This window comes from Dasypus novemcinctus, chromosome 21 (assembly GCF_030445035.2).
Source record: "Dasypus novemcinctus isolate mDasNov1 chromosome 21, mDasNov1.1.hap2, whole genome shotgun sequence".
NCBI lineage: Eukaryota > Metazoa > Chordata > Mammalia > Cingulata > Dasypodidae > Dasypus > Dasypus novemcinctus.
Window position 1 is genome coordinate 12,631,827 of NC_080693.1, and position 68,725 is coordinate 12,700,551.

Here is a 68,725-nt window from a genome sequence, read left to right on the forward strand (position 1 = left end):
GAAAAAATAGGCAAAAGACTTGAACAGAGATTTCTCCAAAACGATACACCAGTGCCCTCTGAGCACATGAAAAAATGCTCAGTATCATTAGTCACCAGCGAAACGCCAGTCTAACCACAATGCGCTACCACTTCACATCCACTAGAATGACTGTGACAAATTTTTTAAAATGGAAATAGTAAGCATTGGCAAGGATGTGAGGAAATTGGAATCCTCGTGCACTGCTGTTGGAAATATAAAACGGTACAGCTGCTGTGGAAGACAATTTGGCAGTTCCACAGAAAGTTAAACATAGAATTACCATATGACCTGGTACTTCCACCTCTAGGCATATTCCCAAAAGAACTGAAAACAGAGATTCAAACAGATACCTCACGTCAGTGTTCACAGCAACATTATTTGCAATATCCAAAAAGGGGAAACAACCCAAGTGTCCATTCACAAATGAGTGGATAAACAACATGTGGTAATACGCATTGGAATATTATTCAGCCATAAAAAAGAAAGGAAGCTCTGATACATGCTCATAACGTGGGTGAACCCTGAAACATTATGCCAAGTGAAGTAAGTCAGACACGAAAGGACAAATATTGTATAATTCCACTTACATGAAATATGTAGAACAGGCAGATTCATAGAGATAGAAAATAGACGAGAGCTCACCAGGGCTGGAGGCGGGGGAGGGGGAGTTATTGCTTAACGGGGCCCGCATCTCTGTTTGGAGGAATGAGAAGTTTTGGAAATGGATCATGGTGATGGTCGCACAGCATCGTGAATGTAATTTTATGCCACTTAAAATGGCTTTTAAAAAATACTACAAAGGAACAAAAGTTTTATATATATAGAGAGAGAGAGAGAGGGAGGGAGAGACAGAGAGAGAGAGAGAGAGAGAGAGCCTGATTTAACCAGGACTGGGATTTTGCTAACTGAGCATAAGGAAGGGAGAGAAAAAGAGTGAGAGAGCTAAGGGTTTATGGAAAAATAAAAATCATCTTTGTAATTCACCATAAGAAAATATAAAAGCCATACAGTCCTCTAAATAGATAAGGAAAAAACCCACACTTGGCAAAATACAAAATCTATTCCTGATTCTTTAAAAAAAAAATTCCCAGCAAACTAGGCATGGAGGGAATTTTTCTCAAACTGATTAAAAGCATCTGTGAAAAAATTACAGCTAATATCATCCTTAATGGTGAAAGCCTGAATGGTTTCCCCCTAAGACTCAGGGACAAAGTCAGGATGTCCACTCATAACTTTCTTTTGAATTTTACTGGAGATTGTATAGGTAAAAGAAAATGTAAAGGATGTGTAAAGCACATAGAATGGATGGCTCCTAGAATACAGCACCCTGCGATAAATCTGAGCCATTATCTTTACTGAACATCTACTCGAACAATGCATACAAATAACACAGAATCAAGTTCTATTGACACGTCCACGGGAAGAAGGAGACGGGAAAAAGATGGAAAGCGTCTCAGATGTTAACACTGATAAACCACCTCAAAACTTTCAAAAGAAAAAAATATATGAAGAAGGAAAGTCTGTGGCTTCCTCTCAGGCTTTTCCTGCCTGTGCCCCTTGCTCTCTCTCTGATCACTTGCTCTGGGGAAGCTGTGCCATGGGCAGCCCCATGGACAGGCCGTCTTGGAGCGGCACCGAAGCCTCCTGCTGCGGACATGAGCCTGGAAAAGCCGCTGCTCCAGACCCAGCCCCACCTCGAAAGCCTGCAGTCTCAGCCACCTTCAGGGCAGCCTCAGGAGAGACCCTGACGCAGCCAAGGGGCATCAACTAAACCACTCTTAGATTCTCTCAGAACTGTGAGACCATAAGTGTCTGCAGCGTTAAGCCGCTTAGTGTGGGGTTATTTGTTACACAGCAGTAGATACCTAATACAGCTGTGAAAGCATCAAATGATACTTGGGATAAAAGGATCATAAGCTCCATTTTGCATCCCTGGAAGCTGGGGCTTAAAGAGGAACAGCCACCCGTCCAAGGCCGCACGGCCGCCGTCCCAAGGTGCCTAGCTACTGGCACGGCCGCCATCCCAAGGTGCTAGCTGCTGGCACAGCCACCGTCCCAAGGTGCCTAGCTACTGGCACGGCCGCCATCCCAAGGTGCTAGCTGCTGGCACAGCCACCGTCCCAAGGTGCCTAGCTACTGGCACAGCCACTGTCCCAAGGTGCCTAGCTGCTGGCACGGCCGCCATCCCAAGGTGCTAGCTGCTGGCACAGCCACCGTCCCAAGGTGCCTAGCTGCTGGCACAGCCACTGTCCCAAGGTGCCTAGCTGCTGGCACAGCTGGGATTCGAACCCAGGTGCGCTGACCCCAAAGCCCGTGGCCCTTCCACTTGGCAGCACAGGGGCTGGGGAGCAGGTTAGGAGCCCGGATGTAGAAAACGGTCGTCCAGGGTGTGGCCCTCGGCGATTCACCTGGAGAGGCTCGTCTGGGACTCACCTGGCTGTTCACACCTGAACTTGGGAATCTAGGGCGCTGTTTGCCCCACTGTACCGTGGCGAGCAGTTAATGGCAGGCAAGACAGGAACCTTTTCACCTCTAGGCATGAAGGTAACCCACCCTTGAACTGTGGCTGGCGAGGGGGTCAGAGGTCACAGATAGGCTGGCCGGGCCCTCATGTTCGGGGGCTTGTGTCAGCTTGAATTTTGAGAGTCCCCAAAAGCAAAGGATTGTGTTTTAACCTGCTCCCTTCCTGGGAAAAGGCTTGATTCTGCCACGTGAGAGAACGGCGGGACAAGAGAGGCCCAGGAAGACTCGGGCCCGTGCCTGCGCCCCAAGAGCCGGCAGCCGCTGGAGGGAAGGCCGAGGCCCCCGCAGGGCTGGGCGGCCAGCTCGCCCCCCAGGCGGCGCAGTGCGGGGGCCACAGCGGCTGGCTTGGGGAGGAGACAGCTCTGCTGACACCCCCCTGGGACGTTTCGTGACCTTGGAGCTGTGTGAGCTTTCACCCGAAGCAAGCCCCACTGTAAAAGCCAACGGATTCCGGTGCTTTGCCCCGCCAGCCCTTTGGCAGACGAAAACAGACATCAACCCCAAATTCCCCAGGTGGGCCAGACTGCCCCGCGATCCTTCCCAGCACAGCAAAGTGCCGGAGACAGGTGGCGGTGAGCCAGCCGCGCGCCGCAGACTGGACGACGCGGCCCGGCAGCGACACGACACGTTCTGACTCTCCATCCCCTCCCTGCGGGTGGAACTCCGAGGGAAGAGCGCCTTTGGCGGTGTTTTTAGTGACGGCGTAGCCCAGGAGGGAAGGGGCCCTTACCGCGTGGGGCTGGGGGCCGCCCCGAGCAGAAGGGACTCGCGGCCAGGGGACAGCCTCCGCGCAAACTGGAGAGCGGGCCGCCCGGGGGCAGGAGGCAGGGCTGCACGCGGGAAACTGAGGCAGGGCTCCTTTGCAAGGGCTCCGAGAGCTTGAACTGAAATTCAGGTTACCCTCGTGCGGCCGAGCTGGCGCGGGCGTGGTCTATTAAGTAATACCCAGGACAGTGGGGACGGTGTCTGTGGTTTCCACCCGACTGGCAAAGGGCTCCGGGAACAAAAACGGTGCCGAGCCCCTCCCTAAGGGCCGCGGCCAGCCAGCGCCGGAGTGCGGCGGACTTTGGGGGACGCCGGGCCTCGCCCGCACCTTGATTTTTTTTTTTTTAATTTGTATTTATTTTATTTCTCTCCCCTTCTCCTCCCCCACCAGTTGTCTGTTCTGTGTCTATTTGCTGCGTCTTCTTTGTCTGCTTCTGTTGTTGTGAGCAGCACGGGAACTGTGTCTCTTTTTGTAGTGTCATCTTACTGTCAGCTCTCCGTGTGTGTGGTGCCATTCCTGGGCAGGCTGCACTTTCTTTCGCGCTGGGCGGCTCTCCTTATGGGGCGCACTCCTTGCGCGTGGGGCTCCCCTACGCGGGGGACACCCCTGCATGGCAGGGCACTCCTTGCGCGCATCAGCACTGCGCATGGGCCAGCTCCACACGGGTCAAGGAGGCCCGGGGCTTGAACCAGGGACCTCCCATGTGGTAGACGGACGCCCTAACCACTGAGCCAAGCCCACTGCCCGCACCTTGATTTTGATGTAAGCCTCCGGAACCGCGAGATGAAAACCCCGGGTTGTTAAGCGAGCCCACGAGGGGCGTCGGTCACAGCAGCTTGCACTCCCCGCTTGGAGGAGCCGGAGCTGCGGGCGGCCCCGCTTGCCTGCCGGGGGCGCAGGGTCCGAGAGGGCTGAGGCGGGGGTCTGCGGACACCGTGGGGGCTTCCAGTGCCCCTCCTGGAAGCAGGGCTGAGGGCTGGCTGGGGCGAGACCCCGGGACCCGACACTCAGGCTCACAGAGGAGTCCCCAGACCAGCGTCCTTAGTTCCCCGGGGGACTTGGAAGCACAAACTTCGGGCCTTCCCCAGGCCCGTGAAATCAGAAAGGGAGGCCGAGCCGCCTGTCTTGGCACTAGCTCTTGGGGTGTGTACCCAGGTAAACCCGAAGCCCGAGTCGGCCGCCTCCGACCCACGGCCCGCCGCCTGGTTTTGTATGACCACGAACTAAGACTGTTACATTTTTACCAGGTTGGGGGAAAATGTCCAAAGAAGAGCACTATTTTGTGACGTGAAAATTAGATGACATTCAGGTTTCAGTATCCATAAAGGAAGTTTTAGTGGCACACAGCCGCATGCATGCATTTTGCGTATCGTCTCTGGCTACGTTGCTCCTGCAACGTAGACCAAAAACACTATCTGGGGGACCAGATGTGGCTCCAGTGGCTGAGCACCTGCCTCCCACAAGGGAGGTCCCTATTTCGGTACCCAGTGCCTCCTGAAAAAATAGAAACAAACAACAAGCAAAACAAATGGAGGGAAAAAAACCCACCTCAGGGAAGCTAATGTGGCTCAGTGGTTGAATGCTGGATTCCCACATACGAGGTCCTGGGTTCGATCTCCAGCCCCAGTACTTAAAAACAAAACAAAACTATCTGCTATCTGGCCCTTTACAGAAATGTTTGCCAACCACAGCCCTAAAACAAGCTTCCCACCAAATTAAATGAGGGTCTGCACCTGGAGTCCACACTTCCTGAGGGGTCTGTGGATAAAATGCAAGGTGTGAACATGTGGATGAGAAAATAATTGCATCTTGACGGGGCCTGGTTTTGAACTCAGCTAAGCGTCTCCTGCCTTCACAGATGGAGGCGACAAACAGCAGCCGAGCTGCAGCCTGAACCACGTCGCACCGCAGGAACATCTCGGAACAGCCTCTGCTCGTCACGATGGGAAGTGGCAGTCCACTGAGGCCCACTGTCCTGGGCTGTCTTTTGTGCACCCCAGAAAACTATGTTCTTAAGCTAACCCATTCCTGCGCCTGTAAAGCAGTGTAGACGGAAGGGGGCTTTTGATTAGATTCAGTTGAGGGACCTCTGATTAGATCTCTTGATGAGATGGCTTCGGGGCTTTGGGATGGGCTGCGTCAGTGAGGCAGGACTCAGGTGGGGTCTCCGCCCTCTCGCTGGGTCTGATAGAAACTGAGAACACTCAGAGCGAGAAGAGACACGGAGAAAGGGGCATCTGCCGTTTTGACCTGCCGTGTGAGAGGACTCCAGGGTCAGCTACAGCTGCAGAAAGACAGAGAAGCCCCGAGAGGCTGAAGGAGACGAGGCCCAGCTGAGCTCGAGGAGAAAGTAGGGAGAGACCCGCGGACCCACCGCCTTGCCTCCCCGCCTGGCAGGGCTCCCGGATCACCAGCAGCAGCCTCGGGCGGGAAAGCCTCGCGGATGGTGCCTTGATTCGGACGTTTTTGCAACCTCAGAACTGCAAGTTTTTACCCTAATAAAATTCCCATTATAAAAGCCAATCCATTTTTAGTATTTTTGCATTGGAAGCCCTTTGGCAAACCCAAACACCCACTATTTGCTCTTGCTAATGAGAAGATTAATACATATGTCTATTACCATATCCCAACTGTATTTGCTAATATTTTGATAAGTGTCTTTCATTATCATTGGTCTCCTTTGTAACCCTCTGTATTTTATTTTGTGCATTTAACAACGTTATTCTGAGAAGGAGCTCAAGACACTAAGCATTTTGAAACACCTCTGGGCAGGGGATCCCTAACCTAAGGCAGGGGGTTTGCTTGTGTAGCCCACTCCTCCCAGCACAAAAGGGCTGCCTGGACACTTTGGTCAACGACCAAGGCCCCAGTGCCTCCCAAGGAGATGCCCGTGACTGTGCTAACCTCTTACGGGGCAGACCAGGAGGCCCAGGCGCCCAGCAGGAGCCGGGGCACAGCAGAGAACAAGTGGAAGGAGTGTTCCTGCTCTCAGGGCTGGCCGGAGGCTGGAAGGACAGGCGAGGCTGCTGGAAGGAGGCCTGGGGGCAGCGGTGACGTGCCCGGATGAAGCCGGGCTCTGCCTGGGCCCGAGGCCCCGGTGCAGCCGGCCAGCGCCACCCTCTAGCTCCCACTCCAGCCAGCGGCCGCCTGTGCGCCCTCCAGCGCTGTCTCCTTCCACGGGGCCTCTGCCCATGCCGGTCCCTCCTGGGATGCTCTGCTCTGCTTACCTGGCCAACACCTGCTTGTCTGCAGAGCGCAGAACTCAGAGCAAATGGCCCTTCCTGGGGGAGCCCCACCCCAGGTCTTTTTTTTTTTAAGATTTATTTTTCATTTATTTCTCTCCCCTGTCCCCCCACCCGGGTGTCTGTTCTCTGGGTCCATTCGCTGTGTGTTCTTCCATAACTGCTTCCATCCTTATCAGCAGCATGGGAATCTGTGTTTCTTTTTGTTGCGTCATCCTGCTGTGTCAGCTCTCCATGTGGGCGGCACCATTCCTGGGCAGGCTGCACTTTCTTTCGCGCTGGGCGGCTCTCCTTACGGGGCGCACTCCTTGCGCGTGCGGCTCCCCTACGCGGGGGACACCCCTGCGTGGCAGGGCACTCCTTGCGCGCATCAGCACTGCGCATGGGCCAGCTCCACACGGGTCAAGGAGGCCTGGGGTTTGAACCGCAGACCGTCCATGTGGTGGGCAGACACCCTAACCACTGAGCCAAGTCCACTTCCCCACCCCAGTTCTTTTCCTCCCGGCGGCACCCCGTAAGCGCCCCGGCCTTAGTCGGTCATCACGCTGTTGGTGTCCACAGAAGTCCTTCCCACTGGAGCACCCGCCCCGCTGCTGGGCCCGCTGCGCCCGGCTCCCAGCTGCCCTCTTCACTCTCAGTGGACAGGAGCCCTTTGTGCAGAGCCTGCACTTCCTGCCCCCTCCTGGAGGGCCTGCCACCAGGGACGAATGGACGGGGTGTGCCGAGCCCTGCCCCCTCGCCTCCCAGCACCTCTCCACGCTGCAGGGCTCCCCGAGGCATCGGCCGAGGCTGGCGCTTCACTGGCCCCGCATCCTGCCGGGCTCCGTCCCTGCCCTGTCCTGCTTCTCCGTCTCCCCAAAAGTCACCTGTTCAAGGATCCTGGTTTCAGTCGCTCCTCCTAGGGAACTGAGACCAAGACCCTCTGCGTCTGCCCCCCGTGCCCCCCACGGCATGACCGCTCCCGGACGGCAGAGCTCAGCCTGCCGGCCTCCCACCCCATCCCCAGCGTCACGCACGCAGCGGCGGTCCACGACGCTTGTTGGAGGGATGAGTGGCGCTCCCATTTCTCAAACAGGGAAACCGAGGCATAAAACACATACAGGGGAGACGCCGGGATCCAGGCCTTCCGGGTGTCAGCCCAGCCACGGGTGAGCAGGGCCCCCATCTGTGAGTTCTTGGCACCACCAAGGGGGGAGAGGGCTGGGGGGCGCCCGGAGCCTTCCGCGGCTCAGAGCCCCTGGCAGTGGGAGCCCTCCCCCCTCCCTGTTTCGCTCTCAGCGCGCGGCCCCCGCCCGCAGGCCGGGCTGTTGCTCTAGACAGACGCCAGCACCTGCTGCGCGCCAGGCCCTTGGCACTGGAGATGCTGCAGTGACAGCAAACGACCTGCCCTCGCATCCCGGCACGGCCCAGCAGACAGCAGACAAGCAGGCCCAACACTAAGGGTGGTCTCGAGAGAGCAAGACGGACTGGCACTCTCTTCACTGGGTGAAGGAGGGCCAATCTGAGGTGAGATTTGAGCCCAGACCCACAGGGTAAGGAGGCAGATTGGCACAGCGCCGAGGGGAAAGCATCCCAGCCAGCAGGAGTGGCAAGTGCAAAGGCCCTGGGGTCCCGGGCAGGCGGCACGCTCAAGGAACTGACGGGAGCGGGGGTGCCTGGGGTGCGGCAGGCCGCCCTGGCTGTGGGAGGAGTGGAGAATTTTATTTTCAGAGTGGCAGGAAGCCAGGGGGGTTCCAAGCAGGGGGACAAGAAGCCTGACTCGGGTCTTAGTAAGATCCGCTGGGCCGTGTGGAGGGAGGGCTGTGGTGGGCCGGGGTGTCCCCGAGCCCCCACCCTCCCGCTGGGAGCCAGGAGTGGACAGGCAGGCGCGCGCTCGGCCCGGTGCCCAGCAGAGGCCAGCGGGCGGTTGACTTCCGAGTGCAGGGGGCTGGCCTCCACCTGGCGCGACTCCAGCTGCAGCCCCGGCCCGGCTGGCAGAGGCGCCGGGAGGCCTGGGGCACGGGGGGACGTCACCTGCCGGCTTGGCGCGCGAGGCGGCTCGCATCCTCCAAGCCATGGGCGGACTCCTCGTGAAACAGGTGGGCACGGCCTGGCGGGGGGGGGTCCCAGGACGCCCCAGGAGCCTCACGGGAGGGCAGGGGTCTCGCGGGGGCCCCTCCCCATCCCCCGCCCCCTTTCTGAAAGCAGAATCCCAGTGGCACTCATCCACCCGCAGGGGGCAGTAACGCCCAGGGAGCGCCAGGGCCGGACGCAGCCAGACCCGCTTCCAGCCGCAGCGGAGGCTCCCTGCGTGACCCTGAACCACGACCTTGAGCCGGCGGAGCTGGCGACCTCCGCCCTTCCGCCCAGGCCTCCCTCTGCGCCCGCTCCCCCCAGAGGGGTCTGCCGAGACCACCGATGGCGAGTGCCCGAGCGGAGAGCGGGGCGCCTGCCCAAACGCCACCCGCCCCCCCCCCCCCGCTCTGTTTCAGCCAGTCCGAGGCCAGCAATTATTATGAACGCCCCCTTCTGATAGATGGGGAAACTGAGGCAAGGGGCCAAGGCAGTCTTCCTTGGGCTCTGATGTGGCCAGGCCCTCACACCGTAGGGCCCCCACACCTGGCCCGATACCTGGCTTCACCCCGGGCTCCTCATTGGCCCCATCCTGGCGTGTACGGCGCCCGCACCTGGCCCAGCCCCTGGCTGGCTACCTGGGCTGCGCACGGCCCTACGCATCGCTCCCTCACTGCCCTACGCCTGGCCCCGTCCCTGGCTCTGTACCTGGCCCCTTACCTGACCCTACACCCCGCCCCACTCCTGGCTCGCAGCTGAGCCCAGACATGGCCCTATACGGAGCTCCACGCCTGCCCCGCATGTGGCCCCTTCGCTGGTTCTGTGTCCGGCCTCACACCTGGCCCCACCCCTGGCCCCACACCTGTAGTCACCGCTGGGGCCCCTCCAGAGGGAGGGGGCGGTACGGAGGCCCCCGCAGCCGGGCCCCATTCGGGCTTGGATTCCAGCTGGCAGAGTCTCAGGGCCGCCTCCAGGGCTTCGAGACGCCGACCAGCTCGGGGTCCCCCTCCCCCCGCAGACCCTTCCAAGAAGCCTCCCCTGACCCCCCGCGGGCCCCTCCCAATCTCCTGCTGCACTTACCGCCCGCGCAGGCCACCACTCCCCAGGAAGGACTCCCGGCTCCGTCAGCAGCTGTCTGGAATTATTATCTAAATCCCATCCGAGGAGGGTCCCCGGGGCCTCCTCCGATGCCATGCGGGGGAGAGGAGAAACCTCCCGCTGCAACAGCCTGGGTAGAGAAAAGGATTCTCTGCCTCTGGGGTTTTTCCTCCCACGGAATTTTCTCGAGCTTCTGCTCCTTGTTTACGGCTTGCTTAATAGATGAGCAGGCAGCAGCGCCTGCCCGCAGCCCCACAGGGTTTACTTCATCATCCGAGACCTCATCAGCCGGATTCGCTGCCCCGGGCCGCTGAGATCCCGGGTCCACGGCCCTGGGTGCCCACGGAATGTCCGGTCTCCCCCAACGGGCCGCTCGCCCCTCTTCCCGGCCTCTGCCCTCGCTGGGCCCCGTGCCTCAGCCCCCTTCCGCCCGCTGCCCCCCACCCTGCCCCCCAGGGCTCTGGAAGGTGCTGAATTGCATTCCCCCCCAGCAGCTCCCCAGCCCGGGCCCTGCGTGTGAGCCCACCTGGAAACAGCACCTCTGACGCCGTGAGGCGGTCAGGTAAAGCCAAACGGATTCAGGGAGGACCCTGACCCAGGAGGCCCGCAGTCCTTACAGACTGGACCAGCAGGCGAGAGAGGCGGCCCGTGCGGAGCCCGGGACCCGGCGAGACCGGCCCCACCGGCCACCGCAGCTTCAGACAGGGCGGCCAGCACCCGGACTGCGGACTTCTGGCCTCCAAACGGCGCGGCAATCCGTCCCTGCTGTTCAAGCAGGCTGTCTAGCAGCCCAGGGAAGCAGGCACCCAGCTCCACGGAAGGGACACCAAATGCCTCCAGGCACCTGCTCCCGGCCCCCGCCCGCCCCTGCCCGCTGGGGCTGGGGGCTGGGGGCTGGGTGCGCCCCTCCCGCCCGGCCCTTCCCTTCGCCGTCCCCTGCCGCCGGCTGTGAGTGCTGGACAAGCACACCGCCTGGGGCGGGGCAGGTGCTCACCAAATGTTTGGAGAAGGAAGGAAAAGCAGGAGGCAACAGCTCAGAGAGGGTGAGGGAGCTGCCCCAGGTAGCACAGCCCGGGAGAGGCCCAGGCGTTGCATCACCCGGGCTGGTGGTCCTGGGTTGGAGCTCATGACAATGACAGCCCGTAGCCCCTGGGGGTCTGCGACTCCATGGTCACGCTGGCAGGACCCACCGCACCCGGGGTCGACCCGCAGGCTGCGTTCTGTCCCTTCTGCCCGTAGCTGCCGTCACGTCCTGACGTCACCTCGAAGGCCCGTCCCTGGGCGCCCCTCACCCCCACAACCCAGGGGCCGACGAGTCCCGGTGAGCAGCGGCCCGCGGCGGCCGGACCTTCAAAACACACATCTCGACACAGCGGCGTTCCAAGAGATCAAAATGCATTTAATGTGGTCTAGTCTCGTCGCCTACGTCTTTAAATACCGCTATGTATTGAAAATAACATGAAAATTCTCCCGCGTCATCATTTAAAATAGATTTGACATCGTCCGGCCTGACAGGGGGCCCATGCACCTGCACAGGGACCTCCAGGAGGCGGCTCCCCTCCCCCGCCCTCCCGGCCCGCCCAGCCCCGGGACCCTCAGGGGAGGCAGGGCCGGTGCACGCAGGGACAGGGGGGCGGGGGGGGGGGGGGGGGGAGCGGACAAGCACCAGGGGAGGGGTGGGAGGGGCCCACCGCGTTCCGAGCAGCACGCACGGGAGTGCACACGGACCCACCCGCCGCCCCCTGCGCGCCCCACCCCCTTCTGGCGCTCACAATCACCCGCGGAGCTGTTCACGTCCACACACCTCGCACACGCGCATCCACACGTACAGCCGCGCAGCCATGCCGCTCCCAGGAGACAGGCGCGCCCCGCCAGCCCTGCGCACAAAGCCCCGCACGGTGGGGTCCCGGAAACACCCACCGCGGGAAGGTACCACACTCGTGCGCTCACACTCACAGGAGCACGCCCACCCCCACACAACCCGCACCCAAGTACTCCTTCGGATCCCACTCCCACACACACGTAGCCATGGCCCTGGGCACAAGTACACCAACCCCCCACCCTCGCACACGCGCCCCACCTGTGCACGTGGGTGTGAGCAGGGCACAGCGGGGGGCGAACAGGTCAGCTGAGTCGGCACTCCTGCTGGCATGCACGCCGACAGGTGCGCGCGGGCCGAAGGCTGGTAAGCGCCGCTCACCACGGCGTGACCCACGCAGCCCTGAATATTTTTGCCAGTGTGTTACAAACGCAGCTCCATACACACGGACACGGCCGTGCACGCTCGTGCCCTCACAGGCAAAGCCGTGGCTGCCCACACTGCACCCACACACACAGATGAGATGATTCCACCCGTGAACTCGGGCGCGCGCGCACACCGGCCTGGCCCGCTTTTCCTTCCAAGCCGCTCAGTCTCTGGGGCAGAGGCGCAGACGCCGGGTCTTCGGCCACGTCCGAACCTTAAACCTTGTGCATTCCAGGAAGCACGAGGGCGGGCACCAGCACGTGGGCACGCCCCGGCCCGGCACACAGCCACACGTGCGCACGCGCACACACGCACCCCACCGCGCCCAGGCCTCACACCAGCCCGCGCGCGAGCGCAGCCACGCCCCCAACCCACCATGTCACTGCCCACCCCCCATTCCCCCGCGCGTGCACGCGCGCACCCTCTACGCACATGCGCACCCTCTACGCACACGCTACCCTCGGGCACAGGTCCGGCTCGTCCCGCCCGCCCTCCCGTTTCAAGAGCCCTGAAGAGGGAAACTATTTTGGTCTTTAGCAATAAATAAATAAATAAATAGTTAAATAAATGGGAGGGGAGGGGCGAGAACCGAGAGGGCAGGAGGGTTTCAGAATGCAGCCACCCGAGCGCCTCTGGCTAGGGACGAAGGGCAGCTGGGGTGGGGGTGCCGCGGCCCGCAGGGTCTGAGGGGGTCAACAGCCCCCCGGGGCGAGGCCTTCCCAGGCCACGGAGATGGCCGGGGTGCGGGCAGCGGGGCACCTGCTGGTCCCCCGGGGGTGGAAGAGCCGCCCATGCTGGCCTCAGGACCTCGGGCAGCAGGGCAGGGCCCGGCAGGGGCCCGTGAGGGCACGGCGTGTCCTTCCCTAGACCTCGGCCTGGCACTTGGGGCAGGGGCGTAGGGTGGCGACAGCGAAGGCTCTGGCACCAAGGTGCTCCCACGGGACCTCACCTCCGCCCCGCCCTGGAGCACTGGTCGCTCTGGTTTTGGGGTGGGCGGCCGGCGTGGGGGTTCCTCCAGCAGGACCTGAGAGGAAGGCACTGCCTGGGGTTCAGTCTTCTGAGCCAAAGACTTGGGTGGGGCCGGGGGGCCAGGCAGGGTGCTGGGAGCCGGGCTCACCTTGGGCCCAGGGTGGTGGGGTGCCCTGCCCACGGCCACCTGACTGGGACCACTGCCGCTGTCAGACCCTTGGTGGACCCTGGCTGCTCAGAGCTGGGGCGTCTCTAGCCGCGGCCGGAGGGTTAAGATGGACCCCCAGCCTCTCCTATCCCCCCAGTTGTTCATTCACTGGGCAGCCTGAGACGTTCCCTTCACCACTCTGACTCAGTTTCCCCACTTGGGCACGATAAGGCCTTGAGTGCCTTCTGCTTCCGAGCTATCCTCAGGGCACAGATTGGAGGTGACTGGCCAGGCGGGTTGGGGAGACAGGGACCCTCCAGTTACTGTCTCCCGATGGGCCTGGGCACCAGAGGAGAACCTTCTTTGCTTAAGGTGCTGGGTGGGGCCTGGGCTCCGTGCCAGGGCTGTGCCCCGGCAGCCCTCGCCTTCTCCACCAAGACAAGGCTGTGCTGGGAGCTGCTGGCTTGGGGGCTTGCTCTGGGCTAGCAGAATGAACTAGAAACAAGGGGACCCCAAATGCCTTCCTGATGTGGGGCCCCGTGGAGGCCCCTCCCACTCTCTCACATCCCGGGAGGAGCAGCAGCCCTAAAGCCTTGGGGAGTTCTTGAGACTTGAGCAGGGAACGCAGGCCTGGTCGTCTCCCTGGGGAGGGAGGGGTGACAGTGGCCCCCGCTGCCCTGCTAAGATCCCCTCTCTGCCACGCTGCAGCAAAGCCCAGCACAGCCGTGTCCCTCGTGAAGGGGGCAGGGCCGTGGCCCCGTGCCAGGTGGGCCGGGGGCAGACGGAGGGTGGGGACAGGTACGTCTGCAGCGGGGGAGGATAAGAGCGTCCAATAAAAACAGGAACTTGAGCCGGGAGACCCGGAGTCGCTAAGGCACAACTCACTCTGCGCGGCCGAGCGGGGACCGGGCGTGCCCCGTTGCCTTCCTGGTTGGGGACCGCCGGCTCTCCCAGAGCCGAGGCATTCCCACGTTCCCAGGAGCTCCCCAGCACGGGGGAGATGGAGGCCTCTGGGCAGACATTGGAGACAGAAGCAAAGCTGGACACGAGGATGGGGGGGCGGGGGCCGGGAGAGGCAGTGCACCCCAGCGGCAGGCCCTGCACCTGCCCCGCGCCGCGCTTCCACCGTGCAAAGGCCAATCAGGAAGCGGGAGCCCACTCGCCACCCCCGACGACATCAGAGAGCTTTTACTGCAACCCCTTAACGCGGCCCGGCTCTTCTATCTCGAACGGAAGCTGACTCGTCTTCTGAGCATAAGGGCGCCGCGGAGGCCCTAAGACTTGTGCTTGCTGCCAGGGCCGCTGCCCTCCGCCCACGGGTCTAGACCCCTGCCCGCCTCGGCAGGGAGGAGGGGCCGGCCCGCCTCAGGGAATCTTCTGGAGCCTTCCTCCGGCTAACTGCACGCCGGGGCGCCGAGGGACTGCTCATTGTCCTTTTTTTCAACCCCACAAATTAATTTTTAAAAATTTTAAGTCCCGTTTTAATTTTTTTTTTTTTTTTTTTTTTGGTCATCAGTCTTACTCAAGGTAAGAATGAGAAAGCCAAAACCGGTGTTAAAAACCAGCAAGGGGCCCTGCAGCCCCCGGCCTTCGCCCCCAGACACCGTCGGCCTCCTGCTTTGCCACCTCCAGGCTGGCGGCCACGCTCCCTCCGGGTGGGAGCTCCCGCCCCCCGCGGCCCACCCCAGGGCACAGCGGGGAGGGTCTGCCCACTCCGGCTGCCCGCTCTCCCGCCACCCTCCCGAGGCGACTGCGAAGAAACGTAAAACGGTTAAAACGCGACTGAGTCCGCAGCCCGGGGCCCCCGGCCCGCCCCGCCCACGGCCGGGCCCACCGGGCCTGCGCCCCGCGGGGTACACGCTGGACCGCGGCCTGGCCGGCTCAGATCTCCGACTCGCGCCTGTAGGGCCGCTGTTCCAGGGCGCCGCCCCCCGCCTGGAGTCGGTCAAACTCGTGCCTGTTCTGGGGGCCGAGGCCGTCGCCGCGGCCGGCCCCGTCGTCCTCCTCGTCCTCGTCGCGGCTCAGGAAGGCCAGCTCGTTCTCGTAGCAGAAGGAGCTGGCGCCGGGGAGCAGGAACTTGTTCTCCACCAGGTCCTTGGCGCTGCAGCGGGGCGTGGAGGGCACCTCGTAGGTCTTGTGGAAATGCGCGTAGTCGATCTTGTACTGGCTCTTCTCCTCGAAGAGCACCGGCTCGAAGCGGTGGCCCCAGAGGATCTCGCTGGCCAGGTAGGAGCTGCGGGCCTGCGTGGTCATGGCCGTGGCCTCCACCATGCCCTCCAGGATGACCACGATCTCGAAGTCGTCGGTCTCCAGGTCCTGCCGGCTGATGCCGAAGAGCGGGCTGGCCTCGTCGATCTCGTGCAGGATGGTGATGGGCGAGACCAGGAAGATGCGGTCCAGGCCCTTGTCGAAGCCCACGTCGATGTCGATCTGGTCCAGCGGGATGTACTCGCCCTCCTCGGTGACGCGGGGCTTGATGAGCTGCGCCCGCACGTGGGCCTCCACGATGTGGCTCTTGCGCAGGTTGCCCACGCGCCACATGAGGCAGAGCTTGCCGTCGCGCAGCGCCACCACGGCGTTGTGGCTGAACAGCAGCGTCTGCGCCCGCTTCTTGGGCCGCGCCATCTTGGCCATGATGGCGCCGATCATGAAGGAGTCGATGATGCAGCCCACGATGGACTGGGCCACCACCATGAACACGGCCACGGGGCACTCCTCCGTCACGCAGCGCAGCCCGTAGCCGATGGTGGTCTGCGTCTCGATGGAGAAGAGGAAGGCCGCCATGAAGCCGTGCACCTGCAGGACGCAGGGCGTGCGGCCCCGGTCCTCGGCCGCCGCCGGCTCCAGGTCCCCGTGGGCCACGGCGATGACCCAGAAGATGACGCCAAACAGCAGCCAGGAGGCGAGGAAGGCCAGCGAGAAGACGAGCAGCAGGTAGCGCCAGCGGATGTCCACGCAGGTGGTGAACATGTCGGCCAGGTAGCGCTGGGACTTCTCGTCCATGTTGGCGAACTCGATGTTGCACTGGCCGTTCTTCTTGACGAAGCGGCTGCGGGCTCGGCGCCGCGTGTGCACCTTGCCGTTGCCGAAGCCGTTGGCGCCCGACATGGTGACCAGGCGCAGCCCGTCCTCCTCGGAGGACACGATGCTGTAGGGGTTGGCCCGGCTGGCCGCGGTCATCCCGGGGGTGGGGGGGTCCTGGCACACCCCCAGGCTGGCTCCGGGTGGTGGGGCGGTGGCTGGGGGGGCTGGGGGTGCTCCTGCAGCAGAAACAGAGAAAGGTCAAGGCCGGGCGGGGCAGGACCCCCCACTCCGCGGTCCCTCCCACCCTGGGGCCCACGGACGTGACCGAGAGACTCTGAGACCTTAACTTACCCCGAAATGAGCTCGAGACCTTCCCTCCCAACCCTAAAGCAACTCCTCGCCCAGATCCCGGGATGCATCCGCCACCCCTCCTGCTCTCACGCCCACCTCTACTCCATCCGGAAATCCTGTTGGTCCTGCTTGCACCTCGCGGCCCCCAAGATCTCGCCCACGCAGCGTCGGTCCCCCCAGCCTCCCTGCTTGGCTACCCCCTGGCCCACCTCCCATGCCCAAAGCAGCCGTGGAACCTGGGAAGGCCCAAGTAGGGCCTGACCCTCCTCTTCCCAGAACCATCGCTGGCTCCCAGTTCCCTCAGAATCAGAGGAAAGCCCCTCTAGACCTGTAGGACCTCCCCGGCTGCAGCCCCCTTGGATCTCACCCTCCCTGTCCCCCGCTCTCCCCACTTCTTGGCTTCCTCCACGCTGGTCCTCAGATACTCCAAGCACACGCCCTGCAGTGCGTCCCACCCAGGCTAGCTCCCTGGCACCCCGGGGCCCTGGCTCCAGCGCTCGGCGCCCAGAGGCCTCCCTCCACCTCCTGGGGAGGCTCGCCCCCCGGCCACCCACCATACTCTCCTTCCCGGCTGCGGCCGGCGGCACTGCCACTTTGGACAGACGTCCATGGTGGTGCATCTGCTGCCCACCCCCCAGCACGAGCCCAGGGTGGTGGGCGCTTCGTTTGGCTCGCCAGGGCATCTCCCCCACCCCACCCCACCCCACCCCACCCCACCCCACCCGGAACAGGCCTGGCACAGAGGGGTCTCCGTGCATGTCTGTGCAACGCACCCGAGCAGAGAAACAAGGACGGGCCTGGAGCGTGCACCACGTCTCCCCGCAGACGCCCCCAAGCTCGGTCCCCTGGCGCCTTTTTTTTTTTTTTTAAGATTTATTTATTTATTTAATTCTTCCCCCTCCCCTGGTTGTCTGTTCTTGGTGTCTATTTGCTGCGTCTTGTTTCTTTGTCCGCTTCTGTTGTCGTCAGCGGCACGGGAAGTGCGGGCGGCGCCATTCCTGGGCAGGCTGCTCTTTCTTTCACGCTGGGCGGCTCTCCTTACAGGGCGCACTCCTTGCGCGTGGGGCTCCCCTATGCGGGGACACCCCTGCGTGGCACGGCACTCCTTGCGCGCATCAGCACTGCGCATGGGCCAGCTGCACACGGGTCAAGGAGGCCCGGGGTTTGAACCGTGGACCTCCCATGTGGTAGACGGACGCCCTAACCACTGGGCCAAGTCCGCTTCCCCCCCTGGCGCCTCCTGATGCTCACCCTGCACCCCCACCCCGACCACCACACACCCGACGATATACTCACCCTGGACGTCAGATCACGGACACCCACATGCCGTACCCGGGGACTCCCCTCCCACTGCCAGCAGTGGTTTGGGGGGCACTTCCAGAGTCTGCGCCAGGCAGGGCTCGCCCACCACCAGACCTGTGCTTTCCTCGTCTACAAGCGAGGCCCGTGGGCTTGCCGCACAGGGCGCGTGGGTGCTCTGGGTGCCCGGTCAGCGACCCGCCTTCAGATCACCTGGGAGAGCACCCGCACCACCTGACCCAGTGACTGCAGGGCCCACCCCTTGATGCCGGCCCCACCCCACTGCCTGCAGGCCCCGCCCCCTAGGTGCTGGTCCCTCCCCCTCGCACCAGCCTGCCCACTGACTGCAGGCCCCTTCCCTTGGCGCCGGCCACGCCCCAGGTGCTGCAGGCCCCTCCCCTCAGTGCTGGCCCCGCCCCGGTGACTGCAGGCCCCTCCCCTTGGTGCCGGCCCCGCCCCACTGCCTGCAGACCCCGCCCCCTCAGCGCTGGCCCCGCCCCTCGGCGCCGGCCCGCCCCGTTGAGTGCAGGCCCCCACCACGTGCCACAAACCCACCTTGGCACCAGGCCCCACCCCCATTGGCCACGGGCCCCGCCCCTCCGCTCCAGGCCAGAGGCGGGGCTTCTGCGAGCCCGGGTGTGACGCCATCTGACGCCAATAGCCCCGGGCTGCAGAGCGTAGCTGCGGGTGGGGGAGGGGACGAGGAGAGGGTCTCCCCCACCGATGGGGACCCCCAGGAGCCCCTCATCCCCACCCCGCAGCACGATGAGTCCAGGGTGGGGCAAAGCCGTGCAGCCGGCGTGCTCGTCCGCGTTTTACAAGGAAGATGCCAGGCCCACGAGAAGGCCCGGGGCACCTGAGCGTGGGAGGGGGGCGGTGTGGGCGCAGGGCCGAGCAGGCTGCAAGCTCCCCGAGGCCCCGCCGAGCCCGCGGAGGGACGGACTGCCGTTCTCCACGCACAGCCCAGGCTCAGGTGCCAGAAGGCCTGCCCCGGCCACTCCAGAGGTGGCCGCGCGGGGACTCAGCCGATCTGCGGGCGGCTCTGAAGCCCCAGCTGGACCCAGGGACCTGGCTCCTGGCCAGTCCACACTGCCCGTGCCTCCCACACACCTGTTCCTCAAAGGTCAGCGCACCGCACAGCCACGGCCTGGGGGGGGACACGTTGTGAGCGCCACCGCAGCACAAAATGGCACGACCTCTGACCTCTGTTCCAACTACTTGGGGACAGGTGAGGGTGGAGCCCACCGGATACTGCAAACTGGGAACACTTCCCAGGGTCTGTCTCGGCCACGGGGATCTGTTGGATTCCCAGAACTTGACACAGAAAAGATGCTAGCAGGTGCATCTGTCACCTGACAGACAGAACCAGCTCCTTGCAAGGCAAGGAGAACACTCAGTGTGCTGCGGGCCTGGTGTGTGCCAGGCACAACAGTAAAGGCTCCTGAGTACCCCCACAGCAAGCCAACAAGGGAGATACACTGTTTACTTCCTACTCTCTGAAACCAGGCTCAGAGAGGTTAAGAGCCTTCCCCAAAGTCACACAGCCAAAGGCAGGAGAGCCAAGACTCGAACCCACGTCCAACGGATGCAAGCTCTCCTGCAGCAGGATCCCGGACTCTGCGATGGAAGTCTCTCCTCACTCCGCCGGCCTCCCTCCCACGGTTTGAGCCGACCACCTCACCACGGGTTCGAGGAGCTGAGAGCTGAGCCCGTAAGAGTGGACGCTGCTTCTGCCTGGGCCAGGAGGCAGGGGGCCGGCGGTGGGGGGGAGCCCCAGGGCTGCGCTCAGAAGACGGCTCAGCCCCAGATCCCTGGGCCCTCCGGGGGGAAGCCGCCGGATCCCGGGGGCTGGGTTTGTGTGGCCCGGAGGCCCGGAGGGACGTCCAGCGGGTCATGGCCGCTCCGGCTCCTGCTCTGAGAAGCTCGAGGCCTGCGGGGGACAGAATCGCAAAAATCAAAGGCCCGAGGCCCCGCTGGCTGTGGCTCCCCGGCCGGCGGGCCTCACACCGGCCGGCTCCCAGACGGGCAAGGGGGCGGCCGTGGCCTCTGGCCCCTCAGCCGGGACCAGGTACCGGAGCCTCGCCAGGTGGTGACACACAGGCTGGGACCCCGCCCCTGATGCCGACATCCTCCCTGAGACCACCAGGAAGAGCCGCGCCCTCTCCCCACTTCCCGGGCTGGAAACCTGGAGAGACGTCCCTGGCTGAAAGCTGCCAGCAGCCAGCAAGGAGCAGAGCTGCAGCTGGAGCCTCTGCTTCCGAGTCCTCTGCCCCTCAGGCCCCCTTTCCTGCTTTGTGCGTGTGTGCGAGAGTATGAGAGTGTGAGTGTGAGAGTGGATGAGTGTGAGTGTGTGAGACAGAGTGAGAGTGGATGAGAGTATCGATGACACTGAGTGTGTGAGGCAGTGTGAGTGTGAGAGTGTGTGTGAGACTGAGTATGAGAAGTATGGGTGTGGGAGTGTAAGTGCAGGTGAGAAAGGGCGAGTGGAACGTGTGCCTGTGAGAGAAGGTGTGTATGTGGGTGAGTGTGTGAGGAAGGAAACGCATGAGCACGTGTGAGGAGCCCGGGGATTTCCTGAGGGGATGTCTGTGGAGTGTGTGTATGAGAAGTACAGGTGTGAGAGCGTGAGACTGTGAGACACGAAGGTGCGTGAGAGGATGAGAGGATGTGTGGTGAGTGTGAGAAAGTGCGAGAGGATGTGCGAGCGCGCATGCGTGTGCGGACATGTGCGTGTGGCGAGATTCTGCGCGCGTGTGCGAGAGCGAGACCGCGTGGGTGAGCGAAGCACCACAGAGAAAGACCCGGCAGAGCAGGCGGGAGGAGAAGCCCCGGCGCCACGCGTTCCCCAAGCACGCGCCACACGCGCAGACACGGGTGCGGCAGGACGGTGACGCAATCCCGCCGGCGTTAGGGGCTCGCTTTGAGAACTGCGGGTCGAGGCCGTCAGCGGGGCGGCCAGACTCCTGCCCAGGGGCGCGGGCGGCGCAGGGAGGCAAGGAGGTCTCAGCAAGGACAGCGGATCTGCGGGGGAGGCCCCAGGAAGCAGGGCCGCCCCATTCCACAGACCGCGGGACCGAGGCCGGGGACAAGGGGTTCCAGGGCAACTCGGGGGCCCCAGAAGAGGACGACAATAGGACCCCCTGGGGGAGGCCCCGGGTGTCCTACCTGAGGAGACGGGGCCGCCGGCCCTGGAGGGGACGCGGGGCCCAGCTGCTCCTCCAGCCGCCTCCACGTCCGCGGGGCTCCGCCAGGGCCGGGCCGGCAGCTTTTAGAGGACACACCGGCCGCAGCCGCCACCTGACCCGGGGCGGGGCCCGGGAGCCAGTCACCGGGAGGTGCCCGGACGCAGCAGGCCACCCGGCTCAGCTCCCGCAGCCTCGGCGCCTCAGGTTTCGGCCACGTCCGGAAGGAGAGCAGGGAGGGCCTGGGCCACACACCCCCGTGCCAGGCCAGCGCGAGCGCGGGCCAAGGAAGACGCGGGGCCCTAGGAGGGCGGGGCGGGGCCTCCCCTCCCGTGGGTCAGCGGTCAGGCCTGCTCAGGGGCTGGACCCCCGCGGAGCTGCGACCCACCAGCCGTCGCTGTTTACGCGGCCCTAACACCTGCCCGCGCTCTTCTGGGCGCTCCAGTGGATTAACTCATCTAATCCCTACAACACTGCCACCATTATCCCCGATTTCCAGGTGAGGAAACCGAGACTCGGGGAGACTGAGTCACTTGCCCATTGGTCACGCAGCCACTCAGGGGTGGAGCTCCCAGCCCAGGGGGCGGGGGTGTGAAATCAGTGCCCGCCCCCCAGGCCCCAAGGCCCCTGCAGTCCATCTGGGTGGCTAAGACATATGAACACCCCTGAATCGAGGAACAAGAAAGCAAAGGCTCAACGACCCTCACCGGCACCCCTCACCTTCCAGCCCTTGCTTGGATACCTCCAGAGATGGGGCGCTCACTACCTGACGGTCAAACCCAACATCGGGGGAATCTTTAGAGGTCACTAGCTGCAGGGAAGGCCCGTGCGCCCCCTCCTCCATCCAGCACCCTCAGCAGACATCACTAATCAATCACAGCTCAGACTCTTTCCCCATCCAGGCACTATCCATCAGACTCAGCACGAGTGATTGAAAAATCCCACGCTCATTTTACAGATGTTGGGAGAAGGGCAGTGCCCTTGTTAGTCACACAGGAAGCGAGAGGCAGCGCCTGGAGGGAAAGCTCGGCAGGGACGGGGACAGGGAGGCAGGGGAGGAACGGCCGGAGCCGGGGGCTGGAGGTGAGCAGAGCTGCGCTGCTCGGGGACCAGCGAGGAGGCTGGCCCGGCCTGGAGGGGAGACGGAGCAGCGGGAGACAGAATCGGCGTTTCCGACGAGGACATCTTGTGCCCCTCACTGCCTGATTCCCTCCTGGAGGCCTGGCCAGGATTGCTCACCCAGTGGCGGGCAAACAGGCGGCGCCAATGCAGTCCAGGCGCTGTGCCATGCCCCGTGCTAGGCCCAAGGACAAAAAACAGCCACTACACCATGGTGGGCGTTGGGACGGCCCTTCCCCACAGACCCAGCCTGCACCGCACCACGGCCCTCCCGCCCCAGCTCCCAGCGTCTCTTCCCCGAGAGCCCCTCTGGCCCCCAGCCGTGCTCTGCCCGTGCCCGGGGCAGGCGGGAGCAGGGGGACAAACGCCCCGGCTCCCTCCCCGCAGGGGGTAGCCTCCGCTGTGCGTCCCCGCTGTGTCTCCAGGCTCCCGGCTGCACTGAGCTCCAGCTGCCCCCTGTGGCACCCTTCCTGCGTCCCTCCCACTTCCACACTCCTGCGAGGTCTTCCCGTGACCGGCGCCCCCTGAGCCGCGGGTGCTGGAGCCCTGGTCTCCTGGGCCCTCCTGACGGGGCCGGCGCGGAGGCCGCTGGACCTCGGAGCCCCTCCAGAAGGCCCGGCAAGCACCGCGCGGCCAGCGTGCTCCCCCCTTCCCCAGCCTCCCCCTCCCGCTCGGCCGACAGCGCCCCCTTCCCCGAGGCCCCCGCCCGAAGCCCGCCCTCCCCCCTCTGCTTCAGCCCCACGTCCAGCCGTCCCCCAAGTCCTGCGGAGCCTGACTCCTCCATCCTCAGAACCGTCCCCAGCCCCACGGTCCAGACAAGGCAACGGGTCCCGAAAGGGTCCCCGGGCTACCCCTGCCCCCACCACGCTAAAGGGAATGATTCACATCCTCCCATCTGCCCAGGACCCGCTGAAGGCCACCACTTCCAGGAAGCCCCCTGGCTTATCCAGCCCCCGGCTTCTCCCGTTAGAGCCAGAGGCTATTTCGCACGCGGCGCCAGAGTGGGTCTCGCCTGACCAACCTGAGGGCCCCCGCGAGGCTGGAGCAGGCCTCGGCACAGAGGAGGCACCCAGGAAGTGCTCTCGGCCGAGGTGCGGAAGTAAGTCTCTTGACGGAGGAACAGCAGGATCGGTGGATGAGGAGACGGGTGGACAGACGAGGCTGGCAGATGGCTGGCCGGCTGGGAGAGCAAACGGGCAGCCAGCTGTGTGCATGAAGGGGCGAGGGTGAGCAGATGGACGACGGGTGGCGGGTGGCGGGGTGGCCGGGTGTGCGGGCGAATGGATGCAAACACAGAAGAGCGCAGGTCCGGGACTTCATCTTACCTCTGGAAACCTGTCTTCTAGGTGACAGTGCTGAGCGGGCAAGCAGCTGTCTTCAGGGGAGCATCCACTGCGGCTGCCATTTCCCAGACACCGGGTGGGGAGGAGCCCGCGGCCGCGAGAGCCTGAAGCAAGAGCAGGGCCGAGTTAGCGCGGGGCAGGAGACCTCCCCGGGAGCCCCCCGCGGCGCGCCCCACCACACCCCCATCCCAGCTCTCAGCGGCACCCCAGCCCTCCCGGGACCGGAGGGTCGCACGGGACGTGTCCTCAGGAAAAAAACCAGCCGACAGTTATCGAATGCCCACTGCATACCAGACCCCGTGCTGGCCTTCGTCGTCCCGTCACCGCGTGGATCCCTCACGACACCCCACCAGGGCGGGGCTGCCGCTGTCCCCCCCAGGGAGGCCGATCACATGATCCTGCCCCCCGGTCACGAGCGCGTCCCCCAGAGGGCTCTTCCCGATGACAACCCCAGAGCCCGGCGGGGGACGGGGAGGGCCAGACGCACGCGACCTGCCTGGCCCCTGCAGCCCGCAGGCCTCGGTTTCCCCATCTGTCAAAGGGTCCCCCGGCCTTACAGGGAGAGGATGGGGGGCGCCCTTCCCGCCCTCCCGGCCCCCCAGCCACGGAGCCCGTGGACCCCGCCCTCCCGGGGCTCCAGTCCAGGCCGGTTTGTAATCCACGGGCGCACTGGCTTTTCCGGCTGGGATTAGGGAGCCCGAGGTGAGTCAGCCCCACACCAGGAGCCTCCCGCGCAGGAGGCAGCGGGGCGCGAACCAGCCGCCATCTCGGGCCAGGTGCTTTCTGTACTGGGGTTCAGGAGGCATCTGTCGTCCCCCTCCAGGGTCTCCCCTCAAGACCCCCAGCCCGCGGCTTCCCCATCCTCTCAACAGCCGCCGGGAACCCGCCCTGGAAACCGAGGCTCCGGCAGGGCCCCTCCCGGCTCGCCGCCCACCGCGGGCCGTGCTCCCCCGTCCCCGGCCTTGCCCGCCCGCCTCCCCTGGCCCCACACCGGCCCACCCTGTGCCCAGCCCTCGGCTGCGGGGACTTCCAGCCCCCACTGGAGGGGGGGCTGGTCCTCCCCCCCCCCCCCGGGTCGGACGAGGAAACGGAGGCTGAGAGGCTCAGTCACTTGCCTCGGATCACCTGGCGCTGGAATTCAGAGCCGAGGCGGGGGCCCTGTGCCAGAGGGCAATGGGGAGCCACAGGGGGTGGGAGAGGAGGAGAGTAAGGCGTGGACAGCTCTCGCCTCCCCACTTCCGGTCGGTCACCCTGCTGGCCAGGGCAGCCCCGCTCCTGCCTCTCCTGTTTCCTGGAAGGGGCTTTCCGACCTCACTGGTTCTCACCCATGAGGGCAGTGTCAGCGCCAGCACAGGGGAAACTGAGGCTCCGGGCAGACACGCGACTCGCCCGCTTGGGGGCGGCACCCCCACCCCCAGCCCCCGGCAGCTCGGCCCTTTGGAGTTCACGAGAGGCTCTCCTTGCTCGCTGTCCCGCTCCTGGGGCTCGGGGGTGACTCCTTCACTGCTGGGCCTGGAAACGGGGGGCTGGAGGCACGGACCCCAGGGAAGGGCCGAGCGGCAGGGGCGCTGGCGTCCACCCCAGGCCCCGAGGCGAGGCCGGGCGGAAGCCGGGGCGGGCCGGGCCCCGGGAGGCGTTTCCAATGCTATTCCAGGGTTTCCCCGTGACGGGGCAGCTGTGGTCACTGCCAGGCCCGGGCGGCGGCCGGGCCAACCCCACGGCCTCCCCTGACCCTGTCGGCCAGGCCGAGCCGGCGCCCCGGAAAAGGGCCTTTGCCCTTCCTGAGCTCCGCTTCCTCGTCTGGGAAACGGGGCGACGCCGCCCCCCTGCCCGCCGGATGCGAGCGTGACCTCGAAGGAGCACGACCCGAGCCGAGCACCGGGCACGGGGCCTGGCCCGGCCCCACCGCTGGCACATGCCCCTGGAGGGAGGGGCTGCGGACCACAGCCCGGGTGGGGGGCGCCCCTCCCGCCCACAAGCCCGGCGGGGGCGACACGAAGCTGAGGAGACGCTCAGCCCTCACGACCACCTCCTTTCGGACGTGGGGACCCGAACCCCTGGGAATCTGTCCCCATGTCCAGGCACCTGCCTCCTGGCTGGCTGCTTTACGCCGGACAGCTGCAGCGGCGGTGCTTCCTGTCTCCTTCCTCATTTCAGCCTTAAATCAATTTTAAGGCGGGCGTTTCGGCCCTAGCATTTAGCTCCTAAGTGGGCCTTTTAAAAGCTATTTGATAACTTGGATATTTTCTGTCTTTTTTCAAATATTAAATTCTGGAAAGAGCAAATAATAACCAGGGCTAGAGCCGCTCCAGTTTTCCCCGTGAAAAGGAGGTACCCGGCGAGGACAAACGCAGATCCCACCCAGAACTCCCACCCCACCCGGCCCTCTCGCCCCGCCCCGCGTCCTGTCCACAGAGTCCGCTGCACCTGCGGCCACCTGGCCGTTGACTCATCCGGAGGCCCGCCCTGCAGGAGGGGGCGCTCCGGGGGCCCGGGCCGGGCGGCCCTGCTACTCTGGGCCAGGACCTGCTGCCCACAGGAGGGGCTCAGCCTGCGCCCAGGCCGAGCGAGCTCGTGAGTGGACCTGGAGACGGGGGGCTGGGAGCACGGACCCCGGGGATGGGGGCCGGGCAGCTGGGAGGGGCTAGCGCCCCGCCCCCCCGAGCCCCGAGGTGAGGCTGGAGTGCTCTGGCCGCCTGGGGACGGACGGCGGGTCACCGCCAGGCACCAGGGAAAGTTTCCGATGGTATTTTTATCCTGAGAACATGCAGGGGGAGGGCAGGAGGGGGACAGCGTGTCCTTGGCCCGGGCCCCTCGGCCTGCCTGCCCGCCCGTCCTCGGCTGGGTGGTCAGCGCGTGCGTCGCGCATCCCCGACCGTCACTGAGTCCCCGGGGCGGTGGGGCCTGGGGTGTGGGCGTCTCGTGGGGCTCCCAGCTTAGCTCCAGCTCGCTGTGTGATCTGGAGCAGGTCTCTGTCCCTCTCTGGACCTCCCTGTCATCACCCTTTCCAGAGAGCCAGCTCAGGGCTGGGGGCTGAAGACCACCGAGCCCACCCCGGCTGGGCAGGGCACCCTGCCTGCACAGGAGACAGGGAGGAAGCCAGCAGTGAAAACACAGCTGGATCAGAGGACGGGGGTCTCGGGGACCCAGCAGGAATCAGGGTGGGCTCTCCGGGGGAGGTGTCTGAGCCCAGCCTGGCAGAGAGACGGCGCGAGCCGGGAAGGGCAGACAGTGAGCGCGAAGGCCCTGAGGCTGCCTGCGAAGGGGCACCAAGCGCAGGGCAGCGCGGGGTGCTAGCTGGGATGGCAGGAACAGGGGGTCCGGAGCGGCCGAGGGGGAGCGGCGCGGAGATCCGGGGGCTGCTGCTCGCACACTGCAGCCGCCGGCCCCTCTCCTCCATCCCGGGGCCTCCTACTTCCCGCCCGCAGCCGCCCTTCCAGCCCACCCTTCCGGGGTCCCGTTTGGGGCCGCAGGGCATGGGGAGGCAGGCCCGGGCATCATCCCACCAGCGAGGGCCAAGGGGGAGCGAGCACCCCACATACGCAGGAGCCGCCGCCCCAGCGTGACAGACGTCGTCACTCTCAAGTCTCACATTCTACAGATGAAGAGACTGAGGTTCAGAGAGACAAAGGGATGTCATCTTAACAAGCTCAGGCTTGATCCCAAGGGCCAGGGGGCACCATGGGAGCGTTTTAAAAGTTTAAGAATTCTGGGGCTGTATGGCCTGGGGCTCCAATCCTGACTCCACCCTGTCCTGTGTGACCTTGGGCAAGTCACAAAACCTCTCTGAGCCTGTTTTCTCACCACAAAAATAGGGCGGATCATTGTAGCTATCTCACGGATGGTGCTGGGCTCCCATGAGCGGATGGGTGGAGTGGGCCCAGCCGGGCACATCCTGTCCCCTCAAGCCCCATCGTCACAGCTCCCTCACAGGCCCCTGAAGGATCGAGGGCCAGGCCTCCACTGTGAGCAGCAAGAAAGACAGACGGACACAGAGGGAAAGGAAGCCCAGGTCGGGGTGCCCGTGAGAGCCAAGGCATGTTTCTCCTCCTATGCTCACAGCTTTATTCTCAAGCTTCACCTGATCTTGATTCTCAAACATTGCCTGAGCACAGGAGAGTGAGGATCTGAGATTAAGAGAGGAGAGGCAGCCGAAGACAGAAAGGACCACAAAAGACAAGACCGGAAATTTTGCGAATGTAAAAAGCACTTAGCCTTTTTTAAAAAATATCAAAACCCATCAGAAATAAGATAAAAGGTAAGTATTCATTATAAAAAGGACTAAGGTACTTAACATGTAAAGAGTTCTTACAAATCAACAAGAAAAAAGAGCATAGCAGGGATAGCAGCGGGCTAGAGGCTGTGTCTCAGGGACGTCCACAACTGAGAGCCCTGAGAACCGAGGACCTGGCTTCTGCTCCTCGCATCAGAGAACGTTCCGGATACTGTGTCCCAACCCTCTTCGACAGGAGAACATAAAGCACGCCAAGAAGCTTGGCCTCGAGTCACCGGTCCACGAGCACTGGGCCTGGGAGTTAGGTCTCCGTCTCCGTCCCGGCCACTCCTCCTCCAGTAAGCCCCCCAGGCCCCGCGCAGCTCTCAGCAGGCAAGGGGTCCCACCTCGGGGTCTGCGTTTCCTCGCGGGGAGGCCCGTCCAGTGGGGCCGGAGCCCCCAGCCCCAGGCCCTGCGTGACTTGGCCCCTCTCTGCAGGGAGCACACAGGGACAGTTGCTTTCTTAAGTTCCTTTTTTAGTTTCCTCCCCGTTTTTGTAAATCTGGCTCTATTTGGAGACAGAAAATTCCCGGCGGGGGGGACCTGGCGCGATCTCCGCGTGTCCCCGGGCTCACCCTGGTACGGGCCGGAGGCTGCCCTCAGATCGGTGGGGTCCTGGGAAAACAGCCCGGCACGGGGCGGGAGCACAGCAAGAGCCAGGAGGGCCCCTCGGGCCGCCCCTGCTCAAGAGCACGCGGCGAGAGCAGGCGGACGCTAAGCTGGGCCTGGCGTTCTGCTGGGGCGAGACAAAAAGCATGTAGAGGAGAAAAGAAAAAAAGTCCTAGTAATTCCTGAGACGGGGTGGGGCCTCTTGTAGGTGGGTGACCTGGGAGGACCTCCTGGAGGAGGTGACATCTGAGGTGAGAGCTGAAAGAGGAGGGGAGGCGGGGAACAGTGTTCCGGAGGTGGGAACAGCAAGGACAAAGACTGGCCCATTGCTTGGTGGGTTGGAGGAAGGAGGGAGGGCGGGGGCTCTGGGGCTGAGCGTGCCAGGGGGAGAGGAGAAGGGGCCGGGGAGGAGGTTGGGGCAGCAGAGGCTGGAGATGATTCAAGTTCAGAGAGGGCGAGGATTTCCCTGGGGACGCACAGTCCGTTGGGGCCACCAGGAGCACGTCACGTGCGAGTGAAGATAACTATGCCCGTGTCACGGAGGTGGGCTCCCAGGAAAGACCCCCGTGGCTCCTGGACTTGCCAGATGCCAGGCCCTCTGCCCACTGCCCTTTCTTGCCCATCCGCCCTCATAAACTCCTCTACAGCCTTCAACACCCAGTTCCACGTCCTGACTGTCCTTCCCTCTGCCGGGGGCTATACCAGGCTGGGTGAGGGTTCTTCACCCCCTGCGTCTCCCCCACCGGGCCGGGGGCTCCTGGCCCTCAGGGTCCCTAGCATGGGCCAGGGGCTAAGGCAAGGGCAGAGGGCACAAGGGGGAGTGGCCCTTACAAGTCCTCCCATCACCTCAGTGTGGAAGGAAGCAGGTCTCCAGACCACTCCGGCCCCCGCTTGCCGGGGGGCCCTGCCGTCACCTCCCTCTCCATGCCTCGGTTACCCCCGAGCGTCCCCTCCGGGTCCTGCGGGGAAGGAGGCGGCGGCAGGAGCGGGCGGGTTCCCACGCCTTTGCCTCATTTACTGCTCTGGGCAGCGCGGCCCAGCAGGGAGGGGGCCGCCGGCCTCCAGGGCGGGACATGCCCGCTGTCAGCGCCTGCAGGGGGTCCACCCCAGACCCCGCCGGGGGTCACCACGGGCCTTTCACTCAGACCGCGGGGCGACCCCCGCTGCCCCAGCCCGGGGCGCACGTCCCCTTCCCCAGACCCCCCAGACAGCCGCTGCCCGGGCAAAGCGAGGGGGCTCTGGGTGGGGGAGAGGGGCTGGGGCGGAGGGGCCGGCAGGCCAGGCAGGGAGGGGGCTGCCCGCCCGCTCAGCCCCTGTCGGGGGAGCCGAACCCGGAGCCCGGGAGGGAGCCCAGGGCCCCGCTGGACGGGGAGGACGTCGGCTTCCCGCAGACCTGGACGGAGGCGCGCGTCCGCCCCGCGGGACCCCTGAAGCCCCAGGGGGCTCGGACCTCGCTGCGAGGGCCAGACCAAGGACCTCAGCCCTCCCCACGGCCTCAGAGCGCGGCGTTCCCGGGCCGCGGCCTCGCTGTGCGCCCCGGCGGACGCGGCGCTGGACCCGCTTTCCGTGAGGGGTCGACTCTGGTTTCCCGCGGGCGTCGCCTTACGCACTCAAGGACGCTCTTCTGAGAGCCTAGGCGCTCAGGGCGCTGCTTCCAAGGGAGGACAGGGGCCGGTGCCAGGCCGGCCTGGGCGGCCCCACTCACTCGTTCATTCGCTCATTCACCAGTTCCCCGAGCACACGTCTCCCCGGAGCCAGGCCTGGCCGGGTGCCTGTGAGCGCGACGCAGTCTCGCCCACTCCCAAGGTGCCTCTGGACAGGTGACCCACAGTCTCCAGGACACACCCGGACTCCCTCGGGCTCGGGAGTGCTCTCCAGGCATGCGGCCAGGCCAGATGGCCGAACGGAGGGGGCTCCCGGGACCCCCTTTCTAACCCTGACACCTCTGCTTCCGCCCACGCCCCTGTTCACGATGGACAGAGCAACGCTGGGCTCGAGAGGGCCGCGCCCTTGCCCGTGGCAGAGCAGGGAGGGAGCTCAGCTTTTCCAGCCTGGCGTCTCCAGGGGAAACCGGTCTCTCCAGGCCTGGCTGGGGATGGGCCTCCTCCAGGCAGCCTTCCCTGACTACGCCCCCCCTCGGTGCTATGAGGGGCAAGGGCTGGTGAGAGAGCCCCAAGCTGGAGGAGAGGGAGGGGCAGGGGCCTGGCGCTGTGTGACCCTGAGTCACTGCCCCTCCTGCTCTGAATCAGCACCCAGGAAGGGGCGGTGTGGGGGAGACTGCCCTGGAGCAGGGGGTGCGAGCAGCAGGTTTCTGTCCAGAGCTGGTGGGGCGGCCACAGAGCACTCCAGGCCAAGTGTTCTGGTGTCCTGAGGGGGAAGGAAGGAGCCTTTATTTAGCTCCAACTGCAAGCACCTCTTCAACAACCCGTGCAGACAGTGTCTGGGGCTTGCCCTGCTCCACCATAAGGAGACTGGCTCCAAGACAGGAATCCAGCACCCCAAAGCCGCGTGAGGTCTGCGCCGGTGCCTCCCCCTCTCTGGGCTGCCCTCTTAGCTCGGGCATCCTGGGGAGGTGGTGGGCACCCAACAGCTGGGGGGTGGGGGGAGGCCGCTGCGCTCCAGAAGGTTCTAGAGACGAGGCTGCTGCACCTTCCAACCTCGCACGCGCACCCAGGGGCTGGCGCATGGGCACTCGTCTGAGGACGCGCGGCGCTGCTGCTGGGCTCACCCGGCCTGGCCCTCTGCGGCTGCGCTTGCGCGGTTCACCTGGGGGCGGGGCGCGCCTCCGTGGCCACATCTGTAAAATGGGCCTAACTGGGGGAAAGGAGCGGAGTCGGGAGAGCAGGACACCCGGCCCGGGGCCAACCCCCGCGAGGCCACGGTTGCGCGCCCACGGGCGTCCTCGCGTGTCCAGGCGTGGACGTGGCTACACACGTTGGGGCGCGGCTGCCTGTCATTCCAGGGGTGCCAGGCGCACACACGCCTTGTCCTGCCGCGCGCTCCCCCAAGAAACGGGCCTGAGACGAGGGCTGGGGAGCAGGGAGCTGATGGGGGAGGGGGTGACCCCGCTGACGGGGCGGGGGAGGGGCGGGGAGGCAGGAGGGTCCCCCGCGGGCACCTGGGCTCCAGCCTGCTGGGTGCGGAGGCCCCACCCCCTCGGGGTCTCCCTCCAGGGGGCAGGGAGCCCCGGGAGAGGCCGGGCGCGCTGCGGGGGGCGGGGGGCAGGAGGCGCAGTCACGAGTGGAGGCTTGCCGCGGGCTCGGCATCAAGTCCTGATTAATTCCTGGCACTTCCTGCCCCGCAGACAGACGGGCCCGGGAGCGAACGGGGAGAAAGCAGGCGGGCCGAGGGGACTGGACGGCGCGCCGGCAGCCGCGACCGCCCGGGCGCCGAGGGGCGTGGGTCCGCGTGTGCACTGCGCACACGTGTGCACGCAGACGCGGGCCCGGGCGCCGAGGGGCGTGGGTCCGCGTGTGCACTGCGCACACGTGTGCACTCTGCAGACGCGGGCTGCGCCCCGACCCCGATATATCTGCCCTACCTACACCCGCGCGGGTCCCCACGCCCGCTCTCGCCCACGTGCAAGTGTGTGTGCAAGCACGCCCACACATGTGCGCGGGCCTGGCACGCGCACGTGCCCAGAGGGGCGTGCCTGTGCGTGCACTGCCGTCCCCCCAGGCCCCCCCCCCCCCCCCCCCCCCCCCCCGGTGGCCATGGATTGAGGGAGAGGCTGGTTACCCCGGCAACGAGCAGGCGCTGGGTGAGCCCAGGACAGCCTCCGTTCAAAAGCAGAGAGAGGAAGAAAAAAATCCCAAACCGCTGGACACAGAGAGGCCAGAGAAAAAGGAGCTGGGTGGGGAGGGGCGGGCTCTGCTCCCAGCGGCAAGACCCCGACCAGGGGCGCGGAAGTGCCGACGCAAGGGGGGAGCCCCCGGGGCGCCAGCGGGGGCGGGGGGGGGGGGGGCGCCTGCCAGGGGGCTGGGCTGAGGGCGAGCATGGCATGGCGCTCCGGGCCGATTCCCCAAGGCCCCCCCCAGCAGACCAGGGACCTCCGGCCCCGCCCGCCCAGAAGCCCCCGTCCCTGGGCCACTAACACTCGGGGGGCGCTCGCCGCCCGGTGGCCCTGCGCCGGCCCGCAAGGCTCCATGACTTATCCCCGAACCCCAGCTCCCCGTCGTCCCCAGCCCCGGGCGCCTGGCCGTCCCGGCTGGGAAAATGCTGGTCATACTCGGCCAGGGCGCGGGCTGCCGGCCCCCACGCGGGCAGCGTCTGGGAAGGGGCCGTGGGCCGCAGGCACGGGAGGGCGGAGGTTTCTCGTGCCCTGGGGGGATCACATTTACAGCGCCCTGCCTCCACGACCCCGTTTCGTCCTGAGAAAGCGGGACAGGGAAGATGCTGCCATGACCCCCCGCTTTTACAGGCGAGGAAACGCAGGCTCAGAGAGGTGCAGGGACCTCCCCAGGCCACACAGCCCGCCCTGTGACCTTGACTGCGGACACCCCGGGGAAGGCTGCAAACAACTGCCTGCTGTAGGGCAAGGGCCCCGGGGAGTGAGAATGGTTCTGTGCACTCAGTCCTCACTGCTGCCTGCAAGTGCAGCCACGGGGGACCCCTGGCCTGCGAGGCGGCCGTGCCTCCACGTCCAGCCTCACCCCCAGACCCCGCGTGGAGCCCCGGCTTGGCCAGCTCCAGGGGAGCTCCAGGGGCCCAGCTGCGAGCACCGTGGCAGGTGGCGAAGGGCGCTCAGATCCCCTCGTGGAAGAGGGAAGGACAGACACGTCCTCAGGCCAGCCAGGCGGGCCCTGCCGCCTCCGCAACAAGCTGGGCGTTCTGGAAGCCCCCCCCCCCCCCACGCCCCAGGCATCACCCAGCCCCTTGCTGCTCCCAGGAGCAGGGGCCGCCCAGGACCTGGCTGCACCCTGGCACGTCCCCAGGCTGCACCCTGGCTGCACCCTGGCACGTCCGCCGCCCTCTCTGCCCTCGGCCGCTGGCCTCATGCTCGGGGGTCACCGTGGTGTCGTTCACATCCTTCCTAAAGCACAAGGCAGCCCACCCGCCTGGACGCAGAATGTTCGGGCTTCTGAGGGGGCCGGCTCCCGGCGCCGGGACCCCCTGGCTGTGTGACCACAGGCATGTGGCTGCTCTCCCTGAGCCTCGGTTTCCCCACCCATAGGCTGGGAAGGTGCAGGTGAGCTTGGGTGTGGAGGACCCTCGGCTCCAGCCCTAGAGAATACCTGAAAGCCAGGGCAGCCCCTCTCCCCACTCTTGCTCCAAGGCTGGGGCTACTTGGACCCCCACTCCCAAGCAGCCCCAGCCCAAACCCGCCCCAGGTGCCTGGGGCATCCGCACGGCAGGCCTGCAGGGACGCAGGTACAGCACCCCAGACATGCAGCCGGGAAACGCCTGACTGTTCAAGTGGGAGGGGTCAGCCCAGAGAGGGCCGGGCACTGTCCACAGCCCCACCCTGGGAACACCCACCCTGTCTCCATGGAGACAAAAGCACCCCTTCCCTCTCACCGGTCAGTGGCCACCTGTCCTGGGTGTCCGTCCCAGGTGGCCCGGCAGGTTGGGGGCGGTGCAGCCACTCTCCAGCGGTGAGACTCTGGGTAGACCCCTCAGTCCCGCTGAGCCTCAGTTTTCCAATCTGCGCGATGGGGACATCAAGAGCAGGTAGCGCGTATAATGAATCAGGCCAGTCGCGCTTCGAGCAGGGCCGGCAGAGAGCAACGCCAGCAGCTCCTGCCATCACGTGGAGTCTTTCGTGGACCCCAGAAAATCCTGTTCCTTAAGCTAATCCATTCCTGCGCGTGCAAACCCAAGGTCGGTGGGACCTGTGATTAGATGGCTCCAGTTAAGGGCCTCTGATTAGATTACGTGACCCGGGGTGGGTCTCGATCCTTTGAAAAGTCCTTTAAGACAGAGGAATGAAAAAGCTGCAGACACATAAACATGCGGCTGAGACAGAATAGACTCCACAAGCTGAGAGAGAAGGTCCTGAGGCCAGAGGCTGGAATCCACGGGACGCCAAGGCCAAGGGGAGCCCCTCGGGCCAGAAGCTGCAAGGAGCGAGGCCCGGAGGAGGGGGGACGAGCGGGCACCGCCACGTGCCGCGTGCCCACGGCGGCAGCTCAGGGAGGGAGGAGCTCCTGACCGAGCCTGGGCTTGGGCCCATTCACGGCCTCAGCTCTGTGGGCTTTTAACCCAGTGACCCCCCGTAAAAGCCAGCCCATTTCCAGCGCGCCGCCCCCAGCGGCCTTTAGCAGACCTCGGCAATCGCCGTCACCCTTTCTGAGCCAGGCCCCACGGCGGGAAGTGGCCACCTGTCTCCCATACTGACCACCAGGCACGGTGGGAGCCGCGTCCAGGGAGCTTTTGGGCGCAGAGGACAGTCCCCGACAGCCCCGTCCCGCAGCACCCGGGAAGCTTCTGGAGAGCAACTGAACTGGCGTTTCCGGAGCGCGTCCTCCCCGATGTCCTCTGCGGGAAGCGCCCGCAGAGCTGCCCCCTGCCCAGGACGCCCGCTCCGGGCCAACCTCGGGCCTGCCCTTCGGGACCTGGGGCTCCCTCCCTACCTCTGGCCACAGCCTGACCTCACCTGGCTGGCACTGCTGGTGCCACGCGTGCCCCCACCCTGGGGACAGGCCCACCCCTGCCTGGCCTCTGGGCCCCCTTCAGCCCCCGCGCAGGCCAGCCGGGGCACGGCTCCACCCATCCGCAGCTTCTCAGAGACGGAGCTCGTGTCGACAGACGGCTCCGGGCACCCGGCTGCGTCCCCAAGCCCCTTCCCCAGATTCTCGTCTTCACCCCGCAAAAGAGCCCTGGGAGACGGAGACGGCGGTTTTACAGGGAGGAAACCGAGGCACAGGGGCTGACCTGAGCACTGCTGACTTCTGATGGTGGGGGTACAGGAGTGGCCACGGCGGGGCTGGCGCCCCAGGTCCTGCGCTTGCAGAAGCCACGTCCTGGCAGCCACGGCAGAGCCAGGGCTCTGCGAGGGGGCCCCGGCGGTCCCTGCGGGCTCTGCGTGGGGCCGGGGTGTGGACGATTGGGGCAGGGGCCAGAGGTGGTTTTGAGGGGCTTGGCCGTGTGCCCTGGCCTCTGTGGGCTCATCTGTGAAATGGGCTGAGGGGACAAAGCGAGGCGGGCCCGTCCCCGGCACCCAGAGGGCACTCAGCAGCGACTTCCAGCCCCCTCCCCACAGCCTCTGCCCTCCTGGGGACAGGTCAGCCGTGCTCAGGCCAGACGGATGTCCAGCAGGGGAGTTGGCCCTGCGAGCTGGAGGGGAAACACACCCCAGCAGAGGGGCAAAGGCTGGGTGCCCTCCCCCTGGAGCGGCGAGACTCAGCACAGGGGAGCCCAGGATGTCCAAGGAAGAGTGAGAGGTGCAGGGACAGGTGAGCAAGGACAGGAGAGAACAGGTGAGGGGGACAGGTGAGCAGGGCCAGGTCACAGCGGGAGGTACCGGGACAGGTGAGCAGGGACAGGAGAGAACAGGTGAGGGGGACAGGTGAGCAGGGCCAGGTCACAGCGGGAGGTGCAGGGACAGGTGAGCAGGGCCAGGTCACAGCGGGAGGTACCGGGACAGGTGAGCAGGGACAGGAGAGAACAGGTGAGGGGGACAGGTGAGCAGGGCCAGGTCTCCACAAGAGGGGCAGGGAACAGGTGAGCAGGGCCAGGTCACTGCAGCTCCCTAACTCCCGCCGTGCAGTGCCAGCCAGTGAGGAGGGGACAGATCGTCCTGGGGCCTGAATCTGGGCTCAGAGGCTGCCCCATCAGCCTGCGCTGGACGCCTGGACGTGGCTCAGAGGAGCACTGGGGGCCCCAGAAAATCCCTCAAACCTCTCTGAGCCTCAGTTACCTCATGTGTAAAATGGAGACAAGAATAAAGTCACTTTGCTGGAATACCGTGAGAAATCGATGCATCTGTGCACGTGAAACCCCCCAAAAAGCATCAGCTGCCCATAAACGTCTTTGTTCTGAGACTGTGGAGCCTGCCCTCCCCCACTCAGGGCCCCCCATCATGCGGCCTCGCTGGCCAGCCAGGGGGAGTGGGCGACAGCAGTGAGCCAAGACCTGGGAGCGGCAGAGCGGTCAGCAAGGCCGGAGCGATGGCAGAGTGACAGCACCCGGGACGACGAAAGCCACGGGGGGAGCGCGGCGGGTGGGTGGGGACAGAGCAAGGGGGTGAAGTGACCCAGGGCAGCACACAGGGGGTGGGGGCGGGACCCCAGAGCAGTGCTGGCCCCAGGGTCCCTACTGAACCCAAGGCCAGCTGCACTGGCCAGGTTGTCTGCACTGCCTGCAGCCGCCTACACCCCTGGCCAGTTACGCGCTCATACCACTCCCCGCTAAAACCTCCCTCCCCCGCTCACGCCACCTCCCCACTCACACATCCCGGCTCACACCACCTCTCTGCTCACACCACTCCCTGCTCACACCCACCTCCCCTGCTCACGCCACCTCCCCACTCACACACACCCCACTCACACCACCTCCCCACTCACACACACTCCACTCACACCACTCCCCACTCACACCCCCCCAGTCATGCCACTCCCCACTCACACCACCATCCCACTCACACATACCCCGCTCACACCACCTCCCCGCTCACACCCATGCTCACTGCTCACACCATCTACACTAGTCACAACCATCTCACTGCTCATACCCCGTCCCTGTTCACACCAATCTACACTACTCACACCTGTCTACACTGCTCACACCTCTCACTTCACACCCATGTGACCCATGTCAATGCTCACATCCATCTACACTAGCTACACTGATCTCATTACTCACACCTATCTACACAGATCACGCCCATCTCATTGTTCACACCCATCTCGCTGCTCACACCCAACACTAGTCACACTCACATACACAGCTCACACCTGTCTACATTTAACACCCCCTACGCTGGTCAAGCCGTCCACACCAGCTGCACCCATTTCACTGGCTGCGGCTGCAGCTCCACGAAGGCAGCCGCGCTCCACTGCCCACACACACCTTCACCTCTCCCACCTGTCTCCCAGGTCCACCTCCTTCTACCCGGCCCCTGCGCCGTCCCCATCGTGGCCCTGCCTCTGTGTCACATCTGTCTACACTGCGTGCACCCGTTTAGACAGCCTGAGCCACCTACCAGGCTGGTCCGTGGCTCCACCCCCGGGAACTGTGTCTTACCAGGATTACAGGTCAGCAGGAGGGGTTCCCGTGTGTGGGGTGGTCGTCCACGAGCCCCCCACTACCGAGAGCCCCAGCGTCCCAGGCTGAGGAGGCCCAGGTGGCTTGGAGCCCTTCCCAAGCCCGCTGCCCAGCGCAGCCTGGTGGGGGGCTCCTGCCGGCTCCCCGGCGCTGACAGGCTGATTACGGGGTGGGATCAGCCACCGCGCCTCCCGCGTGGCACAGCTGCAGGCTGGGGGGTGGGGGCGACCGAGGGAGGGAGGGGCCCTGGGGGTGCCTGTCGCTGCCTGCCTCTCCCTCCCCACTGCAGCAGCCAGAGCAGCCTGTGGGGGGAGCCCCAGAACCCAGGGCCGGGCGAGGCACATGCACGCCAGCGTCGAGCCAGGGAGCACAGGCCGAGCACCTGCTGTGTACCTGCCCGTGCACACCTGGCCACGCGGGCCTCTGGTGAGCCGCTCGCTGTGCCCATCTTCCACACAGGTGGGCTGAGGCTCGGGTCTTCCCGCGGAGAAGCCCCCAATGCCAAGGAGCACTCGCGTCACTCAGGGAAACACAGGCGCCAGGTAAGTCACCGTGTCTCACCTTCATGGCTACTCTCGGGTCCAGTGCAGGACTCTCACACCTGCTTTTCAGATGAGGAACCAGCTCAGAGAGGCAGAGCAACTTGGCTCAAGGTGCACAGCCAGGAAGTGGCAGCCGCTGAAATGTGACCCCGAGGCCCGGGCCCTCGGCGCTGCCCTCCTCTCCGCAGCTAGGCGGGGTGGCCTCGGGATCTCGTGGGCGGTGGTTCTCAGCGCACGTCCCGTTCGTCCGCCTGAGCTCCCGGTGACCGGATGTCCACCCTGCCCGGGACGCCCCCAGGAGAGGGGCACGCACATCTGCCCTCCGTGCCCTCTTCTGGCGTGGACAGGAGGAAGAGCGCTGCGCGCCGGGAGCCGGGACGTGGTCGTGGCAAGCCCTGCCCTAGGCTGTCCTGCGACAGACAGCCCCCACCCCCGGCTCCACCCCTGCCCACGGCACAGCTCTGCTGGAGGGCAGGGGCGGGCAGCTTTGACGCGAGGGGAAGACGGGACGGGCACAGCCCAGCGCTGGGCGCGGGCAGTCTGAAGGGCCACGGACACCCATGGGGACCTCTGGGGCCGGCGGTGGGGGAGAGTCCGGGGCTGCGGGTGGGATGGGGGGTGAAGCCCCAGGGAGGGCGCATCTGCCAAGGAGCCGGCGGGGAAGAAGCCCGAGCCTCGGGGTCCCCAATGAGCCGACCACCTCCAAGGGGGGGGGAGCTGAGAACGGGGAGGTGGAACGCAGGAGCCGAGCAGGCAGCCGGAGGAGGAGGGCCCGACGGGCACGGGGGCTGGTGGTGACCGGGGCGACAAGTGGGGGCCACAGCACGGCCCCGGGCAGGGACAGGCGGCCCGCACCCCAACAGCACCGCGGCATTAAGGTCCAGGCCGAGAGAAACAGCGCAGAAGCTTGGGGGCGTCAAGAGGGACTGCTCTTAAAGGGGAGATGTCTTTAAAAGAATAGAAAAGTTGCCTCCAGGCCCTAAGTAGCTGCTCCCCATCTCCCCCAACCCACCCCCATTCCAGCCTCCCTGCCGAACTTGACATCCCAGAACGCAGCGAGCAGCTCCACCTGCGGTCCAGCCAGGTCTGCTCCAAGACATCTGCTCAGAAAGCCCTTTCCTGACATCCCACTGTGCCCACTTAGTGAAAGAGGGGGGTCCCACGTGCTGTGTCCACTTTTTGAAGGGGGGGTCCCACGTGCTGTGTCCACTTGCTGAAGGGGCTCCCATGTGCTGTGTCCACTTGCTGAAGGGGCTCCCATGTGCTGTGTCCACTTGCTGAAGGCCAGACATGCTGTGTCTATTTACTGAAGGGCGTGGGGGGCCCTTGTGCTGTGTCTACTTACTGAAGGGTTTTGGGGTCCCACGTGCTGTGCCTGCCCATGGAGGGCCATGTCTACTTATTGAGGAGGGGTGGTCTGTCGCGGCTAGCGGTGAGCTCCACCAGGAGGACTCGGCTCAGGGCCCCGGGGTGCCGTGGGTGTTGGGAAGTGTCTGAGCTCACAGTGGGCCCTGGGTGACCTCCTGAAGGAACGAGCCAAGGCGGTAGGGAAGGCCCTAGCCAAGCGGGAATCTGCTGACGCGGGGGAGGGAGGCGCGCCAGGGCCACGGGCTGGGCGGGAGAGGGGCCGGGCTGTGGGCACGGGGGTGGCCTTAGCAGGCAGACAGCCCATCCGCAGGCGCGGGAGGGAAAGACGCGAGGGTCCCAGGTGCCGGGAAGTGGCAGCTGTGCAGGAGCGAGTGGAAGTTCTCCTCTTTTATTTTCTTGGTCTAAGAGGAAGCCATGTGGTCAACTGAGGGTCTGGGGCCTTGGGAGGAGGAGACAAGACCAAGGACCATGGAGGAAGGAAGGGGCCAGGAGCAGGCTCAGGAGGGAGGAGGGAGGGGCTAGAAAGGGGCGGGGCCAGGACCAGGCTTAGGGGGGAGGAGGGAGGGGCTAGATAAGGGGGTGGGGCCAGGACCAGGCTTAGGAGGGAAGGGCCAGCTAAGGGGGCGGGGCCAGGACCAGGCTTAGGAGGGAGGGGAGGGGCTAGACAAAGGGGGCGGGGCCAGGACCAGGCTTAGGGTGGGAGGGAGGGGCTAGATGAAGGGGCGGGGCCAGGACCAGGCTCAGGAGGGAGGAGAGAGGGGCTAGACAAAGGGGGCGGGGCCAGGACCAGGCTCAGGAGGGAGGAGAGAGGGGCTACGTAAGGAGGCAGGGCCAACACCAGGCTTAGGATGGAGGAGGGAGGGCTAGATAGGGGGCGGGGCCAGGGCCAGGCTTAGGATAGAGGAGGGAGGGGCTAGGAAATGGGCGGGGCCAGGACCAGGCTTAGAGGGAGGGGCTAGAAAAGGGGGCGGGGCCAGGACCAGGCTTAGGGTGGGGAAGGAGGGCCTAGATAAGGGGGCGGGGCTTAGGGACCAGGTGGGGTGGGACCCAGGTCCCAGGAGGACTGAACTGGCATCTGGACCCAAAAAAGCCGGGGCAGGGTTGGGAAGGAGGAGGAAGGGGGCGAGACTGGGGACGTGAGCTGGGTCAGCGAGGCAGATCCGGTCCTTGAGCCCCGGGGGACGGTAACGGGCCTGAGGGTTTGTGTCCTTTAAGCCTTGCTCCCTGCGTGTCCAGGAGGGTGGGGAGTGGGCTAGGGAGTGGGAGCAGGGACGGCTCTAGAGGGCGCTGTCCTGTCAGCAGCCTCGCTGGGCCCCCCCGGGACAAGGCGCCAGGGCCTCTTCTCCCGGGGAGCCTAATGGGTCCATCAGTCGGTACTGACGGACAGACTCGCTGACAGCTCGCAGCCCACCCCCAGCCCACGGAAGTGCCGAGCTCGGCGTGGAGGGGGCTCCTGGGACCAGGGCCCGGATGGGGTGAGGTGAGCCCATCCGTCTGAGGCGTGGGTCCACCCTGAGAGCTTGGCCGGGGCCCTCGCCGACGGCAGGCCTGCCTGCGCAGACGGCCGCGTTCTCCCCTCCCGGCACGCAGGCAGTGTTCCAGAAAGTTCTGTCGGTCCGTATTAGTCTTGCGGGGGGGTAATAATGAGGCGGATGGAGCCACGCCTGTGGCTAAGGTCACTGGTGGGTGGAGGACATCAGGTCAGCTCAGCGTTGGCGACCCCAGGCCCCCCCATCCACTCCCTGAGCCTCAGTTTCACCACCTGTAAAATGAAAGAGCTGGACTGGCCAGGACGCTGAGAACCCTTCCTCACAGTCCCAGCTCCTGGCACACCTCCAGCAGACAGAGCTTAGACGGGGTCCATTTAGCCCCATTGCTCAGAGCAGGGAAGTGAGGCTCAGAGAGGCAAAGCTGCTGGCCTCGAGTCACACAGCAAGTAGGGAAGGGCCCCCGTCAGTCCAGCTTCCCCTGGCCATGCCCAGCATGCAGAGATGTTTCCCTGGAGAGGAGCTGCGGCCAGCCAGTTAGTGAGGGGGTTCCCGGCCTGCGCCCCAACTGGCCTGGCCCCCTCCCTCCCTCACAGCCTCCTCTCTCCAACCCCAATCCTCGCTGGGCCGGGCTGCTTTGAGAATTAAATGAGATAATGTTTGGGGAAGCACTTAGCCCCGCGCCTGGCTCCAGCAGACGCTGGGTAAACAGTCATTTTCCTTATTATCCTTGGGTGCCAAGTCTCCGCGGAACGTCACGCCACTTGCCGAGAAACAAAGGGGCCCAGTAACACCACAGGCTGCTGAATCCACTGGCAAGCCGTCAGCCAAACGCTAAAGCCCCGACGCATCTCGAACGCCACGGCTCCCGCCACCTGGGCCGTCCGGGCGCCCGAGGACCCGGCTCGGGGGCTTTCGAGGCAGGGGGGCTGCTGGTGCCCTCCCGGCCTCAGCTCGGGCACCGGGAGACGGGCGGCTGCCCCCGCTCGCTCAGCCCCCGGGAAGCCCTGGGCCAGGCGGCCCCCGCAGCTTTCCACCTGCCCACGGGGGGCCCCGCCACGGGGAGGGGCAGAGGTCGCAAGCCAGGAGAGGGGCCGCCCAAAGCGATGCCCGCGAAACGACCCACGCAAACGGGACAGGTGCAAACGCAAAGGGCTGAGACGAGGCGGGATCGAAAGCTGAGGGTGGCGGCAGGGCAGGACCGAGGCCGGGTCTCGGCGGGGGGTGTGGGGGTCAGGTTGGAGGCCGCCTCCCAGCGCGCAGAGCGGAGACAGCTCTCAAGGGGCGCACACGCGCCACTGCCGGGCACGTCTAGGAATCTGTGTTCGGCCGGCCCAGCCCGAGGCCCCGAGCACCTGGCCCAAGACCCCTACCACCTGACTAGCGCAGAAGCGTCCTGCAGGTGACACCCACAGGTGGGAGGCACACCTGAAGAACGTCAGAAGGAGAAGGTCAGCCCGGCAGGACACCACCTCGCGCGGGGAGACCCGTAGCCGCTCCAGAACCCATCGCTGACTGACAGTAACGCTGGGGAACGAATTGCCTCCCCCAAGAGGCGTGCCCAAATGCTAATCTGCCTAAAGGCAGTGGCCACGAGAGGTTCTGAGGGGAGAGGGAACAGCAGGTGTAACGTGGGGGCATCTGGGGGACATGGGAGTTGTCCAGCATGACAATGCAATGATGGATATGGGCCATTACATATTTTGTTACAACCGATCAAATTGTGTGGGGCACAGTGTCAATCTTAAAGTGTAGGCCATGCTGAGGCACAGTGCTTCGATGTGTGGTCATGGATTGTAATAAATGTACAATCTAAGACACACTAAGAGGGGTGCCATGAACGTGGGCAAGTGTGGCAAAGGGACGGGCTGGGGTATACAGGAATCCCCTCTATGTTTTATGTAACATTTATGTAAACTAAGTCTTCTTTAAAAATAAAAAAAAATTATGGGAAGCGGACTTGGCCCAGTGGTTAGGGCGTCCGCCTACCACATGGGAGGTCCGCGGTTCAAACCCCGGGCCTCCTTGACCCGTGTGGAGCTGGCCATGCGCAGTGCTGATGTGCGCAAGGAGTGCCCTGCCACGCAGGGGTGTCCCCCGCGTAGGGGAGCCCCACGCGCAAGGAGTGCGCCCCATAAGGAGAGCCGCCCAGCACGAGAGAAAGTGCAGCCTGCCTAGGAATGGTGCCACACACGGAGAGCTGACACACAAGATGACAACAAAAAGAAACAAATTCCCGGTGCTGCTGATAAGGATAGAAGCGGTCACAGAAGAACACACAGCGAATGGACACAAAGAGCAGACAACTGGGAGGGGAGAAGGGGAGAAAAATAAATAAAATCTTTAAAAAAATTTTTTTAAATTAACCCAATTTGTGTCCTGGTGGGGGTGAGCGCATTTGTAAATAGGACCTTCTGAGGAAGTTATTATTGGTTAAGGTGTTAATTATAAAGTAATCATTTTGAAGATTAATTAGTAGTTGACCCACGTGACTGGAGGCTTTCTAAAGAGAGGAGATTGGGAGGCAGTCAAGCAGAAGACGCTGCAGAGGAGAGCACGGTGCCCCCGACACTCGGCTGACCCCAGCACACAAGCCGCCCAGGAGAAACCGGCCGACATCCTGGTCCCGGCGCTGGCCACCGGGAGGCGGCAGATGCTGGCTGGGTCGGCATGTGCCGCGGCAGCTCTGGCAGCCTGAGACAAATCAGAGCAATAACGGTACCAGGCGGGTCCCCCCCCGCAGCCGCACCAGGCCCTGCGCTGGGGGTCCCACCAGGGAAGGCCCTTTTGCAGATTAGACACTGACGCACGAAGCAGGTGGGCAAACCGCTCAGGGCACGCAAGCCGGCCAGCAGCTGGACCCGCGAGCCTAACCCCAGGGCTAGATCTCTGCGACAGGCTGCCGAATCAGAAAAACAAAAGGTCCAGGCAGAGCAGTATATCCACCAGGCGGGCGTACTGATTTTTTAAGCAGATGCTGATTGTACCGGGGGGCAGGTCAGGGAAGGCTTCCTGTAGGAGGTAGAGCTTAGGCTGAAACCTGAAGCGGGCGAGGAGGTAGCCGAGCCGCAGCGGGAGAGGAAAAGGCCTCGCGGGGCTGGAGGGCAGCTGGGCTATCTGAGGGCCAGAGCGGCGGGCGTGTGAACGGGGAGGACAGAGGCGGCGGGAGGTGGGGCACAGAGAGCCTGAAATCTGCTGGCCTGAAGTTGGGAGCGCAGTGGCCACGAGCCAAGGCCTGCTGGCAGCCCCGGGGCCGGAGGAGGCCAGGGACAGATTCTCCCCCAGCGCCTGCCAAGGGAGGGGCCCTGCCCACAGCTTGATTTCCAACCAGTGGCCTCCAGAGCCGCGACGGGACGGCGCTCTCCACACCGCCCGGTGCGTGGGACTCGGCCACCGCGGCCGCCGGAAACGAAGGCACGGTCCTCTCTGCTCCCCGGCCACCCCGTCTTTGTCCCTGGACCCCGGCTGACTGTCCCATGGGACTCCTGGCCCGGGGCACCTGCTGTGCCTCCACAGCAGCCAGGCGTAGAGACGTGCCGCACTGCGCTGGCCCCAGCACTACCCCAGGCCCAGCTCCCGGGGCTCGGCCTCCGTGTGCACCGTGCCCCGTGTCTCCTTCCCTGGCCCCCCGCGCCGGGGCTGGGGGAAGGGGGTAAGGGGAGGACGCCCAGGCCCACCCAGCCTCGGCTGGTCCCGGGGCCACCAGGAGGGCAGCCTGGCCCGAGCAGGCCCTGCGTCTGGCCCGCTGGCCCTGCAGCCGCAGAGCCAAGGCCATGGACCCAGGCCAGGACCAGGGAGCCGCCAAGACGGGGGGAAGCTGGGGGGCCCGTCCGGCTGCCCCCCGCCCCGGCAGAGGCCCGGAAGGGGGTCGCCAGGTCCCCTCTTTACACAGCCCCCAAGCAGGCCCAGGATCACCCCCCAGGGGCTTCGGAGGGCTCCCCCTTCCTTCTGAGGGCGGCCCGGGGGGGGGACCTGGCTGCGCTGGCCGGGCAGGTGCTGCCGACAGCTTGGGGCCCAGCAGGCCAAGGCGATGGGTAGGGCAGAGCCTCCGGCCGCGTGGCAAAGGCAAGGGCGGGGGCCCCCGAGCGGGGAGGCTGCCCCGCCCGCCCTCCCCAGACTGCGGAGCTGCAGCCCTGGCCGCCCAGACAGGGGCAGGGTTCCGGTGCCCGGCGCACAGATGGGGAAACTGAGGCTCCGGTCAGAAGAGTGGCAGGCACCATCACTTCTGTCCCCAGGGTCGGGGCGCAGGCCATCAGATTCCTTCCAGGCAGGGGCTCTCGATGGAGCCCGGCGGGGAGGCTCCTTTCTGATTCTTCTCAAGCCGTGTCAGAGCAGCGACAGGCACTGGCCAAGCACTGGGGGGGCACTGGGAGGGGAAGGCGGAGAGAGGGGCTGTGCCTTTTGGGGGTCAAAGACAAGCAGGGGAGAAAGAGAGGAGCTGAGCCCACCTGGAGAAGCAGGCGTGGACGGTCTCTCCTTTGGGAGCCAGATCCGTCCGGGGCGCCCCCTTAGTTCAGGCAGCCTAAGAGGGGGGGCTTCAGTGAGTGCTGGGGGGCCCAGCCTGGAGCAGGCGGGAGATTGGGAAATGCAGCTTCCCAGGCTCCAGCCCCCAGGCCTCTGCACCGGAATGCCAGGGATGGAGCTGGGGCTGGGGGCTCTGGGGGCTCTACCTGCTCCCCAGAGGGTTTTGAGGGGGCCCCAGTTCGGTCTCCCGCCGCTAAGATGCCCCCACTCGGGCACGCACGAGTTGTGACTCAGGAGCTAAGACGCGCCAAAGTGACACTGCCAGTGCCCCAGGCTCAATGCGAGGGACCTCGCGTGACTCCAAGAACGCGCGCACGCCAGTGGCCCTGTGGGTTCAAAGCGCGGTGACTAAGCTTCCGCCACCCCAGGCGTCGGCGATTCAGAGCTCAAGGCCACGCCCACCGAAGGCGAGGGGACCCCATGCCCGGGGAGACCCACACCCCGCGGGACAGGACGGGAAGCACATGCCCGGCGTTTAAAACGCAGTCACAGGCGTGAGCCCGTCTCCACACCGCCGTTCGCACGTCCGTGGAGGCACCGAAGAAATTCCAGAAGGTTCTGTCAATGACGGTTACTTGGAGAACATAGAGCTTCAGGGACTGGGGAAACGGGCCCCGGAAGGAGAAAGGCGCTTGCGACTTCCTGGCCTGACAACTGTCTCAGTGCTTGGCCCTGCAACTGAAAGGCTGCGGCCGCTAGTGTCTGCACGCCCGTTTATTTTCACCGTCCCCGCGGGGACGTGGGCCCACGAGGGCGGGGATCGCCAGCGCAGCGGGGTCCCCAGCGCCCGGGCAAGGGCGGAGCGCGCGCGGTATTTGCCGAGGGCGTAGGTGCTACAATCCCGGCCTCCTCGGAGCCCGGGTCACTCGGCTCTGACCAGGCGAGGGCAGGCAAGGAGAGAGAGGCCCACGGTGGCGGGCAAGGGGGTGGCGCTGCGAGCCACAGCCCCCGGGCCCCAGGCCTGGGACCCAGGGCCCCGGCAGGTGGTCCTCCACGTCGCACTCGTCCACTCCCTGAGCGGACGCTCAGCCCCCCGGGAAGCGCCACTCCTGAGCATTCCCAACCTGCCGCAGGCTTCCCCCCCCTCAGCCCTTCGGGCACCCCCCCAGGCTGCTCCTCGCCGTGCCCCTCTGGGCACCGGTCCTAGCAAGGGGCTGAACGGGTCCAGCTCCCTGCAGTCCGCCCGGGGACCCCCGCCCTGGCCTTGGCCTTGGCCTGGAACGCGGACCCCAGAGGGTCACGGCAGGGGTTGGCGCGGCCGGCTGCCACCCAGAACGCCAGCTGCTGGCGGCGATTTATTTTTGCCTTAAGTGCCAGAGAATTGCAGGGCTGCAGCCGCCAGCTCGGGGGGCTCGGGCTGCAGCTGGAAGGAGGGAGGGGGGAGGCGGGCGGGAGGAGGGCAGGCCTGCAGCCCCCGTGCCCGACCTCCGTTGACCCCCGCCACCCCGGGCAGCGCCCCGTTCTGCACAGACGCCCGGCCCGCGCAGCCCCCTCCTCCCCGGGCTCTGCCATGCCCGGCCCCCGACAGCTGCAGAGAGGACGCCCGGGGTCCAGGCGGCCGCCGCGCGGGCCCCCACCTGCTTCTCGGCAGGGCTGGACCCGCCGGCCGGGTGCCCCGCTCAGCTCCCGACCCGGGGGGCAGCGTCCAGGCCCCCCTCAGGGGCAGGGCGGGGGGCCACGGCCGGGCAAGCCGTGGGGAGGGGAAAGGCATGGGTCCCAGCCCTGCCCACAGCGCCCCTGGCCGTGGGCCCTGTGCAAGGCCCAGCCGCCCGTCCCCAGCTCCCCGGGGGCCAGGGGAGGTGGGAGGAGACGCGGCCGGCGTTGGGTCCTCTGACCATGCAGAAGCTGCTGGGGTGGGCGGCGGTGCGTTTGCTGGTTTTCAGACCCCGCGCGGGGCGCTGCGCAGGGCCGCAGAACGCGTCCCAGCCGCCTGGGCGGACCCTCGACGCCACGGGCCGCGGGTGCCCAGAAGACGCTCCGCTCCGGAAGGAGAGCAAGCGGGCTGGCTGGCCCTCCCTGCCCCCCGGCCCTGCCCACCCAGCACCTCCGTTCCTTCTTTACAGATGGGGAGGGGCCTCTGAGAGCTGGGCGAATCCCCTTCCCACTCCCTGGGGGTCACTTCGCTCACATCCAAAATGGGAAGGGCACCTGCGCCTCACGGGGTTGGAAGAGGGTGTCCCAAAGTGCCAGGGACACGGCAAGGTGGGGGGTCACACAGATGACACACCCCACAGGGAGCACTCCCTCCCCCCCACCGCGGCAGAGGCAGGCCGAGGGCGGGGGGCGAAGGCCTGAACCCCAAGTCTGCCCGCCACGGGGCACAGTGGAGTCACCAATCCGAGGCCCAGAATGGGGCAAGGATTCCAGCTGCACCACTAGGGGGTCCACCCTCTGCCCCGGGCACCCCATGTGCTCACGTAGCCCCCACTATCTAACCCCTCCAGCTGCAGGCACTGGGGACAAAGCTGCCAACGGACCAGACCGAAGCCCTGTCCAGGGCAGGGGAGGCGGGCAACAAACAAGAGAAACAAACAAACTGCACCGTAGCCGAATATGTGAAGTTCTACAGAGAAAACTAAAGCAGGAAGAGGGGGGACGGGGAGGGGTGGGGGACAGGGTTGCCAGGGAAGGCCAGAAGGAGGAGGTGACACTGGGGAGGACCCGAAGGGGGGGGCAGGGAGCCGTGTGGAGGTCAGCGGGAGGGAAACGGCACGTGCAAAGGCCCTGGGGTGGGGTCTGCCCGACTGCAGCAGGCTCAGCAAGGAGGGCAGGTGGCTGGGGTGCAGGGAGAGGGTGGTGGGCAGGGAGGCCAGAGAGGAAGTGGGCAGGGCTCGGCTTGCACCCTGAGTGAGGCGGTTCTGGGAGGTCCTCGCCAGGACGAAGCCCCCAGACTGGGGCTCAGAAGCCCAAGGGCCCGGGCGCACCCCGCTACAGCCGCCACTCTGCAGGGGATACCTCTTGTCTCCTGGGCCCTCTCCAAGTCCAAGGCCTTCAGGGTCAACCAGGGTCCAGCCCGGGCCAGGGGCTGGCGGGAGGCCTGGGGGGTCCCGGGCAGAGCCCAGGAGGTGGCTCCCCCTGCCTTTGGGGGCGGCTCGAATGCACGGCCAGGGCAGAGCTGCCCCTCCCCACAGCGGCCGAGCAAAGGACTCCCGTTCCAAGCTGTCCACGCAAGGGGGGACCGTGCCCAGGGTAGCGGGGCTGAGGGCTCATCGCGGGGCGGGGCCCGGGGTCCCCCAGGTCTCTGCAGCCTCACACGTCCTGGCAGGAGACCGTGGGCTATGGGACGTGGCAGTGGGGTTCAAGGGCCGCACTAGGACGCTGGGGGGCCTCCGGCGCCTCCCCTCCCCTCTCTGGGCCTCAGTTTCCCCAGATGCCCACAGAGAAGGTTGGGTTGGAACGATGGACCCCCAAGGTACGCCACCCCCACAAAGCTCCCCCTGCCAGGACCGACTTTTCCATCCTGGTTGCTTCTAGAAGCCTCTCCAGCTTCACAGGTGATAGGGCAGGACCCAGGAGGACCAGGGCTGCTCCACCGCCACCGCCCACCGTGCCGCGGCTGAGGGCCCCTCCTCCAGGCACCCAGCTCCAACTAGCTGAGCACCTTCTGTAGGCCGGACGCCGCCCTGGAGCCGCGGCCGAGAAGCAGTGCCCAGGGTTCCCACCCCGAAGGCCCACACCTGCCGGCAGCTAACGAAGGCACAGCGAGGCGAGGGGTTCGCGCAAGCTATTAGCTCACCAAACACTGACTGAGCACCTACTGTGTGCCAAGCCTTCTGAGGTCCCGGGACAGAGCTCCCTGGGGGGTGGTGTAAGGCAGCCTGGGAGGGGACACTGGGCCAGCCCTCTCCCCCTACAGGAGCCAGCCCAGCAGGCAAAAGCACGTGGGGGTCTGCGGGAGGAGAGAGGCGCTGTGCTACCCCGGGAAGGCACCAGGAGCCCCGGTGCTAACCCCCCACCCCCAGGTCCCGCCTGAGCCTCCAACCCCCCATCTGTACAATGGAGCTACCAGCACCCTGCGCGCTGCCAGGCCATTAGGAAATTAAATCAGCCGGCGGCGCTGGGCCCCTCGCCAGCACGCGGACAGGGCTCTGGGCCCGCTCTCCAGGCCCCCAGCCACTTGGAAACCCCCCAGGTCCCAGCCCCCTGCCGCCCTGCCCCCAAACTCCAAGGCTTCTCCGAAGCCTCCCGCCCACGGCCCAGTTTCAGCCCGGTTTGCTTTCATCTCCAGCCTTTCCCGCTGCCATCGGCCTACCCCACTGCCGATCCCCCGGGCACATCCGTCCCCGTGGGGCGGAGCCCCCCCTTTCACGCCCTCCGAGCGGCCCAGGCTGCTCTCCCGCAGCCCCCAGCTGCCTCCCCACCCCCCGGCACCCTCTCCTGCCTCTCCAGGGGCAACCCTGGGGGACGGGGCAGGTGTGTCCGTGTGGCACTCGCAAGGAAACGAACCCCTGAATCCCCGGCCGGGGCCCAGCCGCAGGCCCCAGCCGTACCTGTCAGGGCCGGGGGGAGGGAGCAGCAGAGCTGGGGGTCTGAGGGTGGGCACCTGCCCCCCCGCGTGGGGCCTGGCGAGGGCCACAGAGGTGCCAGGAGGGACGACACAGCCACTTCCACCCAGACGTGCGCCAAGGCCTCCGGGAGCTGTGCTCAGGGCTGTGCCTTCTCCCCCCCAGGCCCGGACCACTGGGTGCTGCCTGTCGCTGTCACGGCTATTATGCTTATCACTGCCGCAGGGCCACCAACCGTCACCCTGCCCTACTTCGGCAGACTTCAGGGGGATCGCCGTGGTCCTGGGACAGGAAGCCTGGCAGGGGCGAACCCCTGGACGGGGAGAGCCAGAAGGAGACTTCTGTTCAAACCCCAACTGGCTGTGTGGCCTTGGCCAGGGCCCTGCCCTCTCTGGGCACCTTTTTCTCCCAGCAGAGCCCAGTTGGGTGAACATGCCTCCACCAGGCATATACCTGGACAGGCCCCCAGCATGGAGGAGGGCAGCGGGGGTGGGCTGATGAACTGGGACCCTGCCCCTCCGGGGACAGGGAGCAAGGGGGCAGTCAGGGACTTGGAGTGCCTGCCGGGTCTGCGCCAACACCCAGCATTTATGGAGTGCCTACTGCCTACACCAACGGTGGGTCCATGTTACCGAAGACACGGCAGTCATGTTTCTGTCCCCACCCGTGCTGAGGCAGGCCCGCCCCACACACACACCCGCCCCTCTCTCAGGGGACCTGCCCTCACCGCTCTCCAGCCCTCCCTCAGGCCCCTCCTGGAGCTGCCAGGCCGGGCCCCCTTCAGCTGGAGGAGGGCAGTGTCCTAAAAATAACTGGGGGACGCCTTGGCTGAGGCCCTGGTGGGGGTCTCCCCGCCACCCCGGTGCTCCTCTTAGACCAGAAGCCCCCCGCGGGGCCGAGCTGGGAGTGCGCTGACCCAGGGCGCGGGTCCAGGGCGTGGGTCCAGGGCGCAGGCGTTCGGGCCGGGGGTCCCGAGCCTGCGGACGACGGCAGGTGAGAGGCCGCGGGGGCCCGGGCCGGCGCTACCCAGGGGGCTCGGCCTGCCTTGGACCCCGGAGGCCGGGGGGCCGGAGCGAACGCCTTCTGGGTCCGCAGCCTCGAGGAGGCGGCTGCCGATTTCAGCGGCGTGTGGGCGCCTCGGCACGCCCGGGAGACCGCGTCTGCGAACCCGGGCTCGGGAACGCGCCGGCGGAAGGCAGGGGGTCCGCGCACGTGCTGTCGGGGCGCGGGGCCTAGGCGCAGGGGAGCGCAGCAGAAACTAGAAAGGGCCCCGCGCAGCGCCGCGCTCCGGGATGGGTACGCCCCCCGCGAAATGGGGGCAGTGGGGTGGCCGCGAGTCGTGCAAGTCCAGGCTGTGGGGAGACAAGAACCTCGCGGAACCGAAGACACCCCCCCCCCGCACCCCCCTCCCCCCAAAGAAAAAGACTTTCCTGTGACACCCATTCCGAGCACGGGTTTTAAAATATACTCAGGACACGTGAGCGCTCGATCAAACGGCCGGTACCGACACCCGCTCGGGGCCTCAACATCCCATCCGAAGCCCCCCGGGAGCTCCCCACCCACTTCCAAGGTGGCCCCCCAAGACGCACAGGGCGCCCGCGCGCGCGAGGAGGGGAACCCCGGCCCTGAAACCCTGAGGGGCTTCTCAGCGGAGGGGCCAAGCCATCCCCTCTGCGGTCTAGGCCGACTTCTAAACCGAAAAAAAAAAAAAGCCGCTCGAGCCGCCCGCTCGCCCGCTGGCAGAGAACACCATTTCCAGAATATTTTTACTCCATTAGCGCGCAGAAGGCGGCTAAAGAGACACGACTCCGAAGACCCGCGAGTCTCAGCCCGGGGGCTTTTCTGCGGGGGAGGGCTCGGGGGCCCGCGGCACACACACCCCGCCGCCCCCACCTGATCGCGGGGTCTCGGGGAAGGTCACGCGTCGCTCCTCCGCCGCGCGCAAAGTCCCTCCCCACGCGCCCCGGCGAGGCCCCTCGGCCGGCCCCGGCAGAGGGGGCCGGGGGGCTCCTCAAAGTTTCCCCGCGCGCCCCCCGGGACCAAGGTTAGCGAGGAGCAAAGTTCCGGGCGGCACCACCGGAGCCCGGCGGGGGAAGCAAAGCTCGCCGTCAGCATTTCCTCCGCTGGCTCGCCCAGGGAGGAAAAAATAAAAGGGGGGACGCGGCGAGAGCAGAGCCTCCCGCGCCGCGCCCCCGGGGCTGCAGCCCCTCGCCCTCGCCCGCGGCCGGGCTGGGGGGCGTCTCGGGGCGGGGGGCGAGCGCCCGGCGGCCGCGCACTTACCTCGGTCGGCGCCCCGGGCGCGGCGCGCTCCGCGTCTTCCGAGCTCCGGGCGGCCGTGCCTGGCCCCGGCCGCCGCCGCCGCCGCCGCGCTGGCCGCATCGCCGCCGCCGCCCTCAGGGCAGTCCCCGCGAGCGCTCCATGCCCCGGGGCGCGGCGGCCCCGGGAGCCGATCGCCGGGCCCCGCCGCGGGTCGGGGGCGCGCGCCTGGACGGCGCCCCTTGGCCGCGGGTCGCTGGCTCGGGCCGGCGCGGCTGGCGTCCGTCCCTCCGGCCACCCCTCCCCCGCCCGGCCGGTTACCTGATCCCCGGGCCGGGCCGCTCCCCACGCCCCGCGCCGCCCGCGGGCTCCGGCCGCGCCGCCCCCCTCTCCCTCCCCCCGGCCCGCGCTCCCCGGCAGAAGGCGGTGGCAGCGGCGGCGGCGAGGCCGGGGAAGGCGGGGAGCGAGGAATGGAGGGCGAGGAGGCGGCGGGAGGCAGAGGCTCGGCGCGCACCCAGCTCCGCGCCCCGCTGCCGCCGAGCCCGGCTCGGCAACTCCTCTAACTCTCCACCGAGCGCACGCCCGCCCCGCGCCGCGCCGCCGCTGCCCCCGCCCACCGCGGCCCGGCCCGGCCCGCCGCGCCCACCCCCACTGTCCCCCGGCCGCTGGCCACCCTCCCTTCTCCCCGCCACACCGCCAGTCACTTGGCGCACCCGGGCACGCACACACACACACGGAGGCGCGTCCTCTCGGGGACACGCGCGCGCACACAGGTGCGTGGCGAGCACACACGCCCGGGCCTGCACACCCAGGCAGAGGACGCTTGCACACACGCGTGCACGCAGCCGGGCGCAGCCAGCTCAGGAGTCCGCAGCCACCCCTGCAAAATGCATGCCCCTCCATCCACGAGGGTCGCCAGGACCCCGGGGGCACCCACGCAGGCGCGCACATGCAGGGAGTAGCTGCACGTGTGCACAGCGTCCCAGGCTCCTGCATTCCCACGCTCGCACACTCTTGCACACCAAGCGCACACTCTCAGAGCCCCACATCCTTTTTCCCCCTTTTGCTGCATCTCTCTCCCTCTATCTGCTGCTCGGTGTGGCTTCTTCTCGCACCTCCCGCTGCTTCCTGCTTCCCTTCTCCTCCCCCTGTCTTCTCTCTGCAGTCTCGACCCCCGGGTGACCCCCTTCTCCCGGCCCACCCGCGCCCCGCAGGCTGGCTTCCCCCAGGCTGTCCCCAGGCGCCCTGCCCTCCCAGCCTGCCCGGCCTATTGTCTGCGCCTCGCGGCCTCCTGCAGGGCACCAGCCTTTCATCCCGGCAGACAGACCCGCCCAGCCCCGGGCCCCCGCCCAGGGGGACCCCATTTTATCCCTGGGCCTGACCCCTCACTCGGCCCCGGGGCCACAGAATGGCACGGAGGAGGCAGGGCTCTAACGGGAGCACAGGCCTCAAAAGGCTGCCCGGCCCCCTCGGCCTGGAGCTTCCACTTTCATGTTAAATATAATTATGTGTCTGCACAGCAGGGAGATTGGCTGCAGGATTTTAACCGAGGAGGACGCGCTCTGGCCGACGCCCAGATGGCTGGCTGCTCCGAGCAGGCCTGCCGGCCACAGGCCTCCGCCCCCCTCCCCACCGGCCCCAGGCAGCTGGCAGGTGCAGCCTGGCACAGGCTGTCCTGGGTTTGAATCTGCCCCTGCCACGCGCACACGTAGCCACGGAGGAGGCCACTGAGCCCCTCGGTGCCTCGGTTTTCCCGGCGTCAGACGGCAGGGGCGGGGGGGCCAATGGGATTTCCTCCCCACGGAGCTGCAGGGAGCATGAGACGGGACGGGAATGCCCAAAACGCAGAGCAGGTGGCTTGCTAAACCCAGTAGCATTTATGGAGCACTAAGTATGTGCTAGGCTGAGGTGCCGGGGCCCCGGGCTCCAGCTGTGTAACTGTGTAATTGTCACCAGGGCAGACCCGCTCACGGGCCCTGTTAGACCGTTAAAGAACCGGGGGCACAGAGATGGGGAGCCACTTGCCCGGTCACACACAGTGCTGTGCAATGGTGAAGCCAGCGTCTGCCCCAAGACCAGACGGCAGGAGCAAAGAGCGAAGGGGCACTGTCTGACCAGGTAGCAGCCAATCCCCACCCCCAGGGGTCCCTCCCAAATACCGCCCTGCAGGCAGCCAGAGCCCCCCACGCCTGCCTCCCTGGGCTGTGGGGGGGGGCGGGCATTGAGAGTGGACCCAGCAAGTGGCCTAGCCCCCGGCCCTGTGTGTGCTGGGGTCCCCCCTGCCTTCTCTAAAATGGAGGTGACACCAACGGCAAGCAGGGCCAGCGGGTGTGGGAGAGGCCCATGAGATGGTAAAGCACCCTGCGCACAGTAGGTGCTCCAGCAGTCCTGCGCCCTGCGGGACACCCTCTGACATTCTCTTTCTTCCCCCTCCTTGAGGGCAAGGGCAAGGCTGAGGACCCGCCCCTCTGGGCCCCGCCCCTCCCGGCCCTGGGTTCGAGCACATAGTAGGCATTCAAAAAACATGTATGAGCCGAGCAGCCTCTCCAGGGCTGGAGAGGGCAAAAGAGCCCCTCAGCGCATTCGGAGCCCTTCCTTCCCCGGCAGGCAGGGGGACGGAGGCCCAGGAAGGCGAGGCGTGAGTCCAAGGGCGCAGGGCGGGCGCTGGGGGCGCGGGCTGGGGCGGGCTCCAGCGCCGAGCAGCAGCTGCTGGCTCTTGTAACAGGCGCGTCTTACAGTGACAACGCCGATGCGGTTGTTTTGAGCATAAATTAATCCTCTGTGGGGATGGGCAAACCAGACAGCCCCTCTGGGTCGCTCTTCGGCCCAGCCTGCAGGCATCGGCATGGAGACCCTCCAGGCTGCTCCCAGTGGCTCGGCCTCCTGGGCTGCCTCCCCCAGGAGCCCTCCAGGATTTCCCCTGCCCGCTCTCCGCCTCTCCCAGCCCCACCCTCCGGGCCTCCTGCACCCTAGCAGAGCCTGCCCTCCTGGTCTAAGCCCTCCGAGAGGGCGAAGCCCCGGACCCGCTCACCTCACCTCACACTCCGCTCCCGCCTCTCTCTCTGTGCCTGGCATCCGGGCCCTCAGACCTGGTCTGGGGTCTGAGTCCCTGGCTGTCTCTGGCCCCTGGTACCAGCATGTGAACAAATCCTCCTGCTATCACCTACCCCACCCCCACCCCCGCATCACAGCCACACATGGCTCCTGGGGGGGCTCCGGGGTGAGCGCTGAGCTGACGTCTGACCCCCTCCTCCAGGCAGGCTGCCAGGGCTTGGGGCTCACCGTCTTCCCAGACCCCTGTGGTGGCTGGTTCCAGGGTCCCTCTCTCTGGGTGGGAGGTCTGGAGGTCCAAGATCACCCAGGCAGCATGTGGCAGAGCAGGGTGCAGACTCCCAGGCCTGCCCCTGGGCCCAGCCCCCTTCCTCAACCCCACTGACCCCAAGACAAAAAGGCAACAGCGGTGGATGCTGACGTGCAGGTGCACGTGACCGGCACGGGGTCAGGGCCCTGCTGGAGAGCCGGAGAGATGGCACGGAGGCCACCTGGGGAGCCGGGAGCTGCTGTCCTCAGCTGCACAGGGGCGCCGAGGAGGGGCTGTGGGCGCCAGGAGGGCGACACGTGCACACGCCAGCACACGCACACACGCATTCACACGCATGTGCTTGGCCTCACACGCACAGGCTGGCAAACACAGGTGCAGGGTTGCACAGGCATGCAGCCACACACTCTCACACGCTCATACATGCACATTCACACGATGACACACATACAAGTCACACACACAGGCTCTTACACACACAGACACATGTCTGCACGTGTGCGCACAGTCTCACACAACCACACACTCACACACTCTGACACAACCTCACACAATCACACACAGGCATGCACAGTCCTACACAACTGCACACGCTCATACACCTTTTGACACACATCTGCACGCACACTCTTACCCACTCTCGATCCCAGACACCCCCACACAGACACGCACACATTCACACACTCCTACACACACGTGTGCGCCAGTCCCCCACGTGCACACACGCATACACACCTCACCCAATCTCACACACACGCGTTCACATATGCGTGCACACTGCCCCACGCAAGTGCACGCACACCCCCTCGCACACTCACGCACACTCAGGCACGCACGCCCCTCCCCGGGAGCGCCCCGGGCTGACCCGAGGGCCGCTGGCGGAGGAGGGCAGACCCTCCAAGGCGGAGGGTGGCCCTGGCAGCGCGACCACGCGTCCCCGCCTCCCGCCAGGAAGCCGGCGGGGCCCTGCCCGCTGCGGGGCTGGCTTCTTCACCCGCACTGGCGCCGGCCCCGCGCCGGGCTCCGCCCTCCGCCCCCCGCCCTCCTCCCGCGGGCTCAGCTGCAGCTGCAGCTGCCAGGAGGGTGCGCGGGGTGGCCCGGGCCGCCGGCGGCCGAGACCGGGGTCTCGCCCCCTCGCCGTGGGCACCTCCTCGGGGCAGGGGGCCCTCTGCGGGGCACCTGGGGCGGGGGCGCTGGCCCGCCCCTGGCCCTCCACCCTGTTTCCCGCGGGGCTGTTGAGCCTTACAGGGGTGGGGTGAAGGGTGGGCAGGTGATGAGAGCCAGCCCGGGGCGGCGGCACTGGGAAGGAAGCGACAGGGGCTCCCTGGGGCTGCCGGCAGGTGGGGCCCCCCGTGGGGCGAGCCCACCCGACTGAGCGACAGAGGCAAACAGATTCTGCTTGTGGCCCTTTGAGCCCTGGGGGGCCGCCCGGACTTTCCGATTTCTTGAGCCAACAACCCTTTTCCTTTTTCTTTTCCTGGAGACAATTTTTGAGATGGGCGCGACCCACCCCTCGCCGCCCGCGAGGGGGCTCCTGGGGCCTCCCAAGACGAGTGTCCCTTGCGCATCCCAGCACCCCCTCTCCTCGTCTCGCAAGCGGGGCCAGGCCCGGGGCGCAGAGCAGGGTTTGAATGAAGGAACCCGCTCCCTCTCTCCCTTCCCCTAAAGGGACGAGCTCCGAGAAGGCCGAGAAGGAAGGCCAGCAGGCCTCCGACCGCGGGAGCGAAGGGCGGGCCAGGAGGGAGGGACGGTGGGGGTGGGACGAGCCTTGCTCACGGTTAAAAATAGCCGTCCCCAAGGAGGCCTCCCGCGGAGATAATCCGGCCATTACCCGCAGGCCGGGGGCTCTGCCCGCCTCCTCCCCCACCGTCCGCCCCTCGGGTGAGAAACACCCCCTCAGGCGGGGGTCTCTGACCCCAGCACCCACCCCACGGTGGGGCCCCTGCTCCCCCCCGCTTGGGCCAAGGCGCGTCCGTGGGCCTCGGCCTGTCACAACCTACAGGGGAGACTTGATTATCCAAGACACAATGTGAGCCATGAGTAACCCCAAAGGAACCCCAGAGGCCGAACTTGATGCATGGCGGGAGCCTCCTGATGCGAGGAGAGGGGACAGCTCTAGCTGCATCGGCCGAGCAACACGCTAGTGGAGGCGCAGGCGCGAGACTGCTTGCGGCGTGTCCTCCAGGGAAGGGGTTTATGCCACTGGCTGCCCCCTGGGAGAAAATGTCAGGACCCAGATTCCCCGATGTTCCCAACTGGGTCGGACCGGCTGGAGTCCCCGCTTCCCCGCCCCCAGGGCGCCGCTCCCCGCCTCCGGGACCCCGTGGGTGGCGCACAAGGTGGTGGGTGGCTCTTGTCTGTTTGGGTTTTGTGCTGCCGGAATCTATTGTTTCGGCACTTTTAAAAAATCGAATTATTTTTTAAATGTCATCGAGTCTGCCCCCGCTGGGAGGCGAGGGGCCAGCCCGGCAGGCCCCGAGCGCCTCTGAGCAGGGAGTCGGGCTCAGGCTTCGCCAGGAGCCTGCATCCCTGCTGCGGAGACCAGAGAAGGGGCGGCCGGGCAGGGGGCTGCGACCCCGGGGCGCTTCCCAGCCATGAGACAGGCCCAGGCTTCCGAGAGCGCTGGGGGCTGGGGTGGCGCGCCCCGAGGGACCCGTCTGCCGCGTCAGGGTCCTGTGGGAGAGGGGCTGGGTGGGGACCAGCGGGAGCGGCCAGGGCCACCCCAGGCCACCCGCCGGCCCCGGGGCTGAGGAGCGGGTCTGAAAAGCCCGTCAGGCCAGGAGCGACAGCGTGGGAGCCCTGCCGGGCAGAGCCGAGGGGCTGGGCCAGCCGGGCCACCCGAGGTCCCTTCCCAGGGTCCTGCCGGGCTGCAAGCGACTATTTATAGACGCCTCCAACGCCTGGGCAGTTCTCAGGCACGGGGGGCTGGATTTCCTTGCCTGGAGGCCTCGAGCGAGCGGCCCTTTCTGCTGTCCGCTGAGGCTTCCTGCTCCGAGCCTCGGTCTCCCCAGCCGCCGAATGGCAGGGTGACTCCTTCCGGGGTTTACTGCGACGTGGCATCGGGGCAGTGCGGCACTAGTCCCTGAAGGAACAAATGGGCGAGGCAGGAGTCCCAGGAGGCGCTTCCTAGAGGGGCGCTGGGCGCTCCCCCCTGCTCCCGGCAGCTCTCCTGGGGCCCCTGCCCCCACAGGTCCCTGGACACCCACGGCCTTCTGAGCTCTCCCTCCCTGTCCAAAGGGTCTGAGCGGGGTGCCTCCTGCTCTCCGTCCCGTCCACGTCCTGCCGTGGCTCCCGGAGCCTCTTTCCATCCTCCTCCAGCCTGGGTCCCCCGCTTGCACCCCAGACCTTGTCACACAGCTGGCCCAGCTAAGGAGACACGTCCCCTTCTCCCGGGATGCCCTGCCTGGCCCCCGGAGATGCCGCCCAGGGAGGGCACCACGGCGTTACCCAGCTTGGAGCGGCCGGCGGCGGCACGAAGCCTGCCCGGCGGCCAGTCCCAGGGAAGCAGGGTACAAGTCGGCACATCGGGGCGCTGGGGCCGAACGAGAGCCCCAGGAGAAGGGAGACCCCGTGAGGGCGGGGCGGGTGGCCTGCTCGCGCACACCGGAGCAGCTCCCTGCGTTTAGTAGGTGCTCAAGAAATAGTTGCTCAATGGATTTCTCTGTCCTAATAGGAGAAGTTCTTTAAGACGGTGAAAAATCACCACACAGAAGAGAAGGTACCTGATGCCATGACTGGAACTTAAAACAAAGGTGGGGGCGAGGGAGATGTACAGACACACCTGCTCAGCAGAATATTCCAGAAAGAGACACAAGCACCTGACCTATGGGAAAGGGGACTGGGAGGCTCAGGGCAGCAGGAGGGAGCCGAGCTCTTCTCTAAGTCCTTTGCATCTTTGTACCATGTTTAAGGAATGCATGTGCGGAAGCTTAAAAGGGCAATTCGTTTATGAGAGGTCCTGGGAGGGGAGAGGCAGACTTGGCCTTCTGTGGCTCCCCAGCACCCCTGCCCCAGCTCCTTGCCAGGCCCCCGTGCCCAAAGCACCCCTCCCTGGGGTGTCCCGGCCGTTTCAGATCCTCGCTTTGGGCTCCGAGCAGGTCCGGGCTGAGGAATTGGGTCCCAGCGCCGCAGCAGGGCCCCTCCCCCGGCCAGGCTGCCCGGCCACAGCACGGGTGCAATTAGTATCGACTCCATTTAAAATCCATTAACCTGCCTGGGAATGGGGATGATAAATATAGAATCAATTTTAAGTCCTTGGAGCCCAGCACCCCCAGCCCCGCCCTAGGGTATGTCCTTCCGCGAACGCAGAGGAGTCGGCAAAGACCCTCCGAGATGAGGTCAAACATCTATTAAACCCAGCCTGTGTGCGAGGCGGGCTCTGGTGTCGGGCAGACAGACTTGGGTTCAAATCCGGGCACCACCCTTCCCTCGCTGTGGGACCTGGGGCACGGGACTTAACCTCTCTATGCCTCAGTTTATTCCTCTGCAAAATGGGAACAAAGAGCGTCTGGGTTGTGACTGTGCTGGAGACCAGATAGGGTAGGAAAGTACTCAGCCCACCGTCTTGCCCCACCGCAAACACGCCATCAGGCTGGCTATCGTTATTGTTGTCACTGTCATCCGTTAAATACGATGCTATTTCTATTGCTATCCCTGGCAAGAAGCCCTGTGACAAGAAGTTCCATGGACTGAATTCAGGGGATCTGTGTATTTCACTGGGGAAAAAGATCATTACTTTTTTTTTTGAGGTACCATGGCCGGGATTGAACCCAGGACCTTGAACGTGGGAAGCCAGTGCGCAACCACTGAGCTACGTCTGCTCCCCCAAATCATCACTTTTTACCAACCTCCAAAGGAGAGGTGGCGTTTCCTCCCACTAGGAGTCATCAGCCCCCGGTAGCATCAGCGACGCCGTCACATTGTCACCGCCCAAAATCACAAATATATCCACCTCCCGTTACAGGGCATCTCGAAACATCACGTCTGTTCATCACCAGGTCACAATTAGGCTGGATTCAAACAGATACTGCTCAGTTTCCCAGCAGCTTTGTCACAATAATCAGGCGGAGGCAACCCGAGTGTCTGTGTGCAGGTGAACGGAGAAACAGAACACGGTCTGTCCAGACAATGGACTATTATCCGGCCGTGAAAAGGAAGGACGTGCTGCGACGTGGACGAAGCTGGAAGACATTCTGCTGAGTGAGAGGAGCCAGACCCAAAAGGCCAAATACGGTGTGATTACCCTGGCGTGGAATGTCTAGAACAAGCAGATTCATAGAGACAGAAGGCATTTACGGGTGGCCAGGGCGGGGGGGCCAGGAGCTTTTGTTTAATGGGTGCAGAGGGTCTGTCTGGGGGGATGAAAATGTTTTGGTAATGGGTGGTGGTGATGGCAGCACAATATTGTGGATGTAGCTAATGCCACTGATTCACACATGTAAAAATGGTTACAATGTAGCCAGCAGTAGTATTTTGATGGTTTTCTTCCTACATTTGTAACAAATGTTCCACAACAATGAAAGGTTGTGTGTGGAAATCCTGTATGTCATGCATGGTTGTTTTATAAACTCACTACTCCTCTAATAAAAATGTTTTTAAATATAGAAAAATGGCTAAAATGACTATATATATATATATGCACACACATAAATATGTTTCTACAGCAAACATTTTTTTTATCATGGTTATAATTAGACCTGCCATTCAATCTTTTGTTTGTTTGTTTTTAAAATTTATTTCTCTCCCCTTCCCCCCACCCTGCGCAGTTGTCTGCTGTCTGCTTGCCGGGTCCATTCACTGTGTGTTCTTCTGTGTCCGCTTGCATTCTTGTCAGCGGCACCAGGAATCTGTGTTGCTTTTTGCTGCGTCATCTTGCTGCGTCAGCTCTCCGTGTGGGCGACGCCATTCCTGGGCAGGCTGCACTTTCTTTCACGCTGGGCGGCTCTCCTTATGGGGCGCACTCCTTGTGCGTGGGGCTCCCCTACACGGGGGACACCCCTGCGCGGCAGGGCACTCCTTGCGCGCATCAGCACTGCGCATGGGCCAGCTCCACACGGGTCAAGGAGGCCCGGGGTTTGAACCGTGGACCTCCCATGTGGTAGACGGACGCCCTAACCACTGGGCCAAGTCCACTTCCCCATGCAATCTTATTATCAATGCATTAATTAAAAAGGAGATATTTTACTATATCCACAAACATGTTTTTAAATATCTCGATTTTTAAAAATATCCTATGTGTTTTGTCTGGTGCAAGGAAAACCAGATTCTGAGGAGGGGTCCAGGGCTTCCCCCAAGGGATGGCCCCATGAGCGGCTCAAGACCCTCAGGCCAGCCGAGACCCCGTGAGTCCTGCCCCCCGAGCCAGCCCCCGCCCCTGGGCCTGTCGAGGGCCTGTGGGGGCTTGTCGGAGCCCAGGGACCGGGTGCCCAGAGAGGCGTCAGGCGTTGGCCTGTGTCCCGTGGGCTCTTGCCCACACCGCAGGGCTCGGCCCCTCCAGCGCCCGGCGGCTCTCTGAGGCCTCTGGATGCCCCAGGACCCCCGCCCCCCAGGCTACCTGGACTATGAGGATGTGGGGGAGGGGAAAGGAGCGCTTGGGTGAGACGAGCCCCTCCCACCCGGGCTCCGCAGGGCAGATGGTGAGGAGTGGTGGTCAGGGCTGTCCCTAAGCAGGGCCTCAGGCGTGGGTAGCCGGTGGCCAGGGGAGGACGGCCCTCCCCTCACCCCGAAGCCGGCAGCCGGCTGGCCGTGCCCCCCTGGAGCCCGCAGACCCCACCTTCATCCCTGGGACACCCACACGTTAAATTCTCCAGGTAGCCTCTCGACCCCTCCACTGGGGCAGGAAAAGGTTTCCGTGCTTTTCTTGCCATTGGGCAGATGAGGGAAACCAAGGCAGGAGGTCCCACGGCCGTGAAGCAGCCAGCTCCAGAGAAGGTGCCCTCACCACTGCACTGCACTCCCTACCGGAGGAAGGGCCCGCCGTCGTGGCAAGGATTCGGGTGGGCAAGGATGGGAGCAGAGCCCTGGGGGCAGAGGACGGGAAAGACAAAGCTTGAGGGGTGGGAGCCCGGGGAGTGGTGTTCGCTGGTAGGAGCCGAGAGCCCCTTGAGGCTAAAGCTCAGCCTCTCTCTGACATGGGTGCTGCAGAAAGAGCAACTTGTCCTGAAGCACAGCCGCTCAAAACTGGGTGGTGCTGCTTGGGAGGTAGTGAGCACCCCGTCACAAGAGGCGTGCAAGTGTCCAGACTCTCGGTCCCCGAGCGCCCGGCCATGGACGCTGGTCCGCTTGTGCAGGAGGAGAGGCTGTCGGGGGTGGCGCAGGGGGCCGGGCGGTCCCAGGCACGGCCACGGGATCTGAGCTGCCGCCTGGGTGTCCATTGTCCAGGGATCCCTGCTGGGTGGCGGCCAAGCCAGGGCTTAGGCGCAGAATAGGTGCAGCGAGGGAGGGAAGGGGGCACCCAGGCTGAGTCAGCACATCGCTCACGCCGGGCCGAGCGGGGGCTGTCCCTTTCCCCAGACCCCCCCTTGGGCAGGGCCCCCCCACACCTCCGACCTCAGGGGTCTGGGAAAATCAGACACCCCCAGCCCCGGCCATCACGGGGAGGCAGGGGAGGGCGAGGACGGGCCCGCAGGGCTGTGCTCTCGAGGGACCGCGCTCCGTCCAGCCGCGCCCTGCGCGCCCCGTGGGCTCCTGCCCGAGAACGCTCGGGCCACCGGCCGTCCCCAGAGGAAAGCAGAGCGACGCGGAGGGCACGAGCCACAGCTCCACGACCCCCCCACCGCACCCCCGGTGGAGCCTCCCAGCGGTCCCTGCTCCAGCCTCCACGCCCCGCTCGCGTCCGGCCGCCCAGAGCCGCGGCTCAGGGACCCGGGTCCCAGGCCCGAGGCTGGCGCAGCAGCTGGGTGGTACCCGCCTGCGCCCCACGCGCCGGGGCTCCCCGTGCCGGCGCTCACAGGGGGCGGGGGGCAGCCCCAGCTTCCAGCGGCTTCCACGGGGGGCTCCAGGAACGGGCTGCGCCCCCAGAGGGCTTGGGAGAGGGGCCGCTTGTCGAGGCTCAGACGGCCCCTTCCTCACGGGGCCGGCCCTGGGGAGCCTTTAGAGCCTCTGCTCTGGACGGTCCCGGGACCCCACCCCACCCGCAGCCTCCAGGTCCCCGTGGCCCCGGCCACCCTCCTGAGGTCGGGGCCTCCTCCCCGTCACCCGCCTTGCCCTCCCAGCGCAGGGCCTTTGCGCACGCCAGTCGCTCTGCCTGGGTGCTCCGCTCAGGATCTCCTCTTCCACCAAGGCAGGTTTGCGTCCTGACACCTGCTCTCCCGCGGCTCTTCTGAGCACCTGGGCTAGCGTGGCAAGCCGACCCCCAAGTGCCTCCCCAGCCTCGTGTCCCTCCGTGTCTGTCGCCTCACGACGCCGCGTGCCGTTTACTTATTCATCACGTTGTCTGTCTGCCCCCACTAGGCGGGTTCCCCCAAGGCTGGCATTTTTGTCGCTTTTATTTGCTGCTGCATGTCCGCCCAGCACGGGGGGATTGCTCTCTGTTGAAGGGTGGAATCTCCTTCGCGAAGCGGCGAGGTGGGCCGCGGCTCCCCCGTTTCAGAGGGAAGGGCGCTCAGCTCAGAGAAGTGGCTCCCCGGGTCCCGGGCGAGCACCTGGCGGCAAGGCAGGGGAAGACGCGCCCCCCGTGTGCGCGTCCCCGTCGGCCCCGTGGCGGAGGCCGCGGGGGGCCTCTTTACCCGCGAGGCGCCGGGCTCGCGCGGGCGGCCTGCGGGGTCGCCCTGGCTTCGCCGCCCCCCTTCGCCACCCCCGGCGCGGGCACGGGCCGCGGCGTCACGGGGACCGGGCGGGGACAGGCTCCTTGGTCCGCCCTCCCGCCCACGCCCTCCCCGTGGGCCGGCCGTGGGGTGTCCGCGCTGCGCAGGCCTGGTGAGCTGCGGGCTCCCCCGGGTCCCACGCCAGGCCCCCTGGTCCCCGGGGCCCGCGGCCGGCGAGCGTCTCCCTGTCGGACGGGAAGGGGCAGGCGGGCGGCGCCCCGTGCAGCCGCCGACTGTTCCGGCCCGAGACTCTGGACGCGCAAACCACGTGTCCACAAGCTCTTCCCCAGCCCTCGAGTCTTAAGGGGAAAGCGGCGAGGGCAGGCTCTATGGGCCGGGGTGCCCGGCCTCTCACCCGCCGGCGGCGACCCCAGCTCCCCCGGGCCCCTCTTTGTGGGCTTTGGTTCCCGCTCCCAGCCCGGCCTTTCCAAGCTTCTGGAATGTCTTTCCAACTCACTTGTGGGGGGACCTGATGTTGGCCTGGGCCACGAGCAACGAGACGAGGTGCTGGGGATGTGAGCGCGGCCAGGTGGCGGTCGAGCAGGCGCAAAGGCCCCGGGGCCTGCACCCCGGCTTCCCGGCAGCACTGCTGCGCTGGAGAGAACCAGAGTGGACACATGTGGAGGCGCCTCTGGGCCAGTCCAAGGACCTCCCAGGGCAGGTGCAGCTGGGACCCAGCAGGGGGAGGGCACCGGGGAGCCGCGGGAGGGGGTGAGGCTGGCCGCGACCCAGGCAGAGTTCAATGGGGGTCTGTCCTTCCCAGGGTGCCCCTTTCTCCTCCCCACAACCCCGTCATCCTATGTCCTTGGCCCTTTGCCTCCCCGCCCGGGCAAGGAGCCAGGGTCCCCCGCTGCTGGGATCCCCACCAAAGGGTGTGTCAAAGCCCCCCAGAGACCTCCCGCCCCCCACGCGCGGAATCCCACGGCGAGCGGGCAGGAGGCCCGTCCCCGCCCCCGCGAGGGGCAGGCTCCCCGCGGCCAGCAGAGCGCACCCCTCCCAACCCCCGCACCCCAACTCCCCAGCACCCACGCGCGGAGCTCGGCTTGGAGGGTGTTTGTGGCTCCCTCCCCGCGCTGGCGGGCTCGTTATAAAATAATTGAGCACTTGTAACAGTTTTTCTCCTCAAGGATCCCAATTAAGCCATCACTTTACACTCTTCCTCCCTCGAAGGCCGTCCTTCCCTCCCCTCCCCGCGCGCAGGGCGGGCGGCCGGCTAAAAATACCTCGCTCTGCCTCGCCTTCCCCCCACGCCGCCTCCTCCCCTGTCCTTACCCCTTACCGGGAGCGGGTGGCCCCACCTCCCCGAGCCTCAGTCTCTTCATCTGTGGAGTGGGAAGAGGCACGGCATCCATCGCACTCGTGCTGCAATAAGCCGTGTGCAGACCTTGACTGGCCGGGCATCTCGCTGGGGACAATGAGTCAGAGCTACTGTAATTCTTCTCTTCGGCTGATTGTATTTTTCTGCCCCGTCGCAGACCTCGGCCACAGGTTGGCTGCTTCATTTTTTGTTTCTTAACTCAGTCTTCATCGATTCAAGCAGTGCCCATCAGTGTCCGTTGGCTCCTTCGAGGAGTTAACTCCAAGGAAAAATGCTCAGATGCAGGGAATTCGGGACAGCAGTGCTGACACTTCAAGGAGCAGCATGTGGCAAAAGACTGACGTTAAGCAACATCCTCGGTGGGCCCCTGTGGCAGCTGGGATGGCGTTTGGCTGCAAGTAACCACCCTGGGGTCCTCCTGAACTGTTAAACCAAGAGAGGTCTTGTTTTTTCCAGGTAATAAGAAGTCAGCAGCAGGTGGTCCAGACTTCCAGGGACGTCATCAAGAACTGAGGCTCTTTGGAGGTTGTCAACTTCACCATCTTCAACCTCACCATCGCAAGGTGGCTGCCACAGCTCCGGGCTTTACGTCTGAGCTCCAGGCAGGACGAAAGTCAACAAGGTAAGTGCCAGCTGAATCTGCCCCATTTGATTCAGTGAAAGAGTTGCTTCCCTCCCAGGAGACTTTCACTTTTATTGGCTGCGAGGACTTTACTGCCTGGAATGCATTGAGGCCAGATGTGGGGGAGGGGGAATCGTTGGTTATAGGGGACAGCTCAGCCCAAGGAATGACTATCTAACAGCTCAGATTGTCACAGACAGAAGGAGGAGGGGCCGTTTCAAACCGAGGCTGGGGTGGGGGTCAGGGCAGAGTTTGGGCCCCAAGGAGAGCGGCCAGGCCCCTGCTGAGCTTCCTGCAAGCTTCTAAATGCCAGGATTCCAAGAGGCTAATATTCTAATTCCCTTGGATTCCAAGATGGATCCAAGGGCTCCCGCTTCTCCCCACCGGCCCCGCCTGGTCGGAGCCCTCCGTCACCACCCACAGGGACCCCTGCCCCGCTTGCACCCCACACGGCCAGAGGAGCCCCTGAAAACCTGAGCCGGGGAGGTTCCTGCTCCAGAACGGTCAACTGCTGTCCTTTGCATAACAATAAAAACCCCAACTCCAAAACAAGCCGGACACAAAAGGGCAAATATTGTATCATCTCCCTTATATAAAACACCTAGAGGCGGCGGACTTGGCCCAGTGGTTAGGGCGTCCGCCTTCCACATGGGAGGTCCGCGGTTCAAACCCCGGGCCTCCTTGACCCGTGTGCAGCTGGCCATGCGCAGTGCTGATGCGCACAAGGAGTGCCCTGCCACGCAGGGGTGTCCCCCGCGTAGGGGAGCCCCACGCGCAAGGAGTGCGCCCCGTAAGGAGAGCCGCCCAGCGCGAAAGAAAGTGCAGCCTGCCCAGGAATGGTGCTGCACTCACGGAGAGCTGACACGGCAAGATGACGCAGCAAAAAGAGACACAGATTCCCATGTTGCTGACAACTACAGAAGCGGACAAAGAAGACGCAGCAAATAGACACAGAGAACAGACAACCGGGGTGGGGGGGAAGGGGAGAGATAAATAAATAAATCTTTAAAAAAAAAAAAACCTAGTAAAAGCACATCCATAGATGCAAAAAGTAGCCTACGGGTTACCAGGGGCTGGGCTGGGGGAGGGGAATGGGAGCTCGTGTCGAATGGGTGCCGAGTTTCTCTTTGGGGTGATAGAAAAAGCTTGGGTCATGGGGAAGCGGCTGTGGCTCAATCAGTTGGGCTCCCGCCTACCATGTGGGAGGCCCTGGGTTCGCGTCCCGGGGCCTCCTTGTGAGGCAGGCTCGCCCACATGCTGCGGAGAGCCGCCAGCCTGCAAGCGCCGTGGAGAACTGATTCAGCAAGGTGATGCAACAACAAAAAAAAGGAAGACAATTTTAAAGAAAACAAGCAAAAAACACAGAAGAGCGCACAGCAAATGGACACGGAAAGCAGACAACAAGCAAGCCACAAGGCGGGGGGAGGAAATAAATAAAAATAAATACACACAGAAGAACACACAGCAAATGGACAGAGAGCGGGCAGCAAGCAAAAACCCGCAAGCGGAGGGGATAAAAAAAAAAGTTTGGGCCACGATGGCGAGGCCTGGCGCCGTGCTACATGGCATTAACACAACGTCCACATGAAATCGACCACGAGAGCGTGGCTAAAAACGGGCAGTTTTGTCTTGTATCTATGATAGACCATAAAGCATCGTCACATCCCAGCTGCTCACCCTTCCGTCACTGGGTGCCGTGCGCCGCGCCCCCTCCCGCTCAGCTCAGGCCCTGCTCCTGGGCCTCCTCTCCCGCCCCAGGGCCTCTGCGCTGGCTGGCGCTTCTGCCCGGCGCGTCCTCCCCTCGCCAGCCTCCTGGAAACTGTCCAGGCCTCCGCTCCAAGCCGGCCTCCTCGGAGAGGCCTCCCCTGACCCTCGGCAAGAGGCCAGCACCTCCCTGCCCCCGGGTCCCTTTCTCTGGCACAGCACTTCCCTTTCTGAAACTGCCCTCTTGGTTTCTTCCCCTGTTTATCGACTGTCCCCCCCACTGGAACGTCGGTCTGTCTCTCTCACGGCCAGGGCCCCAGGATCTAGCTCAGAGCAGGTGCTCAGGGAACATCTATTGGGTGAGAATGAATGAACTGTCTAAGCAGCAGAGGCTGGGTCTTTGCCCTCCACCAAGGTCTGACGCTTTGTTTGTTCAGTGAACGTTTGTTGATCGACTGACTGACCCGACACAGCTGCTCCTGGTTAAAAGGCCAGTTGGGGGAAGGAGATGTGGCTCAAGTGATAGAGCTTCCCCCCGCCGTAGGGGGGGACCTGGGCTCCATCCCTGGGGCCTCCTGGTGAAAAAGAAGACGAGAAAGCGTGCCCGGGCAGCGAGCCAGTGCCTGTGCAAGTGCTCACCTAATAAGCCAGCGCCTGCACAAGTGCCTGTGTCAGTGTCTGTGTGGTGAGCCAGCGCCCTCAAGGTGAGCCAGTGCCCATGTGAGTGAGTCACGCAGCAAGATGATGACGCAACTAAAGAGAGACAAGGGGAAAATCCTCACAGGGCCCACTTGATGGAATAGAGGAG

At 65.1% G+C, this 68,725-nt stretch overlaps 1 protein-coding gene across 3 annotated transcripts; it reads right to left on the reverse strand.

The window, feature by feature from the left end:
* Positions 1 to 11,080: 11,080 nt before the first annotated feature.
* KCNJ12 (potassium inwardly rectifying channel subfamily J member 12) lies at positions 11,081 to 52,230 on the reverse strand. 3 transcript variants are annotated; one of them, XM_058283326.1, is made up of 3 exons: positions 52,175 to 52,230; positions 23,365 to 23,486; positions 11,081 to 16,324 (listed from the first exon to the last, which is right to left on the reverse strand). In XM_058283326.1, the coding sequence occupies exon 3, from the start codon at positions 16,242 to 16,244 to the stop codon at positions 14,946 to 14,948; it is 1,299 nt and encodes a 432-aa protein (XP_058139309.1). In that variant the 5' UTR covers positions 16,245 to 16,324; positions 23,365 to 23,486; positions 52,175 to 52,230; the 3' UTR covers positions 11,081 to 14,945. The 3 variants fall into 3 exon arrangements, with proteins under 3 accessions (XP_058139309.1, XP_058139308.1, XP_023447430.2); XM_058283325.1 differs by lacking the exon at positions 52,175 to 52,230 and adding an exon at positions 33,782 to 34,142; XM_023591662.2 differs by lacking the exons at positions 23,365 to 23,486; positions 52,175 to 52,230 and adding an exon at positions 23,061 to 23,354.
* Between the last annotated feature and the right edge of the window lie 16,495 nt (positions 52,231 to 68,725).

Bases quoted from the DNA above. Each gene is read 5' to 3' on its own strand.
- KCNJ12 (XM_023591662.2), bottom strand. From the start codon at position 23,253: ATGCACACAGCTGGCTGCCCGTTTGCTCTCCCAGCCGGCCAGCCATCT. The intron at 16,325-23,060 runs GTTGGTCAGGCG...TTTCTGCTGCAG, and splicing joins AGCCTCGCGGGGGCCCTCAG to GAGCACCCCCAGCCCCCCCA.